Source organism: Diadema antillarum, unplaced genomic scaffold (genome assembly GCF_040938485.1).
Source record: "Diadema antillarum isolate AM-2024a unplaced genomic scaffold, OU_Dant_1.0 seq00001649_RagTag, whole genome shotgun sequence".
Taxonomy (NCBI): Eukaryota; Metazoa; Echinodermata; class Echinoidea; order Diadematoida; family Diadematidae; genus Diadema; species Diadema antillarum.
In genome coordinates, this window is record NW_027272350.1 from 1 (window position 1) to 72,089 (window position 72,089).

The 72,089-nt window shown below is 37.8% G+C and overlaps 5 protein-coding genes across 5 annotated transcripts in view; 2 read left to right on the plus strand and 3 right to left on the minus strand.

Annotated features, from left to right (window-relative positions):
* The first annotated feature begins 99 nt into the window (after positions 1-99).
* Positions 100-22,400, plus strand: LOC139711360 (H(+)/Cl(-) exchange transporter 6-like). Its single transcript, XM_071623251.1, has 22 exons — positions 100-189; positions 1,719-1,787; positions 3,372-3,503; positions 4,155-4,221; positions 4,573-4,679; positions 6,013-6,139; positions 7,071-7,197; positions 8,072-8,118; positions 8,917-9,002; positions 10,989-11,102; positions 12,579-12,739; positions 13,895-13,988; positions 14,608-14,740; positions 15,312-15,465; positions 16,084-16,243; positions 16,883-16,989; positions 17,663-17,849; positions 19,097-19,236; positions 19,614-19,779; positions 20,985-21,092; positions 21,578-21,703; positions 22,235-22,400. Exons 1-22 carry the CDS (start codon positions 109-111, stop codon positions 22,340-22,342), a joined length of 2,601 nt encoding a protein of 866 aa, XP_071479352.1. The 5' UTR covers positions 100-108; the 3' UTR covers positions 22,343-22,400.
* A 7,731-nt stretch (positions 22,401-30,131) lies between these two features.
* On the minus strand, positions 30,132-32,976 carry LOC139711362 (uncharacterized). Its single transcript, XM_071623252.1, has 3 exons — positions 32,238-32,976; positions 30,986-31,608; positions 30,132-30,365 (listed from the first exon to the last, which is right to left on the minus strand). Exons 1-3 carry the CDS (start codon positions 32,974-32,976, stop codon positions 30,132-30,134), a joined length of 1,596 nt encoding a protein of 531 aa, XP_071479353.1.
* A 1,273-nt stretch (positions 32,977-34,249) lies between these two features.
* LOC139711359 (60S ribosome subunit biogenesis protein NIP7 homolog) lies at positions 34,250-43,060 on the plus strand. The gene is made up of 5 exons (XM_071623250.1): positions 34,250-34,305; positions 38,699-38,785; positions 40,397-40,535; positions 41,417-41,557; positions 42,277-43,060. Exons 1-5 carry the CDS (start codon positions 34,250-34,252, stop codon positions 42,394-42,396), a joined length of 543 nt encoding a protein of 180 aa, XP_071479351.1. The 3' UTR covers positions 42,397-43,060.
* A 7,132-nt stretch (positions 43,061-50,192) lies between these two features.
* LOC139711363 (uncharacterized) lies at positions 50,193-64,773 on the minus strand. The gene is made up of 5 exons (XM_071623253.1): positions 64,502-64,773; positions 60,500-60,608; positions 59,378-59,491; positions 52,503-52,581; positions 50,193-50,832 (listed from the first exon to the last, which is right to left on the minus strand). The coding sequence occupies exons 1-5, from the start codon at positions 64,702-64,704 to the stop codon at positions 50,741-50,743; spliced, it is 597 nt and encodes a 198-aa protein (XP_071479354.1). The 5' UTR covers positions 64,705-64,773; the 3' UTR covers positions 50,193-50,740.
* A 5,211-nt stretch (positions 64,774-69,984) lies between these two features.
* The window catches only part of LOC139711364 (uncharacterized), a 24,299-nt gene continuing 22,194 nt past the window's right edge, over positions 69,985-72,089 (minus strand). The window contains exon 11 of the mRNA XM_071623254.1: positions 69,985-70,114. Within this exon, the coding sequence (XP_071479355.1) occupies positions 70,044-70,114 (71 nt within the window). The 3' untranslated portion in view covers positions 69,985-70,043. The remainder of the gene's footprint in view (positions 70,115-72,089) is intronic.

The following is a 72,089-nucleotide window of genomic DNA, read 5'->3' on the forward strand; positions in this document are numbered from 1 at the left end:
GTGGTGCCGGTGGGTGGTGCCTTGTGCCCCTCGCCCCCCCCCCCCCCCCCCCCCCCCCCACCCCCATTTCTCGAGATTGTTGTGCGACAGGACAAGTAATTTTACAGGATGGCAGGGAGGCCCCATAAATGCTGTTTGGCTTCCTGTGTCTGCTGTATTCCAACGAGAAGAAGAGATGGGGAAGAGCTGGTAAGTATCCAGGGCAATTCTTAACTTCTTAGCTTCAAAATATGGCATGATAAGCTGTTTAATCCCAACAACATTATCAATGAGTTTAAAGCTTGTAACGCACTTCAGTCCGAGATGTTGCGTTTTGCGTTAGTTGTGGATCAACTATAAATTACACACAGCCAGCGCCAGCCCATGCCCAGTCGCTATAAATTACACAGCGTGCAGCGCAGCGACTGGGCTGTGTGTAGACATACAGTTAGTTGTAGATCTAAGTTTACTACTGTTCTCTACGTATTTTACACAGTTCTTGCTAGTCACCTGGCTGCTGGGTGTGCTGCTACATTGTATAAATTTAAACACTAGTCTGGATTAAGTTTAAGTGATGAGAGACACAACAATAATCCAAAATCAATGAAGCATTTATGGAATTATGGACCAATGTCAAAGTCAAACGAATCGAATCACGGAACTGTCACTGCCAGCACCGTTTTGATGTTGTATCACAAGATAATTTTGGTAATCATTGCATACATGTAGAAATACCCACTTCTGGTAAATTCAAATTAGATTCTGGATGCTCTGTTTCTGAGTTAACATAGACAGTGGTAGTGACACAGGTTGTATTAATTTGAGACTTAAAGGACAAGTTCACCTTCATAAACATAAGGATTGAGAGAATGCAGCAATATTAGTAGAACACATCAGTGAAAGTTTGAGGAAAATTGGACAATCGATGCAAAAGTTATGAATTTTTAAAATTTTTGTGTTGGAACCGCTGGATGAGGAGACTACTACAGCTTGTGAGTCATATGCGTACAACAGTATAAAGAAAATGTAAAGAAAATTCAACATATTTTCACTTTTTTTGCATAATAAAAGAGCACTTGACTTGCCTCTTTCTAAAGGCAGGGGGAATAATATTACCCATAACATTTGTCGGTAACGAGTCGGGGGAATGTGTATTTTTTTCAAAAGATGAAATTTTGTGAAATTCTCTTTATATTTTCCTTACATTGTTGTACGCATGTGACATCTAAGTTATTCACACACTGCAGTAGTCTTCTCATCCAGCGGTTACTGCACAAAAACTTCAAAAATTCATAACTTTTGAACGGATTGTCCGATTTTCGTCAAACTTTCAATGATGTGTTCTACTAATATTGCTACATTCTCTCAATCCTTATGTTAATGAAGGTGAACTTGTCCTTTAACTTTGCATATACCTTGTACCTTGTACCTTGTAGTTGTTATCCCCGAAGACCTCCGCTAGGAAGGGTAACTCAGGGCTGACGAGAGTAATGTTTCATATGAAATAGCGTAAAATTACAATCTCTTGTTCTTTCTCTCGCTCTCTTTCTATCTCTGTGTGCACATAAATAGAGACTATATGTGTGTTTGTATGTGCATCAATATGTGTGTATATAATTATATATGTACATACATAATGTTGTACACTCTCACACACACACACACACTCAAACATTGACGAAGGTATTCATGATCCTTCTCTGAGTTTGACCTTTTTCAATTTCATTTTTTTCTATCAGCAGGATTTTCTTGCATCAAACAGCCACAGTCAAAGGCAACACCTCCAACTACCACGGAAAGACTATGATGTGAGTTTTTGCATTTCTGCATTGAATTGGCACAATGGGCTTTAGATGACTGGATTGGAAACCCCATGAATGTTAATATGTACTGTAGTGTAAAAGTGGACATTTTTTGCAGTGTTGAAATTTTCATGCATTTTGTGCAACCTTAAACTAGTGCAAAAATGAAAGCACACAAATATTTTTGCTTGCCATTATGTTCTAGTAGTCCATGTCTGGATTTCGCGGAGTTAAAAACACGTGAAACTCTTCTCATCCGGCCAAGCGCAAAAAATTAGTCACACGAAAATTCCACTTTCACAGTATTCTCATCAAATGTCAAGATCCTCTATAATATCCTGTCAATCTTTGCAACATACTGTAAAATGAGGAATATTCGCGTGCATTCTATTTTCGCGAATTTCATACCGCAAAAAAAAGGCCATCGGCTCCAATTCGCGAAAAATTCATGCCAAGCCGCGAATCCATATCATGTTTTACAGTATCAGGGTGCTACATAAGCACTTACACGATTGCCCGAGTCAAGTGAAAATCAAATTCGGGCAAGTGTTTTCAAACAATGAGAACAAGTGCTTGCCCGAATTGGGCAAGCTTAAGGTTTTGAAGCCACTGGTTTTTTTTTCACTTGTTCCCTTCAACAAACCCACACAGTCAACCATACAGAAGCCCAAAGATATTGGCCGTTTTGTATGTGAAGAAGCCCCAATGCAATGCAACGGCAACACTTGATAGGACCAAGTTTGATACTCCATTGTGTTTATGCGTGCAATTCAATGTGTGCTGTTTATTCAAATGATTTGCATTTCATTAAAAGATTGATCTATATTATCGTTTCGTTACACCACATGTGAAAATGAGCAAAACAAAACAAATTTGAGTTTTTAAAACAAACATAAAAGATATTGCCATTTTTCAAGGTTGGTTTGTTGTGAAAATAATTTTTCTCTTCCACTAAGCCTTTTTATTCTTCAGAGATGTAAGAAATCAGAAAGAATTGCATCAAAGTCGACTGACATCTAGAACGTTTCCTAAACCCTGAGTTTACCACTTGATAGATATTCAGAAATGAAAATTATGTAAATGTCACTGTATGTCCGTCTTTAAGAGCCTTTTCACTGAATATTGAATAAATCTGGTATGTATTAGATAGGAGTGATTTGTTATGGTGCCAGTCTGCATAATGGTTGAGTTATTTTCATGCCTCACTGGAGCTGATTTGAACAAGGATGGAGAATTTGGTTCACTTCACTAGAAAAAGTGAGAGTGAGTGCATTCAGAACGTGTTATTAGTTCGATTTTGTGTGTTTGAGTTTGGATACATCTCAGTTTATGGTTTCTAAGCTTGAATGCTTCACTTACACTCATGATATATGTAGAAAAATATACAACAATCTAGAAAATTATGAGAAGGTAAAAGCAACAACAATAAATCAAAGATACCAGAACATGAATTCAAACTCCAAGAAAAGTGTGATCACAAAAATCTATATGTACACAGATTGCTTGTTAAGTTACAGTTCCAAGGTAAAGATAGTGCTAATACATCAATGTTATAGTAGTTGTTACTTCTTGTGGTCCCAATTCTGACAGAGCCTGGACTATGATACCTGCTACAGTGAGGTTTACTCTGAGATGCTGGAGGGGAAGAAATCTTGGGCCAGCCGTCACCTTGAGGTCTTCCGCTGGATCATGACAGCAGCTATCGGTATTCTCACTGGTCTGGTAGGTGTGGCTGCCACATAAATGTTACAACTGTGACCATTTTAGGGAGATGCAGTGAGGGAATCTGCAAATTTCACTTCATTAATGACATAACGAATGACAATTTGTCATCCTTAGGATGACCATTTTGTTAAAAATATGAGATTTAGAAATTGATCTGGTAGGTGTGGCTGCTACGTAAATGTTACAACTGTGAATATTTTGAAGTGGTGTGGTGAGAGAGTCTTCAAAATTCACTTCATTAATGATATAGATTTTGTTTGAAAAATTTGAGATTTAGAAATTGATTTGTGCACTCTATTCACACAAATGGAATCAGATATATATGTCTGTGGATATGTGTATACCTTTTCATGTAAACATCAGATTCCATGATGTCATAATTGTGCAGCTGCAGACTCACAATGACCATTGAATATTATGTTTCCTGGGCAACCCATACATTTTGCTCTCTCAAACTTTTCCTTCCTCACAGATTGATTTCTCCTTAAAATCTCTGGAAGTGAGCAGTTAGTACAGTGCTCTTAAATTTCACAGTGCACGGGTTTTGCTGGTTTTCTCATCAATTGTATTCAAGGAGACAAATTATGATACAATTTCATCATCTCTAATAGTTTGGATATCTGGTGATGTTTTTTTTTTTTTTTTCAGGTAGCTGTCTTCATCAACTACTTTGTTGATTTGCTCAGTGACTGGAAACTTGGCACAGTGGACAATTGTATCCTTTGCAGATTATGCCCTGATGAATCTTAATCTAGTCAATCCCAAATATAGTCATAATAATAATGATAACAATGAAAATAATGATAATAATAATCAAAATGATAATGTTGATAATGAAAATAGTAATGATGATGATGATTATAATAATAATAATAATAATAATAATAATAATAATAATAATAATAATAATAATAATAATAATAATAATAACAATAATAATAATAATAATAATAATAATAATGATAATAATTATAATAAACCTGTTTGTAGCTTACTGATGATATAAACTTTAATTGTGCATAGTGTTGTCATTATTATAGTTTCCCTGACTCACATGCCCATGCAGTCCTGCAGGGCTGTACTGTGTACAGCTGTATTGGTCTCCCTCTTCTTGTTCTCATGGCCTTCAATGCATCCTTTGTCCTGATAGCTTCTCTTTTGGTGGCCATGGAGGTAGGTGTGATTGGAGTGAAGGTTTGACACCTTCATTTCCTGTACACAACATGTTCACAATTTGTTGTAGAATATTGGCAGACAATTGAATATGAAACAAGTATACACAGTTTTAATGCAACAAAGGAAGATGAAATCCATGCTCATCCAAAGGTCATGCTTCATCTTGTTTAATTCTACTTAATTCCATTTACTGTAAAAGTGGAAATTTTTGCGGTGCTGAAATTTTCATGCATTTCACGCAAACAGAAACTAGCGCGAAAATAAAAGCAAACTAATATTTTTGCTAGTTGATGTCTTGATTCCGCGGAATTAAAAGCACACGAAACTCTTTTTTCCACGCGGAGCGCAGAAAATTAGTGGCACGAAGATATCCACTTTTATAATATGTCATTATTCATATTTATGTATTTGTTTATTTGTCAGTGATAGGAACATAGCACAGAGTGAAATTGTAAATGTAGCCAGTAAACCAAGCTTGTATTTTGCAGACCTTTACCTCCCCACATATAGTCATACTATCTTTAATTTGAGATAACAATGACTTTATTCCTTGACCTGGTGACTAATAAATGAAACTGACCATAGTGTGTCATTCTCACCTGTCAGCCATTTTTAATCAGCAGCTGTTGCATGTGGAAGGAGTGTGATATCTTGCTGTTAGCATGTGACAAACATCAATGAGATCAGAAGAAGAAAGTTGCTTACACTTTTGTTGAAACACACACATGCATCTAGAGTCTGAAACATTGGAAACACATTGTACAGTTGGACTGGTGGATAAGTGCAGTATCTTTCTGCTTTTACAGATTTATATGTATGAGCAGAAATGGATACCAAAGAGCCATGAAAGGATTCAAATGTAGGACCTTGTCATGGAAAGCACATTCTGCATCCATTAAATCATGACACTTCTACCTGATTAGACAGTTGATCAGGGGGGCATTTCATAAAGCATCTGGGTCGGATATTTTTCTGACAAACTGTTACAAGCCACTGAAATCCTTGTATCTGATTGGCTGAGAGCAAGTTTGTCCGACAACTTTGTCAGACAAAGTGCTTCATGAAATGTCCCCCAGATCACAACGTACAATTTGCATATTTGATCAGTCATATAAAGCAAATAATGCAAATTTTTTATGCGCAATGTTAAGTTGATGCAATTCATTTCGATTGTGTTTACCGGAGGTGGTGGACTTTACTCTCTCACAATTGTCAAAGTTTCACTCAGTGATCTATACAAGTTCATATATGCAGCATGATATTATGGTGAATACTATGCATAATGATTAACACATTGTATACATATATGTATATAATTATCTTCATTTAGCCAATAGCAGGTGGATCAGGCATACCGGAGATCAAGTGCTACCTCAATGGAGTCAAGGTACCTCATGTGGTCCGCCTCAAGACGCTGGTCTCCAAGGCCATTGGTGTACTCTTCAGTGTGGCGGGAGGTGGGCATTGACATGTTGAGGAGTTTTCCTTCGCTCAAATTTAGAGCTGTTTTCAGTTAACATATATCGTAATTGATTATCTGTGATTATACTGTTTTCTTCCTTTTTTCAGTCCTTATTCATTTCAAGTTTTACTGTATGTCAGTCATTCATTCCTTTTTTTTTCTGTAATCAATGTTTGCATTCTTCCAATATACCCATTTATTCCTTCATTCATTTATTTACTTTGTTGTCTATAATCTATTTGTTGTTATATCTGCTTATCTCTGTCTGTCCATCTATCTATTCATTTATTTTTCACCAGCCTTGGACATTGCTACCACATATTCAATAGATGTGAATAATTAGAACACATGCATTAGTCAATACAGAACTATCATAATGTCTCCATGGAGTTTACAGCTAGTGCCTATTATATGCTTATCCTCCACTGCCAAATACTAAAACTAATATGAATGATAAAACATATGTGGAGACTTCTGATTAAAAATAATAGCCTTGTCTGACAAAAGCTTTCTTGACAGGTAGAACAGTGGATTCTTGGCATTACCTTTAGAAGCAAAAAAAAAACAACAACAACAACAATAACAAACAGACCCTGCCTTGCCCGTAGTAGAATTTTTTAAGGTCAAGAGGCTGATGCAATGACTACATGCTGGTGTGTCAAATGCTGCATCCCAAATGTGGCACTCTGCTGTGTGATAGTAAACATGGATGTGATAATCCATCAAATATCAAAGGCAGATTTATGTGAATGTGGCATGTTATGAGTTAATGTCATACTTTCTATGTACATGAAGCTGCATTCATCACACAGTTCATTTGGCATCTGACTTTGAATCCTTGACACCACGGCATTTTATTCTGACACATTCTTTTCTCTCTTTTTAGCATGGAATTAAAATGAGTTTGTTCTTTTCGTTTACTACAGGTCTCTTTGTCGGGAAGGAAGGACCCATGATCCACAGCGGTGCCATCGTTGGGGCAGGTATCCCACAATTCCAGAGCATCACATTCCGCAGGCTCAACTTTGACTTTCCTTACTTTAGAACGGACAGGTTAGAACGCTCTCTGCCCATCATACAGTTTGTACCCTCCTGACAGGAAGATTATTAACCCATTAAAGACTAGTCCAGAGTATACTCAGGCATTGCAACTGATTGACAAATTGCCCTACTTCGACGTAAATGAGCACTGAATTGATCAGTGTTTTAGTAGTAGCCATGATAAAAAATCATGGGCGCACATACTCGAGCAGGATTCGAACCTACGACATCCTGATCACCGGACAGACGTCAGGAAGCTCGGTGGTCTAGTGGAGATGACGCCTGTCTGGAGATCAGGAGGTCGTAGGTTCGAATCCTGCATGAGTATGTACACCCAAGATTTTTTTATCTTGGCTACTACTAAAACACTGATCAATTTTAATAGTGCTTATTTACGTCGATGTAGGGCAATTTGTCAATCAGTTGCAATGAAAACATCTCGACGGAAGAATTTCATGAATTGAATATACTCAGGCAGATGCCTATGGAAAATATGTGTAATAGCAACATCAGTTCATCTTCAATGGGTTAAAGGTTTCATGGATGGTGGGCTAGCAAGAGAAAAATATTGTATGAGTCAGTAATCCAGCTCAGTGATTGAGCCAGGTCATTCTCAAGAATTATTGATATTACAGATAAAGATGTCAATAGCTGTAGATGTGATGAACTTGAATTCGGAATTTGGTAAGCCTATTTGATGTAGACAAAGAATATTTTGCTACATTCCGCAAGAACACTTAGTTCAGTAATCCTGATATATGCTCATGCATTTAAAAGTCATGACTTAATGACTTACACACATTCCTTGAAAATATATGTTTCCAAATGGCCAATCTGCAATGTTAATGTTCCAATTTTTGCTTTGTCTTCCATCCTTAACCTCCAGAGACAAGAGGGACTTTGTTTCGGGTGGAGCTGCAGCTGGGGTAGCAGGTATGACCCCATCTTTTCTTCCTCACCCCCCCCCCCCCCACACACACACACACACACCCCACGTACACACTCTCGACACAAAATTCAAGGCCCCTTGGCCCCATTTTATCAAAAGATACTGTATAATAGATTATAAATTTCCTTACCACATCAGCTGCCATAAACTTACAATAGAAATCAACTATTAATCAATTATAACTCTTCATGAAATAGGGTCCTGGTGTTATAAATAAACTTTGGTATAATGATCCTTTGGACATTCTAGCAGTCACATAGTTTCATGTGTTTAAATGCTTTGCCAGTTTGCCATCCTTGTTTGGTTTGAAAAGAAAAAAAAACTTTCTCAAAAATGATTTAAATAAAACTGTCTTCATATATCAAATGTACTGCAGTTCTTTAATCATGAATGCAAATCTGCATTAAATAGTTCAAAATGCTCTCTTAACTTATTCACTTTCACTGTTACAGTTTTAAAAGAAACTCATATATAAAGTAGATATGTGCATTTGGTTGGAATATTGAATGAATCATGATGACATTAGACATACCTCTGAAGTCCAACATGAGTATCATGTAATAATCTCAACTACTTCTTTGCAGCAAATTGTGACTCATCATGCTCCTTTGATGTTATATCAATGTTTCTTTCAAAGGGTGATGGGCAAATATTTATACATATTATGTCACCATTTCCAAATAAGCAAATTATTTTGTATCCCACTCTACTTATCACACCCTTCTCCTGAATAATAGAAATCACTGTTATGATTTTGAACTCCTTCCACTTTTTTTGAACAGCTGCCTTTGGGGCTCCCATAGGTGGAGTCCTCTTTAGCTTGGAGGAAGGGTCCTCCTTTTGGAACCAAGCTTTGACATGGCGGACGGTAAGTGACAGTTCATCTCAATCTTACATTCAAATGTTTTCTCCAAATCAGCAACTGAATTCCAGTTTTAGAAATATGAAATGACACTAGTAGAGTCATTAAAAAAAAGATAGGTGTCATAGACTGTTGTATGTAAACACCAACAAGCAATAGTATTGATGGACAGTCATCTGGAATATAAGCTATCAATACTTTTCTACGATACAGAGACTTCAGCACTTGCAAGCTAGTCAGTACTGTTCCGAAAAAGCATTTCAAAGTCTTCGTTTGCTGTTTAGTGTTTATTGCATGACAGATGAAGAAGTATGTGTATATTAAAGGTGATTTATACCGCTGTCACTTGAAATCAAGCTCTCTGTTTTTAGCTCACCTGAGCCAAAGGCTCAGGTGAGCTATTGCGATCGCCCTTCGTCCGGCGTCCGTCGTGCGTCGTGCGTCGTGCGTCGTGCGTCGTCCGTCGTCCGTCGTCCGTCGTGCGTAAACTTTTTACATTTTCATCTTCTTCTTGAAAACCCCAAGACCGATTTTCATCAAACTTGGCAGGTAGCATCCCTAGGGGGTTAGGAACTCAATTTGTTAAAATGGGCACCATGACCCACCCAGGGGGCCCCCAGGGGGGCCCAAACCCCCCAAATTTAAGGAATCTTTAAAAATCTTCTTCTCTAGAACCAGAAGTGATAGAGCTAAGTTAATACTATGAGTTAGTTCATTGATGACTGTAGTTTCAAGTTTGTTCATGGCAGAATCAGGGATGCCCCCCTTGGGACCCAGGGGAGGGGGGTGGGGAGGGGTTCTAATGGGGCGTAAATTGTACATTTTCATCTTCTTCTTGAGAACCCCATGACCCATTTTCACCAAACTTGGCAGGTAGCATCCCTAGGGGGTTAGGAACTCAATTTGTTAAAATGGGCACCATGCCCCACCCAGGGGGCCCCCAGGGGGACCCCCAGGGGGCCCAAATCCCCCAAAATTAAGGAATCTTTAAAAATCTTCTTCTCTAGAACCAGAAGTGATGGAGCTAAGTTAATACTATGAGTTAGTACATTGATGACTGCAGTTTCAAGTTTGTTCATGGCAGAATCAGGGGTGCCCCCCTTGGGACCCAGGGGAGGGAGGTGAGGAGGGGTCCTAATGGGGCCTAAATTGTACATTTTTATCTTCTTTTTTAGAACCCCATGACCCATTTTCACCAAACTTGGCAGGTAGCATCCCTAAGGGGTTAGGATCTCAATTTGTTAAAATGGGCACCATGTCCCACCCAGGGGGCCCCCAGGGGGGCCCAAACCCCCCAAATGAAGGAATCGTTAAAAATTTTCTCTAGAATCAGAAGTTATACAGCTAAGATAATACTATGAGTGAGTACATTAATGACTGTAGTTTCGAGTTTGTTCATAGGAGATCCAGGGGTGCCCCTCTTGGGGGCAGGGGTGGGGGGGGGGGGGGTGGGGGGTGGGGGGGGGGGTTGGTTAGGAAGGTCCAAATGGGGGCCTGAATCGTACATTGTCATCTTCTTCCTGAAAACCTCATGATATATTTTCGTCAAACTTGGCAGGTAGCATCCTTAGGGGGTCAGGATCTCAATTTATCAAAATGGGCACCATGCCCCACCCAGAGGGCCCCAGGGGGCCCCCAATCCCCCAAATTAAGGAATCTTTAAAAATTTGGGCCCTTATTGTACATTTTCATCTTCTACTTCAGAATGCCTGGTCAAATTTTGGTAGAGCTGTGAATAATTTAGATTAGTGACTGCGTGAAAGGTGAAATTGCGATACTCAGGTGAGCGCTAGACCCGCGGGTCTCTTGTTTAAAGTTGAGTAACTTAGATGTGATAAGCATGTCCTCCCTTCTCTTATGAGATTCTCTTTTGCTTCTTCTTTTGTGCTTTTTCTTTTTAAGAAAAATTTGTGAAAATTTAATTCCACACAAGCATATCAATGCTGTAAATTTTGCTAAAGTACAGGTCCCATGTTTGTAATTTTCTTACAGTTTTTCTGTGCTATGTGCGCGACTTTCGCCCTCAACTTCCTGATGTCGGGGATAAATTACAACGACTGGGGAGGGCTCAGCCAGCCTGGTTTGATTGACTTTGGAGTATTCATGGTAGGTGCATCTTGAATTGACACAGTGATCATGCTATAACACAAATTTTGGAAGATATTTCAGAGTGAACACAGATGACAAGTGTCAATGGGGTGTTGCAAGAAAGTTGCAGTCATTTGCAGATCCCCAAAATCACTTTAATAAAAGTCTTGCAATAAATTACAAAATTTTCAATTGATATTTGCAATCGATTGCAATTGGACTTTCTTGCAATGCCCGCTAAGCCTAACAGTGTTTGATGAAACATGATATTTTTTTTTTAAATGTATTTTTATAATTTCTATTTGAAAGATACTGTACAAGCTTTCATTTTTCCCTTCAGGATCACTTCATAGCATGTCTCCAGTTTTGAAGTACTGTTTGCATATTTTAGCTGTCTGCACTTCAATAAATGTATTTATTATTTCAGAATGTATGTATCATGTAATGCATTGCAAAGGAATGACATAGCATTTGTTTTAAAGAGAATCTTGATTTCTCTTTCAGGGTGGTGAAAAAAAAAATTGTCAAACAATTTTACATTCATGTTCAATAGAAAACATGTCTTAAATGTTCCTGACATCATGGAAACGATTGCCCTCAAATCTGCAACAATAGGCGTTTTCACATCAGCCCGATGTTTCGAAATAGCGCGCTATTTTCTGACTTGGGAAATTAACCCGATCAAGAAATAGCGCGCTATTTGATAATGTGAACACAAATTAGCGCGCTAATTGTATCGCTCTGATCGAGAAAATTTCTCGAGTCCAACTCGGGAAATTTCTGAAATAGCAGGATAATTGGCGAACTAGCGCGCTATTTGATTATGTGAAAACACCTCAAGAAATTAGCGCAATGCATCCCATCATGCCTAGCGTATGTGACCCGATCGATCGAGGCAAACTGCACACAAATCATGAGGAATTTTTGAAAGTGCACACATTACTGATGCTGTTTGCACATGCTCAGCTGTCAAATTAGCTCAAAAAAATTTCAGGCTAATTCTCGTCGGGCTGATGTGAATAAGAAATGAAATAGCGCGCTAATTTGCCATCGCGAAAAATATCTCGAGCTTGGATTTTTATCGGGCTGCTGTGAAAACGCCTATACAGTACAGTCATGTGGTACGCTTGAAAGCTTAACTCATGATGATGAAAGATGTTTATGATGACTAATTGGCCTTGTTATCCAAACAGGTGTACATGCTTCATAAAATTTTGATGCTTTTGTACAGAATTCTTTTGCTTCCTTGTCTCTGCCAAATGCACGCCAGGTGTTCAAGGGAAAAATCCTACTCTGAACAGTTGTATTCAGAAATTTTGCTGGTGAAAGAATTCCTCAAATACCCTACCTCCATTTAACTGATAACAGAATTAATTGCAGGAGTGAAATCTACATGGACATACATTTTTGTTATCCTATTAATGTCAGGTGTGTGTGAGAAATTGTTATGCTTGGACAGTAGCGTTTAATTTGATAGTGTCTGTTTATCAATAGTGTGGTGAAGGGAAGTGCAACCTGTGGACAGCAGTAGATCTGCTCATTTTCATCGCTATGGGCTTTGTCGGAGGACTCCTGGGGGCGCTGTTTAATGCCATCAACACGTTTATCACGATTTGCCGCCTGCAGAACCCAATAATGAGACACAAAGCAGCAAGGTAAACAGTGGCCCTGCGTAGTCAGGACAGGATTATCTCATGAGTAGTTTGTATGAAGATAAAGGTGTGCTGATTTTCAAGGTCAAAATATTGGCTTTGCCATGATTATATTTGTGGAGGTGCCAATTTCCAGAAAGTATGTTTTTAGAGAACACAAGTCTTTTGATATCTTTGAAGACTGTGCTGAACAAAGAGGTCATGGACCCTTTCAAGCTTTTCACATGATACAAAAATGATCATGGCAATGCAACAACTTGGAGACCGATTCTTTTTTAATATCTCAGTGGTTGCACTGTCTCACAAACACACTGTCATACATAGATGCACACAGTGAATTGTTTGGTCTGACTTTGACACTTTCTTAGAAATGGTAATTTACATATTCAAGTATAGCAAACCTCATCCTACCTACTGTCTGCTAAAAACCTCATATAGTTGAAATAAGGTGTAAGGTACAATGTATGTGAAGAAAGAAAATAAAGCAAAAATGTAGCATGTGGAAGAAGTATTTTCTTGCAAGGAAGGCATGGTTAGCATTGTATAAATGGATTTGTAGTTGGTTTTAATGTGTCCATGCTCCCTCTCAACATAGAAGAGAGATTAGCTACCCCGACAAACTGTAACCTGTTGAGGATGGGCTGATTTTGCTTCAACATGCATTTCCCATAGACACCTGCTCAAGTACATTTGTATACTCGGGACTCGTCCTCAACAGGTTAATGTCAGTTGAGGAAAGATCTTTTCTATCTATTTCATAGTAACTCAGTTTAATTAAGAATATGGCTTTAGTAGAGTCATGAGGTTTTTTGTTTTTGTTTTTGTTTTTGTTTTTGTTTTTGTTTTTGTTTTCTAAAGAAAATTCTAATAGATCTTCCCTGAGGCCTCTCCCCCATCCTTCCCCCATTAAAAGAGCTTAAAAGACTCCAACAAGTAGGTCTAATTTGCCATCAGGAACTAGTATATCCATTATGAATTGTGCTGAATTCTATACTGTCATGTGAAAGGTTTTGTCTCATAATTTTGGGTTTTTTTGTTTTTTTTTTTATTGTCAGTGCAATACAGCACTGTTACACTTTGTTGATTTGTATGACAGTAGTCTCCTAGAAAGAGAAAATGCAATTCACCAGATTCTCTTTCTTTCTGTCTGTGTAACAGGGTTGCCGAGGCAATTCTTGTTGCCGTAGTAACAACACTTGTTGCATTTCTGGCAGCCATGACGATGGGGGTGTGCAAGGAATTGCATCACCAGGTGAGATCATCTTAACTTCAGTGAAGCAAGATAAAGGTGGAAATTTTCGATGAGCGGTAATGTTCGTGCATCTCGCAGATATGAAACTAGCCTGAAAACAAAAGTGCTAGTATGCCAAATATTTTGTTTGTTTTGCTATTATTTTATGCATACCTTAGGTTTCTTCATATTTGCTCTTCCCGTAGGGTAAGTAGATTTGCAGCGACAATGTCGACCAGAAACCATTTAACATAGTACTGTATACACCAAATATTTCGTGAGGTTATTTTCCCGAATTTCGCAATTCAGGTGCTATTCACGAACTTAAAGACATGCAAAGATAATGACTCTGATCACGATATGAATGTGATGCACACATTTACATTTCTCTGTTCAGTATAGTACTCCATGATCTCAAATTTAACCACTCGCGAAATTATCGGGAAGTCCCGATTCGCAAAAATTTAGACTCGCTATTTTAAGATATATGGTGTATACAGTACTTGTATATGCTGCCTATTAAAAGCCTTTAACTGCTGTAGCATCGTGGTCTCGGAACAATATGGCACAAAGGGATTTTAGACCCTGGCCCACAAGTTTAACAACGAGATGGGTCTAATCTTCATTCCAATCTGAATAGAATACCACCACACAAGAGAGTATTACGTCCTCGGTGCGGACCTACTTCTGTCCAGAAGGCTACTACAACGACATGGCCACTCTGTTCTTTAACCCTCAGGAGGAGGCCATCAAGCAGCTCTTCCACCAGGAAGGTAGGAGGACCATTAGTGGAGGTCAAAGTTCAAAGTTCAAATCTTCCACATTATGTTAGATAGCAAGTGGCAAATCTAGACCACAATATTAGCAATTATCAGTCAAATAAAGGTATCCAATTTCAAAGAATGTACAGAAGGTCCAAAGAGACAGAATAGGACTTTCACTTCAAAAGTTTACCTTTTTGGCCATTGGAGAGAGATTCATAGTTAGGTAATTTAACATGAGCAATACCCCCTTCCTTGTCCCACTTAGTATTTTACTACTCAGTTTTGGCAAATGCAAAAGGGAAAAGGATGATGATGATGATGATGATGATGATGATGATGATGATGATGATGATGATGATGATGATGATGATGATGGTGGTGGTAATGATTTTAATGATGATGACAGTGACAATGAAAGTGTTGATGACAATAGTAACAGTGATTATTGATTCCTGAGAAGATATGTTGAAATAGATTTGTTTTATTATCTGTTTTAATACTACCATGAAAAATCCTCGAAAAATTGCATTTTGTGAATTTTTTATGTAACCTAATCTCTTTCTGCATATCATCTTATCAGGAACATTCAGTCTTCAGTCGCTTGGACTCTTCTTCATGTACTTCTTCTTCCTGGCCTGCTGGACCTACGGAGCAGCTGTACCAAGTGGTCTCTTTGTGCCTTCTCTGCTGTGTGGAGCTGCGTACGGCCGATTCGTTGGAAATGTTTTACACAGGTGTGTTTAACTAGTGGTAGGCATAATCTTCTAGCTGTCAGTGGACTCCCCTTGCAACACCTTAAAATATCTCGAGGGAGGATTGTCTGACTTGAGCTCAGGATGCAGGCTCACACAGTTGAACAACGAATCATGACCAAAAAGTCTGTTGTGCTATGATGATGAAGATCAGTTCTTGATTGTTTGAAGGCAGATGCACTTCTGAGTGACCCAGCTCATTGCCCTTTGAACCCTGCTGTTTCCTGAGATTAAAGTTGACACATGCCATTGTTCTGACACTGAGACAATCGGCAGACTAATCGGCAGGAACTGGAAAATCCTACATATGTACATGATTCCTCATGTGTACTTTTTATGCAAAGCATCCTTGGATTTGCTCCTTGTAATTGTTACAAACTCTTTGATAACGTCCCAGTTTTAAGGTCAAAGTTAAGGACTGTATTTTGCCATGGCCCTTCATGCATGTATGGCTTAGCATAGCAATAACGGCAACAAAAGTGCACAATTTTGCGTATTGAACAACAGTATGTGACTTTCTGTAAGAAAAAAAAAATACGACACTTTATATGTTTGTGAGTGATTACAGTTATGTCTTTTGTGTTTGTGTGTTTTCGGCAGCCTCTTTCCAACCCGAGCAATCTACACAGGATCGTTTGCTCTGGTGGGCGCTGCAGCGTTTCTAGGGGGCGTGGTCCGCATGACAATCAGTCTGACAGTCATCCTGATTGAATCAACCAATGAGATCAGTTACGGCCTTCCCATCATGGTGACACTCATGGTACAGTAGGATGTAGTCACATCATCTGTTTGTGTTTCTTTTTCTCTTTTAGGGTATTGACATTGATATGCTTGATTTATCTTCAATTGGCTCTTCTTTTTATTGTCATTTTGGACAGAAAGCATTCATAGTGCAGTTGTGACTTCATTTTGGCATGGGTTGTCAGCCAAATACGTGTTGTTTTGTTTTTTAGATGATGCCATCTTTACCTATTCTGTAGAAACACAAATTTAGATAATTATGCTGCGTATCTTGATTCAAATGTATTTGGAATTGATGCTTTTATGTGGTAGTGCACTATCTGGTGTCTTAACCAGGAATTGCCTGACATAATCATGGAATGATACTTGTGATACAGTATGAGAGTACAAAATATTCAGATTACTTTCTTTTCTTCTTCCTTTTTTTTTTTCTTACAGGAGGACCTTGGCATAAGATAGGTAATCATGTCATTAGGTTTGAGAGAAAATTGACCTTACACCTTTTCTAGTAATACTTGAATGACCACAGCTTCAAAGGGTTTAAGTTAAGATTGTCTTGTAAAAGATGTTCATCAAATCTAACAATCAACCTCTTAAGGATTTACCTTGTCTACTCATGCTCTTTTCTGTTGCTGTTGTGTTTTGTTTTAATTCTTAGGTTGCCAAGTGGTCTGGAGACCTGTTTAACCAAGGTCTGTATGACATTCATATCAAGCTCAGAGGGGTGCCACTCCTAGAATGGGAGGCTAACCGGAGTATAGAGAGGTACGTCTATCACTTTCCCCCCTTGCTAGGATCTCTTCCTGGGATGATGATAAAAGTAGATGTACTTTAGTTGATTTTATTTCTTTTTGTATAACACTTTTCCACCACATTACTATGCAAAGTGCTAATGGCACTTCTCAACTTCTCAATTTCTCAATTTCTTCTCTGGCCACAGGAATTAACCCTATGCCTATTTGTACATTCAACATATTTTCTCTTTTCTAGCATCATGAAGGAGCACTTGACTTACACCTGTACCTCTTTCAGAATGTGGGGGAAATAATATTCCATTAACATATGATGGTAGCGAGTCGAGGGAATGTGAACTTATCATAAAAAGTCAACTTTTACTGAACGATCTTTATTTTCTTTATATTGCGCACTGGCATCACAAGCTATCGTAGTCTTCTCATCCAGTGATGGCGGCACTGAGACTTTAAGAATTCATAACTTTGTGCATAACTTGAATGGATTGTCCAATTTCCCTCAAACTTCATTACTTATATTGATGCATTCACTCTACCCACACGTAAATTTGGGTTTCATTCCCATTTAAAGGTGTAAATATGAGTTTGAAAGGCTGTAGTCAGGGTCATAATTCAAGACTGTTACTTTGAACCTACATGTACCTCTCTTTCCTTTCATCCTTCCCCCATTCCTTACGTCCTTTCAGGCTTAGAGCTCACGATGTGATGGAACCAGACCTCGTGTACGTCTACCCTCACACCCGCGTCCTCTCACTCATCAACATCCTCCGGACCACCACCCACCATGCCTTTCCCGTCGTCACGGAAACGGCACCTCGGCAGAAGCCCAGGCGGCCCATCGATGCAGTCACCAGCAAGAATATGATGTTCAAGGTATTTTTCAGTAGTCAAGTTTGTAGACTGTATACGCAGTATATTTCACAGTGCTTTTGTTCTCATGAATTTGACCAGTTGATCAATATTTGTCAACTTGGCAACTCGCAAAAATATTGCCTCCTGTACTGCGTAAGCATTGTATTATATTATCTTTAAAGTGACAACTCACTTACAGTATGTAATCTTCTCTGGAAAAGTGAAGATACTGCTTTCTCATTTCACCAATGTGGTTCTCCACGATGAATCCAGCTACATGCAAAATTGCCTCACAATTCCCATGTCGCAAACTATTGTACTTGTGGAATTTACAGAATGTTCAGTATTTAAACTCATGTAGTTGCTGGTGCATAGACGGTGCATCTGTATTGTGTGTTCCTCGTGTGATGGTGTTATTGTCAAGCCCACTGGAGGTACGGGGAGACTAAGGGATCACCTGTGGCGTCTGTCCGTCCGTCGTCCGTCCGCTGTCGTCCGTCCGTGACGCTACAAAGACTTGAATAACTCTCTACTGAGGACTTGTGCAGTACTGGTTGAGGTGGGAATTCATGTTTTGAACGTTCCTAGGAGAGATAATGAGAAACCTCTTATGAAATATGAAAGAGCATGTAATTTTAGGAAGGATTCAACGTTTATTTGATGAAAATTGGTTTTCAAATGGCTGAGATATCCAAAAAAGTGATAATAATAAAAGGCGACAGGCCACGCCTTTTATTAGGATCTCTTTGTTTCACGTTGTTTTTGGATATCTCAGCCATTTCAAAACCGATTTTCATCAAATAAACTTTTGATACCCCTTACAGAGTGGTTTCTGAATATCTCTTCTCAATATCTCGCAAAACGTTAAAAGCTAAATCCTCACCTCGACCAGAACTGTACACACCCTTTAATTTCAGTCAAACTTGGAGGGAAGAATGGTTATACAAAGTTACATAACTTACCCTTGAGGTCACCTCAAGGTCCAAGGTCAAAGGCAGGGGTCAATGAACTTTTAGGGCCCAATGTTAATTTTTTTCTGGCGTGTTTCGATAATGGCTCATAACTTTTGATATATATGTCTGTTTGTGACCAAACTTGGATGGTAGATGTCCCTTGGGGAGATGAAGTTCATCACAAGGTCAAAGGTCATAGGTGGGGTCAATGAACTTCCGGGATTTAGAAAAACATTAATTTCTTCTACGCGAATGGGCGAGACACATTTTGGCACTTGCCTTGTTTTAGAGGTGTTCACTCCCTCTTCCTTACAGGCCTCCACCCTAACGAGAGCAGAGGAGAGGAAACTGAGAGGACAGTCAGTGCTTCTTAACGATGCAGAGGCCTCAAGTCTGATGTCTGGTAGTCACACCAGGCCACGCCTTCACTCCGAATCAGTGAGCCACACACTCAGGTAGTTAAAGCTTTTATTTATCTGCATCTTCAGAGGTAGGCTACATGTATGGTGTGTATTAAACTGACAAATTGTTATATTATCTTCTCTCTCATTTGTGTATTATACAAATGAATAATGATAGACTTAGAACATCTAGACGTATCTTACTACTCTGTTGTATGCAGTGAACACCAATTGTCACACGACACAGTGACTTGGATGTCAGTAGCATGAGATGCCTTGCAACAATTCTTCTCAATTTATGGAGGAGCGTGGTACTTATTGGCTTTTGTGGTGCTTGTTAAATAATAAGGATGAAACACTCCTTCACTCTCTTTCCAACATTTCAAGTTAAGTGATTACTTGCACCTCATTGCATGTTTCCACGACTACAGTCACACAGCAAGTATCAATGGACCCGTACGAGATGTCGAGACACCCCCTGACTCGGACGAGGAGGTTCGAGATGAAGATCGACCTTTGACCTTCCATGGCCTGCTCATGAGAGACAACTTGGTGACTCTGCTGAGGCACAAGGCCTGTTACCCTGAAAACTTACAAGTGAGTGCTCTTTAGCATAGCAAAGTTTTTGTAAGATTCTTTTTTTTTTATAGGATTACTTTATGTACGGCTGTAGTTCTCTGTCCATTCCATGTTAATCTTGTCCTTCTTTCTTGTTCTCCTCTTCCTCTTTTGAATCTTTTTGCCGTTCTCTGCTTCATCTGTTTCTTCTTCTCCTCATATCCTCTTCTTTCTCTTTGTTATCTTCTTCAATCTTTTCTTCTTCTTCATTTTACTCTCCTCCTCCTCCTTCCTCATTGTCTCCTCTTCTTTTTTATCTTCTCCTCTTTCCACTTCTCCTTCTTCTCCTTCTATTTTTTCTTCTCCTCCTTCTTCTTCTTCCTCTTTCTTCCTCTTCCTCCTTCTTCCTCTTCTCCTTCCTCTTCCTTCTCCTTCTTCCTTCTTCTTCTCCATCCTTCTTTCTTCTTCTTCTCCTTCTTCTTCTTCTTCCTTCTTTCTTCTTCTTCTCCTTCTTCTTCTTCTTCCTTCTTTCTTCTTCTTCTCCTTCTTCTTCTTCTTCCTTCCTCTTCTCCTTCCTCTTCCTTCCCCTTCTTCCTTCTTCTTCTCCTTCCTTCTTTCTTCTTCTTCTCCTTCTTCTTCTTCTTCTTCTTCATCTTCTTCTGCTCCTCCCCTCCTCCTCTTTACTATGACATTAGAGGTACTGTTTACCATTGGGAGAAGTGGTTTAAAAAATGTGCGAGTGATCACATTGATGCATATGTGTAGGTTAGTTGTATCACAAGACATCCTACCACATAAAATATTGCAATAAAGCCTAAATTACGGTGTACTCCCATTATAACAAACATGGTTATAACGAAATTTCAGTTATAACGAAGTAAAAATTCAGACCACAACATCATTCACTCTATATATTTTCATTGTTAATTTGTTCGGTTATAACAAAATTTCGATATAATGAAAGAAAACTGCCGGTCCCGAGGGCTTCGTTATAATTGGAGTCCACTGTATAGGGAGATATCACTGTTTTTTCTCAATAAACCATAGCTGTGGAGGATTTATTCTAGAAACAATTTTATTATAACTATTGTTCACATTTTGTGTATTTAACAATGTTACTTAAAATTGATTATACTGATTCAATTTTTTACATTGGTTGTTTCTACCCCTAACTCACATTTTAGAAATATTCTTTAAGATAATAATGCCTTTAAAGAGCATGTGTGGTGTGTTTACATCGTCAGGGTTTCTCACAGCCTCATGTATCCTATGAGAAATTGGTGGCTGACTACCCGAGATATCCGGACATCTATGACATCAGCTGTGCTGATATTGATGGAAGCATGATTATGGTGAGTTTCTCTATTATGGAGCAGATATCCAAAATATGTTCTGTCATCATCTGCCCATACCTTTCCTAGGTTTTGTCATCCTTGGTTTATAAACTACTGTGGTGATAGGGAATAAGTAATCATGTAGCAGTTCTGTTCTTCTAAGCTGATGTTTCTGGAAATGATGAACATCAGAATTTGTATTCATTTTTTCTCTCTTTTTTTTTTGGGGGGGGGGGGAGGGGGAGGGGTTGTGGAGAAGAACAGTGAACACAAATTTTGATGAAGCAGAATTTGTGACTTTTTGTACATCCATTATCTATTTGCAACTGTGGTAGCATATGACAAGGTACAAGATATTTGTGTTCTCGCATCATCTGCACCAAATCCATATTGTCAAAATATCTGCCATATCTCCTATGCTCCAGATTTGTACATCCAGTGTGATCAAGAAATATCTGTATGTTGACTGCTTGCATCTTTTCTTTTCTTTTTTTTTCTGGTAGGATGTGACCAAGTACATGACACCATGCCCTTACACCGTCTACCCCGACACGCCTGCACCAAAAGTCTTCAATCTCTTCCGTACGATGGGTCTGAGGCACTTGCCTGTTGTCAACTGCCTTGGAGAGGTGAGTTTAACCCATCCCCCTTGCTTTACAGTTAGCAGTGTGCAAATATGTAATGCATACTTTGCTACTATAGATATCCTTCTAGATGTCATAGTTTTAGCTCAGCAATCATGCTGGACTTCAGGCACAAAATGAATTCCTGTGCCTGCACTTTTACCTTTAGAAGCCATCATAGAAAGGTTAACTGAGTCAGAGCCCCATTTAATCAGAATTGATTGAATTGATTATAAGTCCCAAAAATCAATGATAACATTTCCAAATCAATGATAAGTCCATAAATCAATGATAACTTTCGCTTGATAAAACAGGGCCCAGATCTATCAAGTTCATACAGTGTTCTGTCATGCCAAATTAAGCATTGACATCAAATGCTTGCTGCAACTTATAAATTTGTTTTTTGTTTTTTTTAATGAGTTTCTGTTTCCAGTACTGGTAGCCTACATGTACCAATGAGCAGTTTTAGAAAGTGCCCAAAATGATAATGTTCTTGGTGTTTTTATTATTCTTTTTTCTCGTCATGTTTTATCCAAGATCCTTGGCATCATCACAAGACACAATTTGACGGAGGAATTCTTGGAGGAGAAGGTGGAAGAACTTCATCGCCGTGAATCTTCACAGGAGAGGCCGAGTGAAAGCTGAGGGTACAATCTATCTGTACGTCAAGCCTTGATAGCTTTGCCAAAGAAAGATGCAGGCATACATTAAGAGTGCGTTCCCTTTCTGAGGGGACTTTTATATATTCTATATTTTTATATCGTCTACATTTGTACAATCATGTAAGGATTATTTTATACGCATCATTTTAATTTTATGTTGCAGCTTGCATTGCAGATGATGATGGTGATGATGATGATGATGATGATGATAGTGATAGTAGTGATAAGATGATTACTATATACTGCATATATCTAGTGAGTCTAATTTTTCGCAAATCAAGACTTCCCAACAATTTGGCTACCTTTGGTAGTGGTTAAATTTGCTATCATGGAGTGCAGTAATGAACAGAGAAATCTACATGTGCATTCACATTCACATCGGGTTCCGAGCCCATAAATAACGTGTTGTGATAGTGATTTGCGTTTATATCACCTGACTAGCGAAATTGGCGAAGATAAAGACCTTGCGAGATACAGTGGAGTGTACAGTATTGTGATGATGTCATTGCATATGTTTCCAGTGAGATGAAGAATATTTCATGTTCTATGTCTGGACACACTCTGTGTCACTCAAGTCTTAAATATTCCAGCTGTGTGCTTTCAACAAAATGTCAGGTTGATGACTTTTGTGTGTGAATGCCAAATGGCCAGTGTGCTCACGCTGACAATGTGTATCACATTGCATACTCTGCAGCCCATATTTTATGAAATACGTATCTTTTATATTCAAAAGTGAGAGGCACTGACAAAAAAAAAGAATATTTATTCTTTATGATAATGACATTATGTTGTGCATAACTGCGCATAATTGTAAAGCCGAGCACAATCATTCAAAGTATGTTCAAATAGCTCACTTTACGTATTAAACCACATTACACGTAGTGGTAAACTACTTGTTATGCACAAAGACTCAAGAAACAATATGAAGATGTGTCAACTATTGTTCAGCTTTCATATGCTCTAGTTTTAGATATGATGCAATAATGTGTTCATGCAAATCAGTATTATGACAATAAAGAGTTTTGTTAGATTCTTTGGCGCCTAGAGGTTTTATACAAAGCCAATCTCTAATCACTGTTGGAAAGAGTAAATTTTACAGTGATGATTATTGCAAGTACTTGGTACGTTGTATAGCGCATTTTACACTTGTAAAGAATTGCAATGCACATGAAAAACGCAAATTATGAAATGACATAAAGTAGATCAGTGAAAATTATAATGCACTTACAATATATAGACTTACAATAATTATTGTGAGCGTACATGACAGCTCAGAATTTTTGATATGTCAGTATATTTATGTGGGTTTATTCAAATTTAGTGAATACATACATGTGTACGCAATTTTGTACATTAAAACTGTCAACTGTCATCAGACCCCTTTAGTGGGTTTCGTAGGGAGTTCCAAAGTGTTGGTGTAGCATGAGCAATTTTACACACTATCATTGGAGATTAAATGTGACCCTGCACCTCAAAACAAACAAAAAGTCGCCAGACATGAATTTTTAGTTAAGACCATATTCTGAAAGAGCAGACTTTAAGCTTTAAAATGATGTATAACTCAAATCAAATGGACTCTCTTAACCTATCTACATATTGGAAAGAAAGCACAAACTCAGGAAAAGTGTGAACTGAGAAAAGAGGCTCTGAAGTACAGTGTCTATTCAAGCGCTTAATCTTTACCAAACCGTGCTGGCTGTGCGATGAATGGGACAAAACACAGGAAGTAAACCACCAGAGTAATAACAATGAAGGGATTATCCAATTAAACTGAAATTAAGCATGCCTCATTAACACATTCTGTCCATAATTAATGCCAACTTTCAAAGCAGTAGCACTATCCTTTCAAAAGTTATTAGAGTTGAAAGTGAAGAGTGTGGACAAGGTTTTTCAGAAATGAAAAAGGGATTCTAAAGACACACCTAATCACGCTATTCTACCAAAAATGTTCGAGATAAACTGCTAAAAAAACACACTTTCCTGCCCGTTTTATAATACCAAATTTCAGCATAATGTAAAAGAAGACCCGCTCTTTCAGAAAATAGAAAAAAGTCAAGTTCAGCTAGGTTGACCCATTTCATTTATTTTCAGTCCTCACGCAAAATCAGTGTGTGCGACTTTATGTTCGTTTTGAGGTGCACGGTCACAAATTCTCGAGTTGGGAGGTACAGCATGGATGATATTACCCAGGTGAGGAATCACACATGCATTTTTGCACACCATCACCCCCCTCCTGCCCCCCCCCCCCGACACACACACACACACACACACACAACATATGCCTGCACAAATGCACAAGTGAAGTGGCTGTAGGCAGATTGATGATTTCAGAGAAGGGCAACTCACCGTGAGCTATTACAGTGCATGCCGACAGACGCTGACAATATTATGCGAGTTCATAATTGCTGCGAAAATATGTAACTAAATCACATCTTGCCAAGAAGGTATGCCGATATCTGTTGAATCTAATAAATGACTGAAATAAAATTCAATGTTAAATTGATGTCTTGTGTATTTATTGATATATGATAGGTTATCCTGTAAGAAGCAATACCCCCCCCCCCCCCCATACACACACACACACACACACCATTCCAGGACTGAACGCTTCACTGGGTTTTACACCTTGATCTTTGCAAGATCCAAAGTGGAACCTTTTGCGTAAGTGGTACATGAGTTGTGTCTCACATACATATACTGTACAAGAGACCCTTCGTGTATGTCCTTACCGCGGGACAGTGTGTGAAATTTTGTGGAATTGCAAGTTTGAAACCCGATCAGAATGACTGATGCTACAGTGGCATGTTGGAAAAATTTTTCCATGACGTACTCTAAGTTCCAAACTTCAAAACTTACAAGTTCAAGACGACCTCCAACACACATAATAAACACCAGAAGAATCGCAGCTTTGTTTATTTTGGTTTTTACTTAGATTAATGATGCATTTATTTCATGACACATCACCACATTTAAAAAAGGAAACAAAGGAAGAAAAAAATGCTGCATACAGTGTTCAAACAAGGCTGACATGAAAGACAATGGGTACACAGAAACTACGAAAATGCTCATCCAAAGTGGTACCTTTGTGTCATGAAAACATGCGCTTGCAATGTGTAATAAAACTTGCCCAAAAAAAAAGAAACATTTAGCCCATCTCTGATATTCAAAGTATATCTCAGAAATACTGCACTGCAGTAACAAGAGAGAAATCATATCCACTTGTATATAATTCTCATGATTCCATAACTGCCATGGAGTAGCGTAACTTACAGGAAGAAGTAGGCCTACTGTTAGTATTAACTTCTGAATCAGTAGTTTGTATGCCTACTGATGTTGGCACTTATAAGCTACTGTATAAGCTGTTATTTTGGCATACAAATATTTTTGCGAATTAGGAGGTCACAGACATTTTCGCACGATTTTGTTTTCGCGAATCGACAACAAATCATAAATGCATTGCCACCATAGCGTATGGCAACATTTTCGCCTGTTGTTAAATTCACGATCCAACAGTGATTCGCGTAGTTGGCGAAAATTAAACCCTCACAAAAATAACAGCTTATACAGTAAAATGAAAATTCCAAATGGAGAGCAGACAAATGTGAAAATGTGAATGAATACTTTCTGGCTGTGACTTCCCTTTGATAACAAACATAAAAAGAAAACAGAATAATGTATCCAGAGATCATTTTTCCACATCGCCAATCTGTCACGGAAGACCCATGCATCCTCTGGACGGAACACCAACAGTATGCTTAGGGGTTTGCTGTTCAACATCAGTTCTTACGACAAGTGATATCTAAGGTACATGTCATGTCTTTCCTCATCTGATTGGCAAATACAGTCATTTTTTATTTTATCTTCAATTATGATAACCATGGAAACACCCCAATACTTGATGTAACCGAGCTCAATTTGCCAACAGGAAACTCTTGCGTGGGAAATACGACAATTGCCCGGAGAAGCAGGAGTCCTGGAAAGAAGGAAGGTTGAAACTGTAGAAGTTTCTTTTGAAGGATCGGATCTACAAACTGTTAAAATATTTTAAAAAGAAAATGCTCGAGAACGTTGAAATATTTGCACAAATGCTACCATCACAAAAATACAAACATACAAATATTTTGTCCACTTATCCACATGAATCTACACAATCAATTGGTAGTAACATTATGTCAACAGGCAAAAAAATGCAAAATTCATCTGAATCTGACCTAGCACACAGAAAAAAAAACAACTAATCATCTAAATTCCAACAGTATACATTGTATACAGCAGCTTATATGTGTACACATATATAAAGTTTGCAAAATTTCAGTGATGGCTCGAAAGCTCATTTCTGATCATAAAAAAGGTAATAGCATAACTGCAAAGTATTAACAATAGCGGTTGCCATGGCAGCAGCCAGGACACAATCACTTGTCATGATAGCAGCAGCCATAATTGAATGTCACAATAATTGCAAACAGCTTTATGAAATGGGCCCCCAGAGAAGGGAAACCGGTTCTGTGTGACATTGAGGATAATAGATATATGTATGAGAACAATCCATCATTCACCACTTCATTTCCCATTTATAATGCACTCTGTTGCCTGTGCCTTTAATTGTCATGTGCCAGGCCATCATATTAAGAGTTTTGTAAATTATTTTTATCCTTGACTGGGATGGAAGTTAGACCACTCACTCAAGTTATTGCCTACATTTGTATGCTTTTTGCTGTCATTTGCCAGACTATCATATTAGATGTTAAAATATTAATTTTATTGAGAAAAAAAAACACCATTGACTATAAAGCAATAAGACAACCCATGTAAGTGTAGCAAGAATTTCAATCGAGACATTTGGTATTCTAAAACTTACACTGTAATATCATTCTGGAAAGAAATTTCACAGATCAATGACTGGAAGGTGTACAAATACTGGTACATGGTAGAAGCTCCGAACTCTTGAAGATTGCCGGGCCTTTCAACAACAACAAATATTAAAATAAATAAATAAAAATCATCCCTATTTGTCAATTGCTCAAGCATACATGTACAGGGCTTATTACCACAGCATATACTTCATCCATGGAAGAAGACACAGTAATATTTACTTCTCATCAGAAATAATAGCCTAAATAGGATTTTGTACCTATGATGGAATAAAGATATTACTTTAATAAATTATAAAGAGATCATTTTGTTTTCAAGCACACAAAGAAATGTACACGTGTACAACTGTATTCCAACATGTGGTATTTTGACACGATTTGATGAACACAAACAGCGGGAGACAATCCGTATAGCAAATCTAATACATGTATCTATTGCACTGTGTTAAAACGCCATTTTGAAGGTGTCGATGCATTCCATAGTACAGGTAGTGTACATACAATGAGTAATTTAAATACGTGTATTAAGTCCTACAAACGTAGGTATGCATATTTGTATAGTAAGTTTGTTTAATATTCAAGTCACAACTATGATTTCTTGACTTTTTATTGCAATATTTTATTTGATTCTCACCAGTAAATTGTGTTAACATTTGAAACTTGCTCCTTTTTTTGTTCTTTAATCCTTGAAATTGAGTGATGTTTATTTTGCTTGTTCAAAGGAGCATGAACAGGCAACAAATCATCAAGTGCATAAAACTGTGTGTAAAATTCATATTTTAAAGTTAGCTGCTGAACAGTACATTTGTAGGTATAATAACTTCATCTTCATCCACTTTATACAGAATGTGCAGTTGTATGCTGCCTTGGCTAATAGTAGAAACCCCATTCCTGTATCTGTGTTCACATAATTTTCCAGGATGATGACATTATTGCTTCCAGAAGTTTTTCTGAGAGTAAAAATCTGACATTTTTCAAGTTGACAATACTGTATGTGTCATATTAGTCAAAGTAGTCAACTGGTTGTAGCAAAGCGCATATTACATTAATACAAGAAAATATTGCCTCCCTTATAAAACATGAATGCCATATATGAATATCTTCTCTAAGGTGAGCAGCTGCTAGTTCTGCTGCTTAAAAAGGGATAATACATATTTTCTTATTCTGTCACTTTTGTTCTCAATAGCAAATTCAACCACTTGCGAAGTGCCTTTAAGCCCTATGCATTTTCTGAAATGATGTACTGACAAAATATATTTGTATACAGTACTTGGTATAGTGTACCTGTAGAAAAAAGAAAAAAAATCTCTCAAATTCAAGATTCATGGTTAGTCTTTGTATATTTTTTTTTCTTATGCGCCATACCCAATTAAGCGATTGAAACCAGTATAAAGTGCACAAAATCAGAATGATGGCATTTGAATTTGGCAAACATGATTAAAAATATAGTGATTTTCATATATAGAATGTTTACATTTTTTTCTCTATACAAACAGCACCACAATCTACCAAAGCAAAATAAGTTCTACAGCAAAGAATACATTTTGTCAGTAAGTAGTAGATAGAAAATTAGAGATTCAGAATGCAGACTTATCCTTACCATCTTATTACTGCTCAGTTTGTATCTTGTCTTTATCAACCACCTGCTACAGTGAACATGATTCTAATATAATACACTTGCACCATCTGAGGCATCAGTATTTGAGTACCAGAATGGTACACAATTATTGTGTATAGCTTGGTAAGTATATACCACAAAAAATGCAAAGTACTGTTAATATGGTACAAATACAATGCACATCGATATTTGATCACTTCACACAAAGTATATAAAACAGCCCAAAGACAAGAATGTGTGCATCAGATTTATCTTGGGATTTTTTTTTTTCTGTGTGTAAGTGTTATGTACTTACATGATTTGACACAACTATTAACTTGTACATTTGGAATTTAGAATGATCTGCTGTTGTGAACACAGAAACAAAGCACAGAGCTGCCTGGGTCCATAACAGATTATGACATCATTAACCAAGGTTACAGCAAACAGCCTTTGTGTGTTACTTTGCCATATACAATGTACATAGGCCCATTTGGACTAGGGGTGGGTTATAGAGAACTCTACAAAATTCTCTGGGACCAGAAAAGCTAGCATACAAAGAAAAAGCAATTCAAACATTTCTAATAAAGCATTTTCACTAATTCTACTCACACTTCAGACATTAATTAATGATCGAGGTGGCATATAAGATAGCACTTTCCTCTAAGGCATGCTCTATGGAGACAATTTTAATGTATATGTGTGTTTGATGAGTCTGTCTGTAGTGTGGATGCCCATTTGCTTGGAAACTACACAAAAACCCTTTCTAATACAAAATTGCTAGAATATGCAGCGAGAAAGTGTAGAATAACTGTAATGGGCTGAAAAACATCTACCATTTAAATTCAAAGCATTCTACGCTGATATGCACTCTTTTTCTCTCTTTTTGTTGGGGGGGGGGGGGGTGAGGGGCAAGGAAGAACTTGAAAGGAAGAAGAGGAAATAACATTTTCATTCTTTATTTCATATATATATGGCCAATTTGGAGCATGGACTTGATACTACTTAGGAGAGTTTGGTGTGTGTTAAGCTTTTGAAAGGGGACTCAAGATGATACTAGGAATATAAAAATGAAAACATTGGCAACTGAGGCATATATATTGTATCCAAACGACACATTTCATGCTTTCAAAAATGTGTCCTGGGTCGACAGACTGACCTGCAGATCTGTCTGTTTACAAATTGATTGATATCATGATCGATATAAACATGTACGTACTCTCGAGGGCACACATGGCAGTATCACAATTCTCTCTTCCAACGGAGATGATGAGGCGCTCCCTGAACCCCGAAGTACACATGGCTCACTTCTTGTCCTTCTTCATGCTCTCGCAGAACTTCTCAAACTGGCTGTGCTCCAGCTGGGTCATGATCTTGTTCAGGGCGTAGATCTCCAGCCGCTGCCGCTGCCTCAGGGCGCAGATGTTGGAGCGCATCATCTGCTTCTCCTGCCTCGCCCGGTCCTCTCGCTGCTTCTGACGCTTCTTCTTCTCCTCCGAGTCCATCACTGTCAGCTTCTCCTTTAGGGAACGCTGACTCTGTGGGTGGCACATGGCAGGGGGAAGTTTTTACCACAAATATAACCTTTGAATACCACATACTGTAGTCAAAAGTGATTCAAGTATAAGAAAACAATCTCTGTCATATGCAGATCCAGAGCATTGGAATGACCCTTCTTCAGTGACATAAAACAGAGCTAGTCTTGATATCAAATGAATATGAATGATTACTTGATTTGGAATATGTTATGTCAAAAGATCGATTTATATACCTGGGATGTGTATGGAGGCTAGTATACATGTGTCCAATTTGAGTAGTGAAATGTACAGTTGTACAGCTGTAGCTGTATGAGTAGTGCATACATATGTTGGATCCTTAGAATCTCCTTGTCTTTGTAATGTGCACATTTGAACTATCTACCAGGCTTCTAACGGCACATCACGGAAGTGCTAATATTGTCTCACAATTGTGGTGTTGTAAAGCGTATCATTTGCCACTAGTTTACTACTATTTTCATTTGCCACTAGTTTACTACTATTTTCATTTGCCACTAGTTTACTACTATTTTCATTTGGTATTTCACATGATCTTACATTGTGGCCTTGATGAAGTGTATAGAGAAGAATATGGTAGGGGTTAGCCCAAAAACTCTTCTTACCCTTAAATCAGTAAGTGACGGCACATACTCGTACTGCTCCAACTGCTCCTGGGTGGGGGAGGTGGGCGGGGCACAGGGAACAAGCCTCCCACAATCCCTCAGCGTCCCCGACTGCTTTTCCGAGAGGAACACCTTCTTGATGAGTGTGTCCGCGCCGGAATTCTTGGGGTGACTCAACCGCACACTCACATGGTTTTTAGAGCTGTAGATGGTAGCTGCTTGTTCTAAGACCATCCTGGGGGTGGGAGCTCCTCCAACAACAAATCCATTGTTAGCCGATTTTTGCTGCTCATTAAAAGGGGTGGTTATGGAGTCTATCACATTTGTCGTCTCGGCCACTTCAACTGGAGCCATTCCTTTGCCACTCTTATTGGAATTCTTTGCATGGTTCTTCACCTTGGCCTTGCTGGTGAATTTCTTGTTGTACTTTGTACTAAATGTCTGAAATTTCTTGTTCTCCCAACGATTGTTCAGGGTGACAGTCGAAACCATGTTGAAGTTTCCCAACACATCGTCTTCGTCGTGTAGAGAAGGCGAGGATTTCTTTTTTCTTGCGGGGGTTTTCCGACCTCTCCTTCGAGATCTACTCCTCTTAAATCGTGTGACTTTAGTTCCTGAGATGCCTGTGTAATGGTAAAAGTGCAATACAATTTTGGTATGAATTGTTTGGGAAGAATTTTTTGTAGGACTTCATAAAGCATAATCCACAATAGTTATCTATTTCAACTTATTATCGGACTTGACATAAAAGTCTTTTGCAGAGAAAGATGCTAATAAGCATGGAAAAACATGTGAGATGTCACATGTATGAACAACAAAAGTTTTCAAAAGAGCATTTTAAAACTACAAAAGGCCACTAAAGTCTTTAACTGATGGCCAGCTCATTGAGTATAGTTCAACACATGTTCAACATTGTAGGCCATACATGTCCTTTCTCTCATTATTTTTTTCTTTTTTTCTAAACTTACTTTCTTCACATAATTTTCAACAGTTGCATGACACATCCTTAGAGCTGTCCATTCTGTTGAAGCTTGCTGAGGTTTCTTTTCCCAAAAAGTTGAGCATAAGTATAGATATGAATTTGGATTCATTCAAGTCTGAATGTTTTTTTTTATTCAATAACCACTGTTGCAATTAGTGACTGTCACCTACTACTGTACTGTGTGTGTAAGCTAACAAAACATGAAACACTAATAAGGTTATGGGCAAAATTAAGGGTAAATAGCAATATTTTTATGCCAAATATACTTACTTGGACCATCATCATCATGCTGAGCTGTAGAATTGATATCACTCAATGTGTACTGGACGGAATCTTCCTGTTGTGAAGACCGTGATAAATCATGCAATTTGCTCTGGGCTGCATTGTCCTGAAGAATGCATCCACTCGACTGATTACCGAGGGATGCTTCCTCACTACCTACACCACCATTTTTCTCTTGGATCAGCATCGCAGTGACTGCCTTTGCCTCCTTGGACTTAAGGCTGTTGATTCTCAGCTTCGCACTTGCAGCCAGTCGCTGGAGGGCGCGGAAGTTTGGGAAGATGCTTGGAGGGTTGGGTGTGTCCAGAGGGGCGGAGCCTCCCGCGTGGCTGGCATCAGCTGCATCGATGGTAGCGGTGCCACCCAGGGACTCTGAGCTGTATATCTTGGACGAACTTGGAATCTTGGGAAGCGTCAGGATATCCTTGCCACTGGGGAGGCAGTTAATGGGCGGATACGGTTGCAGGACGGAAGATGAAAGACTGAGCGACGTCGATTCGGCCTCGTTGTTGTGTCCCTTGAAGTGGATGTGGCTTGGGAGGGATCTGGCCGAAGATGCCCTGGATCGCTGAGAGCCGCTGCCCCCTCGATGAGAAGGGAGCCCGTCTGCCAGCACTGGACGGCAGACGGACACAGCCATGACTGGGGAAATGATGCTGACCGATGGAGAACCAGGGGTCAAAACATCTGTGAGGGTAGAGTTCCGCTGGACGAGTGTTGCTGACATCATATGGGTTCCTTCATGGTTATACCTCAATCCAATGGCAATGCTGTATTAAAGCACACACACCAAAAAAAAAAAAAAAAAAATAAGAGATGTAAGCATGATAAGGGAATCAATGATTAAGAGCATCTTGAAATCTCAACTGCAATTATTGTCTATGTGACACACATAGAATCTATGTTATGGGGCAAAAGAAAACAGAGGGTACCTCGCCTTGTATTAAGTAAGATATTAGATCTAACCTGTGCCGTGTTGAACAGTGCTTGGCATTATCGTGATATAGTCCCCACCTAGATCCCCACCAGTGCGCGTGCACCCGTGCGTTTAGGGTTAGGGTATAGGGTTAGGTAGGGTTTTTACGGACACGCAGCGGTGGGGACTATATCATGATTATGCCCAGTGCTTTAGTTCATACTAGCAAAAGAAATGCTAAAAAAAAAAATAATAATGGGTTTGGTACTTTGAGAACATATCAACTTGAAATAGTTGTGTCTAACGTCATAACTGTTAAATGAAAATCTATCTGTTCGGAGGAGTTTAATTTAAACATTTTGTAACATTCTTTATTTTCACTTTGACGGATGTCTCTAGCCAATAGGATCTATAGAGAGGGCTCAGGGTTGCGATAGAATTAGGCTCTTGACATTGAGTCTTGACCCTCTCAATAACAGGTTAGAAGTCTACGCCTAACAGTAACACATTCAATCCGAAAACACGACGGCTTCGCTTACCCGCCCTGCCCGGTGCTGTGTCGGCACGAAATATGTATCAGAATGTCGAGATCACGCAGTCAACTCGTCGTACATATCTCCTTGTTTGTTCTGGGGTTTCATCTTGAATGTTTTGTGCTCCCTGCCAAGGAAGGTGTAAAAAAGGGGGGAAAGGGGACAGCTCTCTGCAATCTGGCACAGCACAGACAGCTGCCTACGTGTCGTCACGCAGGCATGCGATTTTCCCCAGTTGTCAAAGTGATTAAGTTGGTACAGTACGCTATACGTGTACCCACCCTGTTCATGCCAGCATGCCGGCGGCTTCCGGCCCGTTCGAAGTTTGTACGTATCCACCTGGCTAGCATGCAGCATGCATGCAGCTATGCAGCGCACACGATTTACCGGAAACAAGCGTAGCGTCGCTGGGCAACATAAGAGTACACCGGAAGCGGAAGTGAGCATTCTGCCAAAGGTCACGAACGTGCAACACGCGAGGCATCACGATCTGACGACGGGGTGATAAACAAATTTCTTCAGCAGCAGCATTACACGTCCAAAACAGCAATATGCGTCCATTGACAGAAGAAGAGACAAAATTACTGTTCGAAAAGCTGTCAAAATAGTAAGTATTCCTGTCTGCAAAGTGCTTCAAAAATGTTACGTTGTTTGTTGTTGAAGTGAAACATGCTTGTCTCTCCTTGGTCCCATACCTTATTTTTTGTGTTTGCCAGATAGGCCGGACTAAACAAATACAACACACGCCAACATCAAAATAAACATGTATAATATTTAACGACGACCGGCAGGCTGCCTTTATGATTATATTAAGGAGACTAACGTCATAACCACAGTGTATTATATGACTTTTATTAGACTGAAACAAACCCTATGGCTATAGCTATCGTAAGGCCAAAAGGCTAGGCTGGAACTGCACTGTCCATGCCGTCTGACTGACGGCAGTGACGCTTAGTTAGACCCCAGCCCAGACACAACAGTCAACACCACCGCACCAAAACTCGTTCTTCCCTAGAACTGAGTGTTAGATCCTGGAATGCCCTCCCTGTGCGCCCTGACGATGTTGTGACGGCCTCTTCAGTTAACGCCTTTCGTCTCCTGCTGACGGAAGGCAGCAATACAGGGTTCGAATAGTAACGATGGTCCGCTGGCCATTGGCCACCCAAAATCACGTCGGACTAGCTAAAAATCATAAAATTCTGAGGTTACTAGTCCGTCTGGCTAGCCAAATTATTGCTTCAGTGTCAAAATTGATTCTAAGTAGTCCGCCTGGCTAGTTAAAAAAAAGTTAAGTGCGACCCCTGCAATAGCTAAATTCAAGGCAGTTTTTACTTGCACCCTGTAAATTATTGGCACATGCACCTTCACGTCCTTACCCCTATGACACACACTATCACCACTACCGGGTTCAAGTTCTGCAAGAATCTTCAAGGTTGAAGGAAGCAGACTACTGACAAGAAGAAGAAGAAGAAGACATAAAAAAAAATTAACAACAATGAACAAATGTCAATGCAATGTGACAGTGATGAGTGATCATGATGATGAATCGATATAAATCCCGAATAGAGTAACTGCGGCAGTAAGCAGCCGTGCAGCCGTTCGCGGTAGGTACACGGTAATATACGGCTAAACAAAGCATTGCACTGTTACATGCACACCACACATATACTAACACACTAGCAATCAACAAAAACCAACCGATAAAATGGGCACGATCTCTGACGAAAGTGAAATTTTCTCACCTAAATGACAACATATCACATCCAAAATAAAATTTTCGGTACTTCTTAACATAACAATTAAGAAATAATGGTCCAAGAAACTTGATTTTTTGTCATTTTCCCGATGCTCATGGATTTTGAAAACATATCCTTACATAAAATAGAACTTTCACGAGCCGATGTGGGCCGCCATTTTTGTTCGGAAAGTGGATGTTGCCATCGAAAAAATTCAGAAAAACACGAGAAAGACTTCAACAACACCGCCAGAATTGCGATCTTGTTTGCGGCCAATGCATGTGCGTCCGCTATTTTCACGTGCTTTCGCAATGGGAATTGGCGCTTACGCAATGTTTGCGGCGCTAGACATGTGAAGGCGTTCAACTAAAGATCGCGGAGCACGCGCGTATTGCATAGGGATTGTAAATCGTGCCGCAAGCAGAACTACTACGTCGCATATCGCCCTTATCAGCGAAAATTGTGCCGGGTTTTGCCCTGGTAAATCATGAAAACTGCGTTGGTCAATGGTAAATTTCTTTTATGAAAACAATTGCATTAATGAATAATCTTGTCTATGATATACACGTATGAAATGGTTGAAAATAATTTGCCTGATTTGTTTACAAGTTGGAAAAACCCTTAACAATGCTTAACCCTATTAAAAAAGACTGGGCTATTTTGGTAGCTCGAAAGACTGGGGGGGGGGGGCCCTAAAGGGCCCCCCCTTAAGATCTCGGCCATGGATCGCGCGATCGCCGCTGAAATTTGCACAATGGTAATGTGCGATGTAATCTACAAGATCGCATATTTAAATTTTCCAAAATAGTCTTCTTTTATTTTATTTTGATTAATTATGCTAATATATGCGAGAAATCAGACTTTTTGATCTAAATCAGTAAATAAAGCTCCAAAAGTGCTCATTTTTGGTCTGGATATTCTTTGTGGCATTCTTAGCAAATGTACTTGAAAAAAAATTTGGTATCAAAATTAATTTCTTATTTATTTTATTGTTTTATGAATTTCTTATGTATTTCCTTGTTTTTTGACCTTTTGTTTTTGTTGTTTTTTTCAGCAAAATTTGTGGCAGACCTTTTTTGAAGCATAATACTACTAAAACAAATTGATTTTAGCCATTGAGAGTAAAAATAAGCATATTTATATGAACCATGTGATAAAACTCAATTTGTATTGACTTTGTACACAAAATCACATTTTTGAGCCATTTTCGGTCTCACGTGCACATACAAAAAGTTATGTAACTTCAGAACCGTACCCCTGGGCGTCACAAATTAGGTGTCATAATGTGCGGGAAACTCGAAAGAAAAAAGTCATAGAGCATCGCGGCGAGAGCATTGCGTGTTGCTGGATAATCGCGCGAAATGTCGAGGGGGGGCCTTTTAGGCCCCCCCCCCCCAGTCTTTTTAGGGTTAAACTGCCGCAAATGGATATTTTACTCTAGTGACTCTGGATCCTGATCTACTAGACCTACGGTACTAGAAATGTAAATTAAGTTTAATGATACAATTTTCTATTCGTGTATTAGTTTTATATTTGCTTATAATTTTCGTAGATGCATCAGAACGTTTTTCACTTTTCACCACAGTCTGTGTGTGTGTATGCACCAGGCTAGTATGCCGTATCATATGGCCCGTATGACCAGCGTAGAAAATGGGATTTTGCTTGTTGAGGCGACCTAAAATTATGCTGAATTGCCATGAAATTATGTCACATAGCATCATCAGCTGACAAGCAAATAAAAAGAAAATTGTGTTTGTTTTGTTTCTTTCTTTTTTGCCACAAGTTGAGCCAAATAAATGGCTAACACAGAAAATGATGATAGTAGGGATTATAGATACAGCTTGTATATATAGTTATAATCAGGGCTCGACACTAACGTGGCCCGGTGGCCCGGGGCCACCAAAAAATGAAAGTCGGGCCACCAAATTTCAAAAAGGGCAAATTTGGTGGCCCGCCTCGGGCCACCAAATTTTTTTTGCAAAGTATGTCAATAAATTCGTAACTTTTTGTGCCGGAAATTAGCAGTTAAATTTGTTCAAAGGATGGATGAAAAGGACTGAATGAATGCCTGAGAGTGAGTGTTGCAAGTTTGTTGAAGTTTATTATGAGTAGATATGTCCAACTTCTAATTCTTACTATCATAAATCTTAAATATTTGACTCATTAAAAAAAAGGACTTTAATGTTTTGTTATTGTATTTTATTTCGTTACACCAAATTTTTCTCTCGGGCCACCAAAAATTTGAAATTTAGGATTTTGGTGGCCCCATCGGGCCACCAAACAAAAAAGTTAGTGTCGAGCCATGTAAATCGTGGTGTAGCAATCACTTTGTGGTGCCCAATCGTCCTCGCAATTTTTTTTTTTTTTTTTGCTATATTCAAATTTATGCTGCCCAAGCAGCTGAAATGCAAAAATGAAAGAAAAAAGGGTCTTCAAATACTACATGCCAAACTGTGGCGCTCTCAATCATTTGTAATCAGCTGGCAAGCAAAAAAACAAAAACAAAAACAAAAACAAAAGAAAACTGGTCACAAAAACCAGGTCTTCATAACTTTATCGTCAGTTTGTCCTCAAATCAGCTGACAAATTAACAAACAAAAAAAGTACCACAGTACACAAACTCATACGTATAGAGATTTTGCTGGAATTATGCTAAAAACAGACAAATTATGCCTAGCATTAAATGCTAGATGCTGAAGTGTCTAAAATTATGCCAGAAAGCATAACTATGCCAACTCTGACAAGATTCTGTGTAATAGTCTGTAGACAGTAGGCATGCATGATCAGTCAAGTCAGAATGAATTAGAGTAGCTATAACTGTTGACTACATGTACATTGTACACCCTCACATGTTTTCTCAGCCTTGTGAGTCATAATGAAATTTACAGTAGAAGTAAGCCAACTCTTTATCTTTTTATGCCTTTGCTACCAAGTGTCGCCGAAGACATTATGTTTTCGGTTTAATTTGTACCTTTGTCTCATGTGGGGCATGGCCATGGGCAAATTGAAGGCAAACAAACAAACTGCTCCCCCCCCCCCCCCCCCCCCCCCAAAAAAAAAAAAAAAAAAAAAAAAAAACAGAAAAAGAAAAAAACAACAACAACCAAAAAAAAGAAGAAAAAAACAACAACAACCAAAAAAGCATCCATTTTTAAAAGGATATTTGAAGAATTTATGATGAGTTGTGAATGCAAATAATGTTATACCTCAGATGTCTATAATATTTAGATTTTGTTTTGCCTTTTGATATTCTTATCCCCTCAGTATTGGTGAAAACATCAAGCTCCTGATTGACAGATCAGATGGCATGTACTGCTTCAGATACCACAAGGACAGAGTGTTCTATGTCAGGTAATACCAATCAGCCATGTGGGCCTCCTATAAATCATAATGGTCATTCTGGAGCGAAGTGTAGTAAGTTACAAACTGTAAGTGCTTAGAAAATCCTGGAAGAAAGAAAATGCATCCTGTAGTTTGCCAAATAACCAGCATTTTTTTAGTATTTGGTTATTTCTTTTTTCTTGTAAATTTGTAAATTTCTCAATCTGGAATCATTATCTGCCAAACATAGTGACCTTTACTTCAACCTATGTCTGCAGATTTAATGAATTACTGCCTTACCCTTGTATAGTATTGGCTAAAAAATGTCACTGAATGGTGTTTCAAAGGTACTTGCATGCATGTTTCATGAAGTATATTTTAAATTCAAATCAGTATACTGGCACAAGTAAGAATTTTATATGCCCATAGGATAAGCAGTATCTGGGCATTGGTTGAATTCTGACTACATTTGAATAAAATGTATGTAACCCGACTGCAGAATAGAAATAGCTGTAGTGGCTATGATGATAGGTGATCAATGATGCTGCAATACAGATGATGGCAGTACGATGCCCATGAAACATGAAGGAAATGATATGCATTTACTGTAAATGTGGGATATTTCACTGTGGTGGAAAATTTTCTGCACAGTTTGCACTTCTTTATACCAGGAATGTGAACATGCAACAGTTTGTAGATTATTTAAGATCACAAGCATTGCAGCATAGATGTTACCAGTCAATGAAATGAAAAACATAACAGCATTCATCTATGATCTAAAACTCACTAGAGCACCAGAATGTAATCAAACGGGAGCTTCTACTATCATGGTAAATTAGACATCCGCACCACCCTGTATCTGATTAGTAAAGAAAGCCAAGCCTTATACCCAAGCATGATACCCAAAGAAAGCAAGTATTACTGGGTATGTATATATGACCACTCAGTGAAATAACTAGTCAATGAAATAACAAGCGCAACAGAATTCATCTATGATCAAACTCACTATGGCACCAGAATGTGATTAACCCGTTGAGGATGAGTCCCGAGTATACTCGGGCAAGAGTGAATGGGAAATGCGTGTTGTAGCAAAATCAGCCTGTCCTCAATGGGGTATTCTTCTGCTATTATGATAAGTAGGATATCTGCATCAACTGATTACTGATTATCTGATTACTAAAGAAAGCCAAGCTTGATACCAAAAGTTTGAGGCTCCAAGCCACAAAGGTCCTGTTTACCTTTGGGAGCAGTGATTTAGAAAATGTTCAAGGTATCACTTTTGATGCATATGCGTAGGTCTGTTGTATCACAAAACATCCTACCATATAAAATTTTCGCAATAAAGCCTAAAATATAAGGAGATATGCTTTCTCAATAAACCATATATTTGTATACGGTTTAATCTGGAAACATTTTTATTGTAACTATTGTTCACATTTTGTGTATTTAAAATACTTAACATCGTTTATTCGGATTCATATTTTTACCGTGGTCAATTCTATCCCTACAAAAACTGTAACTCACATTTTAGACGTATTTTAAAGCACTAATGCTGGGTTTTTGTTTCGTCTGCTAACGGTAAATTTTGCCTTTAAACTTTAATTCCTTTTCACCTCTGATGTCTGTGCATTCTCTTCAAAGTGAGGAGATCATGAGAAGAGCGGCCAGTGTGGGCAGGGACCACCTCATCAGTTTTGGCACTTGCTTCGGAAAGTTCACGAAGACAAAGAAGTTCAGACTGCACATCACCGCGCTGGATTATCTAGCTCCCTATGCCAAGGTACGTTTCATTTCTACAAAGCATGTATCGTTCCTCTATTTGATTCAGGCATATTTTTGATGGATAATTTAGATTTATTGAATTCAGATTGGCTTGATATGTACCATATGCCCCCCCCCCCCCCCCCCACAAAAAAAGAAAAAAAATACAAGGAGACCCTCCGCAATAATGTCTTTAAAAATATTGACTCAATCCAAATACAATTTCAGAGTATGAAACTATAACTTATTACCCTTATCTTACAGAAAACCCCATCCGATTTGCTTCAGTGGTCAAAGAGAAATGAGGATCTTCGTAGAGCATGACAGGAATCCCTTTCCTCCAAGTTCTGTCCATTGTGTTCACACATTAATGTGCAGTTCCAAGAGCATTCAAGTGCTAAATTTGGAAGAAACAGACCCCTGACATGCATTACAATGATCCCCATTTCTCTGTGACCACTTTCCCAAATTGAATGAGGTTTTCTGCAAAATGTAGGCAAGATGCCATATTTTTAGACCGTGAAACAGGATTCAGACAGTATACCGGTAACCATATTGAAAGTCATCAATGCGGAAATCTGACTGTAATTTTTTGCGGGACATACCGTGCAGTGTATGAAAATTTGTGAGTAACATTTGTTCATTAGTGTGATTTGTTTCACTGTTAAAAGCTACAAAGTTGTTGGCACATTTATTTTTCAGGAAACAAGCAATAGCTTGCAGCATCACATCTTGCCTATCTGTTTAATCTGTTGTTTGTTTTGTTTTGTTTTGTTTTGTTTTGTTTTGTTTTCTTTTGGTGGGGTTTTATTTGCTTGTTGGTTTGTTTGCTTATTTTTGTGCTTCTGATCAAATCTTTGTTCTGATTTCATTATCTTGCCTTCCCGTATATCCCAACAGTGTAAAGTGTGGGTGAAGCCCGGTGCAGAGCAGTCCTTCCTCTATGGCAACCACGTCCTCAAGTCCGGGCTGGGTAGGATCACGGAGAATACGGAGAAATACCAGGGAGTCATCATCTACTCCATGAGCGATGTTCCACTGGTGAGTGTCAGCTACCTCTCTCTCTCAAGCAATTTGTTAACTCGAACAAAGAGATGATGTTTCTGCCAGAATTTGTTTGTCTATTGGTAGTAATTCAATTTACATGTAAAGTTTATGAATGGGATTTTGATATTCTAAAAGGACTGTAGTTCCACTGTGGTAGGAACAGTTACTGGAAATAAGTTCTGGATGCTAATCAGGACTTTTCTCGTAATCCAGATTTTTTTTTTCTTTCAAGTTTGCATACACAGTTCTTTAACATTAGTGTCTCTGCTATGCCCTTGATGGTGGTTGCTTTCTCCAACTGCATGTGGATAGTGATAGTAATGAAATACCCGTGTAAAGATATCTGTTAGCTCAGCTATAAATATGGGATGGTGATAAGTGTATCAGCAGTGCAAAAAAAAAAGTTATGAAGTGGTGGAAGCATAATACTGCACACGGCAATAATGATGCTGTAAGTTAACTGTTAGTGGACTTGTGTGACTGTGTAATTTGCAGCGAAAAAGAAAATGCATACAAAAGAATACTCTGTTTGTAGATGATGCCACTGCTCTATCACAAAGCTAACAGTTTGAGTTATCATTTTATGTAAAGACAGCAACGAATTGATTTTTTAAAAAGTCAGACTTAGATCATCCTATAATCAAGTGTATGCCTCTTCAGGCCTCACAATGTCAAATTTGACTCGGTCCTTTTACTTTCTGAAATCTTCCAAGGGCTTTGGTGTGGCTGCAAAGTCAACCCAGGAGTGTCGGCATGCAGATCCCATGGGCATCGTGGTCTTCCACCAGTCCGACATCGGGGAGTACCTCAGGAACGAGGACACGCTATTATAGCTGCCGCATTTCTCCTTGTACGAACACTTCAGCGCAAAAGGACATAATTATGGAATGCTACATGTTGAACAATTTGGGGATGATGATCTCCTTCAAAGGCAACATTCCTTCTTGTCGTATGGCACACGATTGCCGTTCAAGCAACAGTGGAGAATTGGAAAGTACCGGAACATTGAAGACTCTCTGTATTTTGTTTTGTTCGGCAGTTGCATCACTGGTGACGCGTATTTGTCAGAGTGAGGCGAATCTGTTTGCACACCACAGCTGTAGGGAGTTCATTGCACCAGTGAGTAATCAGTATTTGATGATTTGGTTTCTACCCCACTCCATTGCTGTTCTACACTGCGGATCAAATGATCTGTGAGACTGTGGCAAAAGAAACAGATTGAAGCGGAGTTGCAAAAGATGGCTACTGCCCCCAATATTGATTTACCCTAAGTCTCTACCATGGATCGGTTTTATACATGTCTCACTGTCCAGAACAGTGCCTTTTGCCTTGATAAAGGTGATGAAAGAACTACCACCTTCAAATTTGGGGGCAGTTTGGCTTTTCATTTGAATGTGACATGTAGAAAGACTTCATCCAGTAAGACTCTTCAATTTGCAGTTACTGTAAAAGCTGTTATTTTCGCATACAGATATTTTCACAAATGAGGTCACAGACATTTTCTCAAGATGGTGTTTTAATTTGCGATATGACTCTGAGGCTATCGTTAGTGCACTAATGCCTGCCCGTAAGTCCTGTGCGATCAAGATCATGGGGTATTATTTACATGTGTTGTATTACTCGTGGCTCAACAGTGATTCGCAAAATTTGTGAAAATTAAACCCTCGTGAAAAATAGCAGCTTTTGCAGTAGTTTTGCCGAGGCCTGTTCCAGCCACATCCAAGCGTAAAGCCCATGTCAATTAAATAGTTCTATCTCTCTTGGAAATGAAAGAGAGAGAAGGGTAGACAGAAAATATGATCTTTTTCCAAGTACATGTAGGAAATTTTAATCTGTGGGATACAGATGCAGAGGTAAAGAACATGCAGATATTTTGTTTTGTTGACATGAATTCATTCATTTAAAGAGAGCATGAAATGTGCTATTTTCATCTTTCCAAGTACAATGTGGGCCAACTCTAGGACTCAGTTGTGCAAAAATATTCACTCATGTTGATAATACTTATGACATACATTTCAAGATTTCTATTTTGGTGGGGTTTTTTGTTCACAAAAGAACTGAATTCCCTACACTCTTTATAATCATGATAGCATGAGTGCAAGCAGATACTAGACAAAGAGATAAAGGGTGCTATTCCATGTATGAACACATTTTAAAGTAGATTGATGGACAGGTACAAATGTAGATAGAAGGCCACGTACAAAGGGACAGAAACAAAGACAATTCTGTGTTTGTTCTAGATACAAAAACTGACCATGTCTGATACTTGCAATATGCATTTCATTCTGTAGTACGACACGTAGTATACATTCTCCTCAATAATGTTAAGTGTAATGGCACCGAGGCTAAATCTCCTTGTATCTCATACAAGGTCACACAAATTATTGCCAGTGCTCCTGTCAACACAAAGCTCGCATCAAAAGTAAGGTTCACATGCTGTTTCTAAACTTTAAGTTTAGGTCGAAAACTTAACTCTCTATGATTAGCTTGTAGTTTAGCAACGTGTGGATGCACTCTAAAGTTAGCAGTCTTAAAGCTTAGTCGATGAATAGAACCACAAGACATTTTGGGTTTACGCTCTCTCCATGAGCCACGGGGGTTCCCCACTTGTAGTTTCTCTCCGTGTGGACACAATAATCAACAAGCTTGTAAGTTAGCGTGAACCTCACTTTTCATTCGCATCCAGGTCAACCCCCAGCTGCGCTATTTTGTATGAATTGGGCGTAAGGTCATCTAGCAAAGACTGCGCTTCCAGTGTAATCATCAAGTGGGATTCGTTCATAAGTTGTAACTTAAAGTTTAGGTGCGCTTGTGAACCCGCGTTGTGAATTCACGAGTGCAGCTAATCATCGACAATTAAGTTTTCAACCTAAACTTCAAGTTTGGCAACTGCATGTAAACGTAACTAAAATGTTTTATGATGAACTAATCATGTGCAACTCAGTTTTCAAGGAGGTATGGGTAGAATACCAGGAATATACTGTGAGGAATGCTGTGGATTTGTTTTATCTATGATCCTTTCCAACTCATCCAGGCATATGGCGTACTGGACCAAACACTGTCACCCTTGATCCATAAAATGCCAGATTCCCATCATAGTCAAACTCTACACGATGTAGAGGGTCATTCTGTTACTCTGAATATCTTTGGAAAGAAAAATTGCAGAGTCACTCCATTCTGTTAATCAGAAGTGGCTAAATTTGTCACGGCATTGTCAAGAGGGTCATTCCTTTACTCTGACTACTGTATCTTTGGAAAGAAAATTTTGCAGAGTTACTCTATTTTGTTAATCAGAATTGGCTAAATTTCTCATGGAATTGTCCTTCAAGCCCCAATATAGTATTCGGTTTGGCCAGGGACACAGGGTTCTCGACTCATCAAGTGTAAGGAATGAAATGAATAAAATGAGAGTGATCAAATGATCTGAAGGCGTTTTTGTTGATGATGTTCTTGTTGTTTTTAGGCAAGAATTCTAAGGGTTACTACCATGAGATTTGCATTGAAATTTGTAGCACAGTGTAAATATTGTATTGTCTATGGAATACATAGAATGCTTTCAGTTTTCTTATGTGAAGTTGTACATCCATGTTATTAACCCATTGAAGATGATTTCCGAGAATATTCGGGCAGGTGTCTATGGGAAATGCATGTTATAGCAAAATCAGTCCGCCGTTGAGGGGTTAAGACCCCCAAAATAATGAATACAGTACATGTAATAAATTATCAGCAAATTCCCCTTTTCTTCATTCATTAATTCTTGACACACCTGGAGACTCCCCCCTTTAATCTAATCTTGTCTGGTTATGCGGCCAATGACAATGGTTGTGAGATTCTGTCGTTTGTTAACTTTGTGCCTCTTCTCTGTTCTTCACTTTGTTCATAACTGCCTTTACCTAGTATTCTTGGAAGGTTTCCATGGCAAGGGGTGCATAATGGTCAGAAAATTACCAAAGCTATGCCTAAATCTACAGGTTATATCTCTGAATTCAGAGATTTTTTTGTCCCCCACCCCTCTCCACTGGGACTTTTGCTATTTACTCGCTTGTACCATTTTGAAGTTACCTTAATACATACCTCAAAGATTGGTTTAATCAATGCTATGTCTACAGGAAAATCAACATGCTTCAGTGTCCACATGTTACGTGTGACTTTTGACACTTATCCTGTGGAAAACATTGCAATGGCTTCAACAGTGTACACACAAATGCTTGAATATATTCCCCAGGTAGACACAACATGGTGTGCCGAGGTTGATAAGTGAAATTTTGTGTTCATGCTATCACCAGTACAGACGAGCATAACAAGAGTTTGATAACAGTGGAATATCAAAATATGAAACTCCTTTGGGCTAATATAAGCACTTTTTTCATATCAAGAGGAGTTATGTCTGGGATTTAAAAAAAAAAATGTTGAAAAATACAAATAAAATTTGCACTTTGTAAGCAAGAAGTATTACTTTGTTTCGACAAAGCCTTTTATACTGAACAACCAAAATTCCTGAATACATCAACAGTTAACTGAAAGGAAGATAACCCTATCATCAGAAGCTACTGTCAGCATTCGTTTGTTTATGTACAACATAAATTGCATGAATGAATGTAGAATTATACAATGTAGGACAAAAAATAACCCTAGCAAACACTTTCGTTGCACTTATGTTTCACTATGTGAAATTTTTTATTCATATAATTCATTAAGTACATACATTCTGTTTTACAAACTTACAAAGTCAGTACACGATTGTACCTTGGTACAGCTGTACATGTACATGTATTATGGACAGTCATACACCACATGTACAAAGCAATATCTGCCAATATGACTGATTGTATTGGTTTGCTAGAGGCAGTCATTAACTTTCATAGTAGAATCAAATACACTTTTTCAGCATGTAATAAATGGATTGACTAGAAATTTTGCTCTCATTTAGAAGGGAATTTCACATTTCCTGTCACGTATGGCAGGCTATTCGGCCCTGAGATGGCAAAACAATGTACAGTGTATCTACTGTACGTCCAACCTCATTTCCAGTAAATCGAGTTTGAAGTTTCGCAAACCTACAGCTCTTTTTTCTGTTTCTGTTCAACACTTCATATCTTACCCTAGAAGGACCAACACTCAGTAATACAGTGCATGTAAAGTGATCTCACTAGACCCTTTATTTTTAGAATAATTTGCATTTAACCAAAACATAGCCACAGTATCGCCATTGATATGGCAAAACAATGTAAGTCTCGATCACTGGCGCGCATACATGTGTAATGTATTACAAATGTCAATATGCGCGCAGTCTATTACTGCATAAATAAGGAGATGGCAATACAATGTATCGCATGTAGATACATTGTTTTGTCAAGTCCATGCCCATCGCGTGTTGAGCAGGGGCAAGCGTATCGCCGCTTACATTGTTTTGCCAGCAAAATTTGAACAAATTCCAATGGGAGGGAGCCTCATATCTCAGTAACGGAATGGGTTCTAATTTGGTCAAGAGTTTGATTATACTAAAATAAACTGAAATATGTGTCTAAGTCAATTTTCATGAATTTTAGACATACATTGTTTTGCCATCTCAAGGCCATATTCCACAAGTTGATAGAATTGATGTTAAATCCCGTCATCGTGAAGAAACCACTTTATCCACTATTGGGTATAAAAGTGAACACACTACACACATTCTTTAGTGATAAAATACCCTATTCTAAGATACAAATTACACATTCAGTGTGTGTAAAGTAATGCATAAACATGGAAGTGTGCGTTAACTGGTGAGCATTAATTTCAGTTCATATCAAAACAATGTACACTCGTTGCCTTTAATATATAAACGTACCAGAAATGTAACGCATATCTCTATTCTATTGCATACTAAACACCATTGATAACCTAAATTGCAATTGCGCAAGGAATCGATAGATGTGTTATTTCATATCATAATATGCAATATGGAGAGTATATATAGACAAGAACCAATAAGATGATCATCACACAAAATCATGAAATTGGACATACATAACAATATTTTCTGTGCCTCGGACTTTGAACAGTGTGTCCAACACTATGGGGTTTTCCTTGTAAAATCGCACTCACAGTGCACAAAGGATTACAGGGGCATTCCAGACGATTTTCATAATTTCACATCATTCAGTACATAAATATATAGTGCCATGTATAGATTTGGGGAATTTATTGTGGTCCTTGCACACAGAAACCAATACTCTGAAAAACCCAAAACAAATTACATTGAACAAGGATGATGACATAGAGGCTCACATATTTCGGAAATGCAGCAATGTAATTCATTACAATACCATTTGCTTACAACTTCACCTGTGTAGAAGTTATGCATGCTTTCTTCTTGTGTTCTGCTTCCTTGAGTCCCCACTTAAACAATTTTGTGTTGTGTGTGTGAATCTGTCATGTCAATAATCCTTGTTCATTGTGATTTGTTAAAAATTTTGAAAACATTCTTATTTCTCATCCCAATCACTATAAATTCTGAAACTCTGTACATGTACTACAAATGTAAGTATAATCAATCTAAATCTGAAAATCATCCGGAGGTCTCCTTTATTCTCCCAAGACTCTAACATTCTCGGACTTTGCACAACACCCATTAGGTTAACACCATGCACAATCAATTTGCCTACCATAGAACAGAATTCAAATTGCTGTAACATTTACTACAATGTGTAATGCTGTAAATCATTGCCCGCAGTATTTTCTTTTACAACTCCAGTACAAGTAACAATATGCTTGCAATGTAGGACCCCTATACATGTTGTGTAGAAAGAAAACCCCAACAACAAAAGCATGATGTTTGACAAGCTCAAAGTTCATACAGAAAATGTACATATGGCAGTCATCTACTTAATGGTGAGTTAATCACATGGGTCTTGACCGTTATCTGACAAACCAGCAAACAAGGCTTTAATACAAATGAATGACAAGGGTGCAATATCAGTCCTGTCCGACTCTAATCGTAGCAAATACTTTGCCAGTGGGAGATTGTCTTAACACACAGGCGGAACAACCGCGATCACATGATCAAAAAGGCCAAGGATGAGACCATGAAGTCATACACAAGAGTACGCCCCGTCTAAAGGTCAGGTGGTCAAGGCATACACGTCACGTGTGTGACACGAAGAATGCCATTCTACAGCAGCGCCTATGGTAATTGTTGTGCATGTATATCAAAGACACAGTGTACCATTTTTTGCTGATTTATTGGTCTTGGTCATATTGCCTGCTACAGGTATGTTCCCATATTGAATTTAGAATTTGATGAACAGTTTCAACACTGAATTGTAATGCTTCATCTAATCCCATTCAAATATGGCAATACTTCTGGGAACTAGATGTACCATGTATAATAACAACATTGGGGATTACCCTATCTTGAACAAAACAAGTTTTTAATAAACTATGAAATCTGACCGTCAATAACAGTTCAAGAAAACCCACATGTAATATGCAGATACAGGTAAAGCCATCTCACATCATTTTCTTGCATTGCACAATAATCTATACGATACATTTCTATTTCCCTCTCTCACTCTCTCTCTCACAATCAAATTTCAGATTGACTTTGACAATTATAGTAAATAGGGTAAACTTAATTTACATCGTCATTACAGGTGTCTGCACAATAAATGATGCCCAGAAAGAAAAAAAAAAGATGGAATGATAAATGCATCAATTGTCTTTGTGCGCAACCTGATTTGTTTGTTGTTGTTTCTTGTTCGTTACAGATTTTTTTTTTCTCTTTTGACACTGTTACAGTTAAAATCCTGTCAGTGAAGTGTTTGAGAATGGAGAGTGAGCAACTGCCAAATACTCATAGGTGATCGATAAATGATATCTATGCAAGTTTGATACATGAATGTCAGGTCGTACAAGCCTTTCTCTCATATCAAATGACAGTTTTTATTGCCAAGAGACAATTTCTTACCATGCAAAACCATTGTCTTTTAACAATGTCATTATGCAGAGCATAGCTACAGATCGCACACAAAATGTGCAGCATTACCAGCATGTGATCACTGGCAAGAACATCGTCATAGATAACTCATATTGAGTTTTCCTTCCTGATCTCACTGTGCAAGGCCACGACCTATCGTGTGAAAGAATATTAGCTGTTTAATACTACCTTCACTCACAATCATGTACCGTGGGTTTAATTGCCTACGTGAAATAGGACCATGATACATTTTCTGCGCGTTTGCATCGCATCACTGGAAGACTGTACACATAATAGGATTCAAAGCAGAATATGAAAGTATAAATAATGGATACTATCTTCATAAATAAACTACTTTTTTGGTGTTTTCCAAGAAGCATCTTGCACACAACAACACAGCGTTCTAGACACACTTCTCTTCTTGACATTAAGTACAGTCACTACGTTACTCTACGGTCAGATGTTTGAATATTCTCACCCTCCATCTTGCATAGTACAGGTAACTTTCTCTCGCAAGCCTTTACATCGAAATTCATGTCATTCCTAACAATGGATTATGATCCAAGTTTACATACTTCAATTTCACCTAACACTCACAATGAACAAACAAGTGGTTCCTATGATTCTTTCACATTCTATTCAAATACCTACTACGGTTTCATTTGAAAATAAATCAAGTGAGAACAGTCGTACCATCACAAAGCAGATTTAGATGTCATTATACACAGTCTATTGTATTTATAATGCATATCAAGATAATATCAGCCCATTAACTTTGAACCGCATACTGTGTATGAAAAATGAGAGCAGCTACATGTGTCACTATAATGATAGTAATTTTAAATTTGACAGTTGATGAAATTCTTTCAGCAGACAATTACACATTTTTACACTCGGACAACTGTTTGAATCATCACAAATGTTTCAAACTAATGGGAGTGTAATCTTACTTTGAATTCCTTTGAGGATATTACTCATCTTTGCATGATTTCTCAACTTGACATTTCGGCTTTCCTTTCGATCCAACGCATAAAACTTAATAATACAAGTAGCTTCAAGCAACTGCTACTATCTACATTCGAACTTTTCATAGAGAATCCAAGAATGCACATGTTCAAGGGTACAATATATGTCAGGACTTAAGTCTAGGACTCTGCCAACATTACTCAGAAATTAAACTATATTTGAGGGCAGAGTTGCCAGTCACTTTATGTGGTTAGTCAGTACTTCTCACAATCGGCCGAGGTATACTGGGTGCAGATGCTGTCGTCCGTTTTCTCGGAATAGCCCGGAGCCTTGTCAAGTCCACTCCCTGGATTTCAATCAAAATGAAATGACAAGGTTATAATTCATTGTTTGCTCACTAAATGATGACAGACTTGAAACTAATTCACAAAAATGCCACCCTACCCCTCTTCCCCTCCCCTTCTTACCTACATAACTATTAAACTTGCTTTATAATCCTCGGATGGACGTATACCTTCAGTGACTCCATGACAATACACAGGGTGTCTCTAAAAAAAGTAAACCCAACTTCAACCGCAAATTTTCAGAAAACTATAAAATATTTACACATTATTTTTTCATGGTTAGATAGTCCAATAAGTCCTCTGTCCAATGATACCACGTAGGTTATGTAACTCTCATGCATGACTGAGCATGATTCAACTTAGTGAATGGGTGTGAAATCATCACTGTGGCAAGTTAGAATTGCACTTTGATTGGAAGGTCATCAATCAAATGACAAATGACTGGTGCTTATGCGTGGATTGGCTTGGATGGCCTCTCTCATCACCACTCCCAGTTCGTCTGTGGCCAGAGTGTTTTTCTAGTCCTGTTCAAACTGGTTCCATGATCAGCATACTTTCTCACATTGTACCAGATGGCTCTTTTTGTTTGGAGGCTGCCTGTCGGGGAACTGCACCCGAAAAGCCTCTTGAACTTCCACAACACTTCTTGTTTCCTGGTATCGAGTTACCAGGAATACTCTCTGCTCAATTGTCAACTGTACCATGTTTGGAAAGCAGGTGAAGTGTGCCTGTGTGAGGAACAACATTTGCTGAAGTTGTTATGTAATCATAGGCCTAACATGTGACAAAAATTTAACTTCAAATATGCCCTGAATGCATGACAATAGCAAGAAATAACTTGCCACAGTGATGATTTCACACCCATTCACCAAGTTGAATCATGCTCAGTTATGCATGAGATTTACATAACCTACGTGGTATCATTGGATAGAGGACTTATTGGACTATCTTACCATGAAAAAATAATGTGCAAATCTTTTATAGTTTTCTGAAAATTTGCTGTTGAAGTTGGGTTTATTTTTTTTAGAGACACACTGTACAGGTACGACTATTTGTACATTTTGATTTATTTATATACAAAAATCAAAAACACTTGTTTAGGACAAATAGTGTCATATAGTCATACCTCAATAAACTGATTCTATCATATCAATCTGTGTATTTCACCATATGAACACCATTCCCAGAACAATTTGCATAAAAAATATTTCATCTCGTCAACCGTCTCGTTTTGAGGCACATGTGTGCTTTCTTCTTTTGGACATGAGACGTATAGCAGAAACTACAATGCAGACAGAATCAGAACAAACTGGGTTACAAAAGTAACATACTTTTGTGCCCCAAGGGATAACAAGCGATAGAAAAACATTGGGCTACAGAGGAATGAAATTCCGGCTGGCCATGTAAGTTGATATTTAGGAATGTTATGATAAATTGGACTTGTTGAAAAAGGAAATAATATACAGTTGTATGCCTGTAAAAAGTATATTTGTTAGCAATTTTCTCATTGCTACATTGTATTTCTTTTTCTTTTTCATGACAGGCAGCATGCACCACGTTGACAGAAACTGAAAACAATCAAAACATGCCAGGAAAGTATCATCCAAGCACCAACAAAATGTGAAAATGTTGAAAGGTTTGAATGAAGTGGTAGAACAAGGTTTTCTCTTACCAGTGATAAGGTTGTGAAGATTGCAGTAGTTGGTGCCGTAGTCCAAGTACGCATACCAGGTTTCCGAAGTTGAGAATCCCTACGAGTTGTAGTGAGGTAAATTTTGTTAAATTGCAGGAGAGACAATATCTACTATTCAACCCATATTTAATTCCCAGAAACCTTATTTCTGTTTGTTAGTATTTTGTACATGTAGAAGGTAAACAAAAAACAAAAAAAAAAGCTCTTGTATTGTCTGAGTGCTTAACCAATATTTGTCTCAGTCACATACTCTCCAAAATCATTGTAATTGCTAAGTTTACAACTACAGTTTAATCCTTAAATTTACAGTTCACACAAGATGACTTAATCTACTGTAAGTTCATGTTTCATATTTGCATAAATTCATTGTCACATCCATTTGGTTACAATTATGCATTGAGGGCAAGTCCAAGATAATGCGCGCGTTACGTATGGGACATTCAGAGACTTTTATGACCTGAAAAATAGTGTTAATGGCCTCTGATCATATTGAACTTCATCATGGTGATTGATATCTAGAAGAAGTATAGACATGTAAAAAATTGAGAAAAATGACCTTGACAATTGTATTCTAGACGAGAAAATATGTGCCGTTACGTATGGGACAAGAAAACTTTAGTTTTTTTGAACATTTTTTTCAACCTCAAAACTCTCTGAAAGTATTTCATTCTACAACTTGTAACTCATTGTGATGAAAGTCACAACACTCAAGATTATCACAGGTAAGTTTCATGTCATTAGGCAAAAAGCTCTAATTACAGGTTCTAATTAAAGACAGACATGACGTGTTGGGTCATTCCATGGGGTTGGGTCTTCTCTAGATTTTCATGTTGTGTAGGGAATAAAAGTCATATTCTGAAAAATTTATCAAATAATTGTCCGTGGTTTGCAGTTATTCTTGGAGAGAAATGTGTGAAGAATTATTTGATGAAAAAAAAACAAGCCTGTGTACAAATGTATTTTGTCTATGACTGTTTCACTAATGATGTCCCATGGTTTTTTGTGGTTTATGTTGTGACATAAATATATGCCATTTTCATGGCAATGTAAAACAGGAATATACAACCTTTCAGCATTATGCCTATCATAATTAAGAGAGGCAAGGTGACTTCTACAAAGACTATAAGGCACACAAACATTTGTAACAAAATAAGAACACCAGAGCATCTTCAAGCAACCTCATACCTATGTTACAAACGATGTCCATGGCAATTTTTGTTGTAACATAGGTATAGCATGGTTTTACATACACTTCCAATCATACTATGATTAGAAACTTTATTTCTATAATGAGATTTATATTTCAGGAGTATTCTTATTCAAAAATTAGCATCAAAATCCTCCAAATAAACGAGAAAATACGGAACATATCACTGTACTTCAGTGCGATGTCCGGCCTCTTCGTGTAACGTAGGTAAGGAAAGACGCTCTCGCGATAAAAAGAAGAGCTACTAACTTCAGCAATCATATTCATGTCACTGGCAGTCCTCCCCCAATGGCAGAAAAACTACTCACAGCCAATATACACCTACCTGGACAGCGCAAGATCTGTTTTTCTGCCGTTGTCCATGTAACGTAGGTACAGGAGTTTTAATGTTTCTGATGTCAATTGGTAAGCTTTTACGCTATTTTATGAAAATAATAACATTTGTCATATTCTGCAACTCTATTAGAGAAAAAAAACGACATCTAAACCTCTGAACTGGCCAAAAATACTGTGGACGATGATACTGTAGTCCCACATACTGAGATATTTGTTACAGGTTCATGTTCATAATTTTGATTGCCAAATTTTCCGTCCATGCCGGTCTCTGCAAAAGGAGCATATATTCCTCTCTTAGAAAACCATACAAAAGTATATCAGTGTATCTTCACTGCAATATAAAATTGTTTTACCTCCCGATTATTGTGAATTTTTGGACCCTTTTGTCATTAGGTATCTACCAAGGTAGACGTGCTAGAGTTAGTATTAATCACTATATACTAGTTGGAAAACGTAGATGTCCAGACTGCATCTGAACTAGAGAAATAGAGTTTGCCTTATTTTGCTGGTGATATTGAGGGAACTAGGAGCTGTGAAATTCTTTCTCTTTAACAGATTTACTTCGAAAATGTCAATGTTTTCCTTCCAAGATTTCACTGACCTGTTAGATGCTCTGATGAAGTTGTTAACATTTCACAAAGATTCACCATTTCCATTCCATGTTCACCCAAGTGTGAAGTCTCAAAGCTAAAATGCCAGTGTCCTATTCAGTTTGGGTGGGTAGTGGGTAGGAAAGGCTTCAATAAAATTATGAACCCCAATCAAAATTGGACTATTATTGCTCTACACTATCATTCAAAAAGAGGGCGACAATTTTGGGAGTCTATTAAGGACCATAACCGTAACCGTAACCCTGACCCTAGCCCTAACCTTAGCTAGGACACTGGGGGCAGCGACCTGCCCTTCCTACAGTGTAGCTTGCATCTGAAAACAAGTTTTTAGCATAGAGTATGAAAATGATATTTTCCTATGTTTTACATGCTATATTATTATTATTAATATTTACATCATTTTAAGCATAATCCTTTTTTTTTCAATTTTGGTGGGAGGTACACATGGAACTCTAGCTAATGGGTATGCCAAGAGGTAGAAATGTAAGCAAAATTGTTAAAATTATTTAATTCCATTCATAAACACACAGATACATCAACAGGAATATATAGTCAACCCCGACAAAAATTTTCTTTTATTTTTTTTATTCTATTTCTCTTTACACCTTTTGTTCAGTTTGTTGATGAATCTGCCATGGCTCCTCCTCTACCACCGCTACATGTTAAACTACATGAAAGAGTGAAAAGGACACATACACAGCACTCCACAAACAGAGAGGAAGCCGACAAAGCAACACCCAAGAAGAGCGAATGTAACAAACTAGACAAGAAGAAAACTGCACAGAGGGAAAATGGACAGAAGAAAAACAAAAATCGAGGGCTAAATGGACATTGGACAAAAGAGCAGAAATTAATTTCAAACAAAGAACATGGAGAAGACAAGAAGACTTGTCTGATTTCTCTTTATTAGTTTTCTTAGTTAGTTGACAACTAGTTGATGATGTTGTCAGTGTATATTAGGTCAAATTGTGTAAAGCTTCACTTTCTTCTTCTTCTGATTAAGTCTGCCTTCTTTCATATCAGAGTTACAAAGAATTGAAGTCTGTGTAACATAGGTATTGTTCCACAGGTGTGCAGTAGATATAATTCCAAAGAACTGTTACAATAGTGTTATTTGTGGGAACATACATAAAGTCTAGGGTGTAGGTTTTAACATCTCACACCACAATAAAGGAAATCAGTTGATATGTCGTAGTGTACCTATGTTACAAAGACATACTGTCTGTGTAACATAGGTAGTACACCGTGGGCGAGGTTGTTGTCTGAAAACCCCTGATTATAACAATAAAATCATGTTTTCACTTGAATACCCATACAAATCACTTGCTTCAATTGTGGTGCTTTTAAGAATATTGTCATTGTGTCACTCTTGATGAAAAAGTTAAACCTTTGATTGAAATTGTTAATGGTTTGTAGAAAAAAACATGTTAATAAAAGTGGCTTGCAGTTGACATCAGAACATACAATCTTACTAATAATGATCTCATGCGCCTGTTAAATAACATGTTGATGTGCTATGGACGAAAAAAAACGTGGATGTGTTCATTGTTATCATTTCAGAACACAAAATGATGAAGGATGTCAACAAATGAAGTCCGTGTAACATAGGTATTTTGCCATACCTTTTTACCCATGCTGACTGAAAGTGTGCGAAGTAATAAACAGATTTCTAGTGGAATATGTTGAAGAATGGGAGTAACAAATCAGGGGGAAAAAGGAAATTTCAATTTACCCAACTTGAATTTTCAACTTGTATGTCACAATTTCAGTCCCAACCCCATGGAATTACCCTGTTACGTATGGGACAGTTATGTATGGGACAGTTTGTCCCCCATTCATTTAGTGTGTGAAGAACCATGTTTATGGGTATTTTGCATAATTATTGTAGTGAAATCAGTTGAAACTACTCAAATACTGATCCAGATTGTCAAGGAAACATTATTCCCCAAATATTCACCATCATAATCATATTCAACCATATTTTTATATTTTTATGACCAACCTGAGTATGCATGCCCTTTGTCCCCCATTCGTTTAGTGTGTGGAGAATCAAGGTTATATGGGTATTTTGCAAAATAATTTTGCAAAATACCCATAAACAAATTTTTGCATAATCATTGAGGTAGAATCAGTTGAAATTACTCAAATGCTGTTCCAGATTGACAAGGGAACAATATTCCCCATATATTTACCATCATAATCATATTTAATCATATTCTATATTTTTTATGACCAACCCGAGTATGTATGCCCTATTTTTATCAGGATAGTTACTACTGAAAAATTGAATAGTTTAAAGTGTTAACTTCCATTGATGAAGGGCAGTTTGCCATTTAGTTTCAATAAAAAATGACTTGACACAAGAAATATTAATTTTAATAGATAAGCAATACCTGCTGCGTGGAACCCCAGTGATCGAGTAGATATATAATGTCTAGCAGTCAGATCACTGATTCGAGTCACACCTCATTATGTATACCCATGAATTTTGTCGTGGCTTCTATTGAAACTGAATAAGGACAATATGTGTATCACTTGCAATAAAAAGGAATCATTTTACTTTATATGTTTTTTTGTATATATCACAACCATTTCAAATTGGATCTCCGTCACATAAACTTTGAATTTCTCTAGTCTTAGGATTGTATGCTCTTTAGTAATTCATATAATTGGTTTCCAATCATCTCATCAAATGTTGAAAACTGAATCCCCATTTCTACAAAAACTATACCATCCCTTTAATGCTGATTTTTCATTGTGTATTTTGCCATTTTCCCCTCCCCCTTTCTGAAAATTGTTCAGTCAAGTACATGCATTGTTTCAAGTGTCTAAAACTCAAAAAGTAGCTACAATGTTGGGACGCTTTCTTCAGGATGATTGACCATTTGTGTACTGAGAGACCTTAACAGCTAGCTACATGCATTCACATGCAATATGTATGAGGATGTCCCATACAGTGTACGTAACGCATTTGTCCCATACGTAACATTATTTCAATGCCTAATAGAATATATTTCTTTTACTGGTTTTTCTTTTTTCTATGGTATTTAATTTCTCTAAACAATAAATTAGAACTTTCCAAAAGGGCATTAAAATATCCTTAGCAATTTCAGAAAAAACCTAAAAAAATGACCTCAATTTGTTACGTATGGGACATCTCATGATAGGACACGAGCTAATTTGCATAATGCCTAAATTTTTATACCAAGTTAAACTATTTGATGAACTTCTTACGTCCACATATTAATCAAATATCATTTGCTTTCCTTTGAACTAATATGAATTTTTATAAATGTCCCATACGTAACGCTGTGTTTCACATTCATGCAAATGAAGCCCTTGAAATTTGTATAAACTTACATAATATCATTTTTTCCTTCATGGAAATCAAAACTTCAACTCATAAGCTTCAAAATGATACCAAACATGTCAATATTGAGCAAAGATGAAATTTTGCCTTCTGAGGGGACCTTATCTTGGACTTGCCCTTGACAGAATGGGCAAACTACAGTCTGCAATAATCACTGGAATGTAATCCCAGAGAATCTATTATACATGTAACTTTTGATCAGATAATTCAACACATACAAGGACAAAACAAAAATGGAGTAAAAAAAAGTGCCTTGACTGTGGGTTCACTCAAGACCACACATAGACTTTACCAATACTGCCTACTTTTGTGGCTGAATTTTGTAACATTATCATGACGTATGTCTCACAAGATTTGTTACTGGAATGTACTTTTGATGGAATGCAGAGTGGTATAGGATGCTTTTCATTGCAGATTATAAGACATTTAACAACGTGCACAGTTCTGGGAGAGGGGTAGATTTAGCTTTTAACGTTTTGCGAGGTATTCAGAAACCACTCTATTAGATGTCAAAGAGCATGCAATTCTAGGGGGTATCAAAAGTTTATTTGAGGAAAATTGGTTTTGAAATGGATGAGATATCCAAAAACAAGGTGAAACAAAGAGATCCTAATAAAGTTGTGGCATGTCGCCTTTTATTATTAGCACTTCTTTGGATATCTCAGCCATTTGAAAACCAATTTTCATCAAATAAATGTTGAATCCTTCTTAAAATTACATGCTCTTTCATATTTCATAAGAGGCTTTTCATTATCTCACTTAGGAATGTTCAAAACAAGAATCCCTACCTCAACCAGTACTGTACAGTCCCTTTAAGGGATGAAAGCCAAATGTATTTTCAAACACATGAGCTGACATGTAACATGAACCTAGGTTTTACACTACCGGTTTCATATTCTCACAGCCAGTGACACAAATTCAGGAAAAAGAAACACATTCCTACACACACATACATCTTAACCTCAAATGACATCTGTTATCAAAGTGTATGGAGATAAGTGGAAAGAACATGTTGCACACTTTCACACAATAGGGTCATTACTGTATACACCAAATATTTTGCAAGGTTTTTATTTTCATGAATTTTGCGAGTCAGGTGGTACATTGTACATGTATTCCCGAAATTAAAGACACGCAAAAATAATGACTGTGATCCCGATATTATTGTGACGCATTTCTCCATTCAGTACAGTACTTCACAATCGCGAATTTAACCACTCGCAAAATCGTCGAAAGTCCGGATTCGCGAAAATTTCAACTCGCTAAATGTAAGTATGGCGCATACAGTAAGTAAGAGTCTGAAATGACATCAAGTGTGGTGTGTACTTACAAATACTGCACAACCGGACTTTTTCGATGTGAGCTGAAATGAGATGTCATCTACATAATGTTTCACGGGAGTCATGTGCGTGCCGTTGATATACGTGTCATTCTGATATGTCACCTGAAAGGAATTCAAATCAGTTGAATGATTTTAGATGCTTAATTTCAATGATATCTCTCTACACCTAAGAATACAGTGTACTAAATAGCCCATCAGATCGATGGCAATGCTGTATTGCTCATTATTACCTCTGCCACGGAAGGAGGAGGTTATGAAGTGATCATCACTGTTGGTCTGTTTCCAAAAGAACTCAAAAAAAAAAAAAAAGAAAGAAATTGTGTACGGATAAAAAGAAACTTGTATAAAAAATTGATATTGACACAAGGAGCACCTCATTCAATTTTGGTAGTGACCGGGAATTTGTATGGATTTTTGAAGCATTTTGGCATATAAGGTCAACGAACTTGGGGTTCAAGCTACGCGTACTAAAGGTTTGCACACATGCACTAAAGTGAGCGCTATGCTTGGGCAAGGCGCATTGCAATGACGTAAGCAAAAGGCTACCATATTGGGAAGTTGTGTAAGGGTGGAAATGAGTTGCTGGCTTGGCGGAGGTCTGTGCTCTCCAAGTGCTTTTCTAGTTATTATTACCATACATTGTACCCGGCAATTAGTTTATGCCTTGTCTACATTAGTGGCGTATCTCATTTCTCAACATCAAAATTCTGATGTGTTTGCAGATTTTTGGCATTAGGAACCATTCCATAAGTTACTGGCTCAGAAGAGTCAGAAGTTTGCAAGACTAAAATGCAGAAAATAGCACAGAGCCTGTATGTTGTTGCATGCAAATATTGCTTGGAAAACAATCAGACCCCAAAGGCAAGTTCTATGCAACTTGTTGCTAGAAGTATGAGCACACACTCATTCTCTTCCTTTGATCATGAAATTGAATATTCTTGTTCATTACAATCACCAACAAGAACACAATTGTTTAAGTTCAGAGAGATCTGAATACTGGCCACTAGATTTCTTTGAACTTCTCTTCCCTAACATAATTTTATTATTTAAAAAAAATGTAGTACTTCAACAGATACATCTAGATGGGTAACTTCTGCATTGTATACTTACGGCATAAAGACATTTTTCACCCCCATTCTGGCAATTTGCCTCAGTTTCCCATATTTTCATTTGTTTCACAAGAGTCTCTCCCACTACTGAACAGTTCACATCAAAGGTCCTGAAAGAAAAAGAGGAAGGATAATTAAAATGCAGAAAGCGGGATGAGTACTGTAGAACAAGTGATCACAATGACTTGTCAACAAATAAGTTAAATACCGTACTTGGACATTTAACCACATCTACTCATCAAGTCATCAATAATTGTTACTGCCAACATCCATATTGATCTCTTTATGCACAGTAGGACACTCCTACAGCAGCAGTGCTGTAAGTGAGGTGGGCTTTCTTTTATTTTAGTGACCTTGTCACTCATCAAACGGCGTTCCATACTGCAAGTGCAAGAGAAGCTCGGGAGCTGCTTCTATTAAAATGCGTGGTGGTTCCATGGGATATCAACTTGGCGTACGGTGAAACGAGGTAGGGCCATATAAGTGCACAATACGAGCATTTATCGTTCTTGCGTCGCAAGGCACATGATGGAACAGAATTCTATTACGCTAGCTCAGCCACAATCGGAATGCAGTGTAAACTGTCATTAATCTCACACTCGAGCTCAGCAAAGTATACTCATACAAAGTACATCAATATCAAAGCATTTTCTTACCTTCCAAATACAATAAAATTGTCTGAAAATGAGTTTCCAAATACTAAGCTCCGCCAAAAATGTAAGTTGCATGCATAACACGAGGGGTGATCGAGGTCACAAGGCCCTACAGAGGGCAATCAGTTGTGCGACACATCTTGAAACCACGCAGGCAACTCATATCTTCGGCGGAGATTTTTGCCAGTGTGTGATGCACTAGAGGTTCTACAGGCATTAGTGGAACTGGCCGTATCGTGTTTTCAGAGCTACCAAGTCTCACGCATTGTGAGTGAGACTCAAGCATTTAGGGTCTGTCTCACGATCTCACGCATGACACCCATTTTTCTCACGCATTGGGAGTATACATGTAGCTTAAAGGATTAAAGTGAGAGTTGCAATTGAAGGCATATTTCCCTTTTGTCTTTCAAAATAAGTAAAAAATAGTCACTTAAGTATGCACCAGCTTGCACCATTAAGAGCTAAAAATTGAAAAAGCTCCCTACTGTGGGAGGGCAGACACCCCCCTCCGGCCCACACCCTCCCCTCGCTCAGTAGCTTCCCTCCCTCGCTCATGCGCGTGCGCCGAGATGCTGAGTCGTGAAAATCTCACTCATAAAAATTTTTTGAACTTGGCATCTATGTGTTTTCTGTCACTGGTGACATCTTTCAACACGTAGTGACGTACCCGAATATCAGACCGCTTGCACGCTTCCATGATTTTGAATGGATTTAAATATTAAACCGAACGCTATTCTGTGCGTGCAAAGCTCTCTTGCAAATGTCCTGGCCCCTCCCCCCCTCCCCCTCCCCTCTGCTGTTAGGATTATGACATTGGCCCAGCCCAGCCTGCAAGGCCTGGGGCCTGTTTCACAAAGGTCGCACTTAGTAAGTCAGACTTAGCGCTAGTCAATCTTAGTCTAAGTGCGACTTTTTAAGTCTGTTTCACAAAGTCAATCTTAGGCTAAGACTGACTTATTCGATTTGAATAATAATGTATGAGCCAAAAATATGCAAATTAGCCATTTGTTGTCTGCTGATGATTTTTGAGTAATTTCTGGAAGGGAAATTGCTTTGATTTTCTGCAACTACGATTCATATGACATTACTGTATCATTCGTTATTCACAGTGCTCATTTACTGACTCATATTATTTCTCTTTTGTACATGAATAGCCGCTCGTTTGATAGAATGAGATATTTTGTGCATGAGGCCTCTTTAATCCAGTCCCATATGTTTATATTGGACTGTGTGAAAGTTCGGATGAATGGGGTTGCTCGCGCAGCTCGCAGCAGCTAGCTGGCACTGATATGATCTCTGCATTCTGTACAACCATTCACATTGCACAATTGGTAACTGTGGACCTTGGTAGAAGAGGATTCTGGCTAGCCTCTTGTTGCACACGAAGAGAAGTTTTCTTTTCCAACTAGCTAGGGTTGGTCGTAACTACAGAAGTGAGTGTAGCTTAATCTGTTAGTCATTAGGTAGGTCCTTGAAATTATGTAATTTGAGCATGAGATGATTCATCGAAGGTTAGGAAGGGACTGAATATTATGAACTCTATGTGTGTTGTACTACTGGTACTTGTATTGTAATTTGTAGAGTCTGCTCGTTACTAATATCATGTCATTAGACAATGTCTACATTATCCCGACCAGACGCTGTTAATGCGCAGTGCAAATAACTGGGCTGTGTATAGTTATGTCTACATATAAACTCTTATCAGTTCTAGTATTAGTATGACTATCAATTAAACATACATGGCTATGCCTAACAGTTAGTGTAGAGTCTGTGCACTGTGTTATTAATCAAGCTAGGGGCACAGTGCCACATCTTCATGATTTTGAAGAAACAAAGTGCATGATTGCCCTAGACTGCATGTATAAGGTTAGTTAGAACCATAATAAATCATGGCTAATGGCTATCAACTGGTCGCATTTTTAAGTCCAATTGCTGGGCCCTGAGTTGAATTGGGAAGTAATTGATGAATTTATGCGTTTTCGGATTTTGGAATGTGTTTGAGAACTGCATCAATCAAGATTAGGCATAGAAACTACTAGGTCGACCTCTAACGTTTTCCGTGTATATGTTACTGTAGCCTTTGATGCAAGGCAGAGGTGACTGTCTATTGGCTAACCGTTTCCTCTAACTGACCCAAAATGCTGGGGGGGGGGGGGGGGGGGGGGGGGGGTTGTTAATATGTCTTATTTTGTTTTGTTTTTTGCTTCCAGGAAAAAAAAAAGCATTCATTAAGATGTAACTGGTACCATAGAAATGGAAACTTGGCTAATTTCATTGGCAGTCATGTGTAGAGGTAGACCAATAAATCTGCCTCTTGTCGGGTAGCCTCCTGCTAACTGTATTTATACGGTCGCTAATGCAGTCGACCATATTACAGACTGTACAGATACAATTAGGCTACCGAACAAGAGACAAATTTATCGGTCTAACCAGTTAGTGTAGATAGACACAGCCCCGTCCTGTACACAAGAGGTATAATATTTCTAACAAGTATAGGTCTAACTAATTTGTTAGGTTTTTCTAATTTGTTGTGAATGCATGATATTTATAATGGATATCAGATAGGCATGCATTGATATTCATGGGTAAGCAGCTAAGAAGATAACACAGGCAAGAAAGGATTGGTAGAAATATAATTAATTTCCGAAGTCCAGATACATGTAGATTATATAGCTCTTTATGAGCTAAAATTTTGGTTTAACTTAAAACAGTTCAAACTATCAGTACATTTGTAGGTAGGGATCTATTTTTATGACTATTTTTAATTTGGACCATTGTTCAGTGAATAGTGTAGGAGTAGACCCTCTACGAAACTAGTGATTCTCTAGTTTGTTAAAAATACTGCCATCTCACTCAGGATAAGATAAAGTGGAAGAAATTAATGAATATTAGGAGTTGATTATGCTTTTGAACTTCCCATTTTGGAATTTAAGTCTGACTTTACGCATGGCTTCAGGCCATGCGTAGAGTTACGCAGGACTTGGTGGGACTTACGCATGACTTAAGCTTTGTGAAACAGGATTCAAAGTCCTGCGTAAATTTACGCAGGACTTAGGGATTTACACAGGGTTTGGGGATTTACGCATGAGTTAAGTCAAACTTAAATCTTTGTGAAACACCCCCCTGATTAACAGTAACACATTAACAGTTGGAATGACGTCTCTACACAAGCTGCAGCAGACGTCCTACTCAAGTAAATTTTATAAAAAGAGCAATTTGCATCATTTATGATTTATAGCATGCACCGAGGTGCACCGTGGCGTTGTGCACACGCTGAAGGATCCGCCCTACTTGCTTCTAAGGTTAGTGTTCTACAGTAATGTTGTAGTTGACTAATTCCCAAAACTTACCAGTCGATTTTACATGATGCATGAAGGGGGTATGTTAGCGTAAAACCGTCCACGAACAGGCTACTGCACAATGCCACAAAGATGGCAGTTATGACAATGACAGCTCCACACTTGAACATCTTTCTAAGGCAGCTCCTCGTCTTTGGTCTGTCCACTGAATCGTCGTTGCAGTCTTCTGGTAATTTCTTATACTTCGTTTTCATCGTGTGTCGCCACCGACCCTCCTCACGAGGAATTCTCGACTTACACAATTTCTAAACAAACAACTGTGTTTACCATTGTCACGAGATCTGGATCGCCGGCTCACCTGTTTTTGTTACGTCTCCGTTAATTTGTGCACAGCTCCACTGAGTCCTACCAACACCATTATTGGGCCAATACCGGTACTTGCAATACGTGTACAGTGTACTCGAGTGCACTACTAGACTGTACTCGTTTGTACTACAGTATCGGCTACAAAGTTGAAATGTGACGTCGCCCTCTCTCGAGCTAGTTGCCAACATTGCACTTCGTTTTCTTTTCTCTTCTTTCTTTCTTTTTTTCACCAGAAAACACAGTCATAATACAGCAAAATACCCGTTTTCTAACTTACTACATGTACCTTTTTTTTTAACTGACACACCATCTCTTTTTTAATAATATTCTTTCATCACTGTACAAAACATTTTATATGATAATAGATTGAAGGGCTAGAGCATAATTCTCAGAACAGCTAGAGCATTATATTATTCTCATGCTCATGAATTCGCATGATTCAGATTGATAAAAGTTAATTCCTATTAAAAACAAAAACAAAAACAAAAAGCAAAAAACAGACCACCCTACTAAAATACCCCCTCAAAATTCCCCTTCCATCTTACCCCTTACCCCACCCCCCTTCAAAAACAAAACAAACAAACAAACAAAAATCCTCAGGGACAACTAAATCATGTATGTCCTGATTAGTTATACAACAATGACATATGAAGAGTTTGTTCGCAAAAACCGATAAGTCAATTTTTGAAGATTTTGAAGTACAGTCTTTGTCATAAAGTAAAAAATAATACCTTTTAAATCATATATTGGTCACTACATATAAAGGTACATTTTTGAAGTTATGGTCTAAAGAAGCAAAAAATTTCTTATTATTCTCTTTATTTTTCTTGACCTTTAATCGCAAATATCTCCATTTGGCAAATATGGACTATCGATTTTTGCGAACAAACTCTTCATATATTTCAGTTCAAGTGCTTCAAAAGGTATTTCCTAGTGGATGATTAATAGGCCAAAACAAAATCTCAAGACCTTTTCCAGCTTTCCCACTTTTCCAATAATGTATTGGAAGCATATTATGGGTAATTGCTAACTTTTCTTCTTCTAACTCATCTTGTTCTACAAAACTTTTAATCATTAATAATCGGTTGGCAGTGTATGTTATGTTTTCTTCCTAAAAAAAGAGTGATTTATTCACCAGTTATAACATGATTAACTAATTGAGCTTTTCGTTTGCATGGCAAATCAATGTAGTATACCAAAAATAATCTCTTCCCAACTCAACTGTTGCGAATTAACATCAAAAAAGTTCTACACTTTTCCCAAACCTTCCTAGAAAATTCATGTGTACAAAATAAATGTTTATATAAATTTCTTCCTCTTAATGACAAAAATCGATGAAGCTAAGGCATGTGTCCTCCTTTATTGCTTTTGTTGATATTGAGAAGATACTCAGTATTAGGCCTATACTGTTGATTCGTCTAATATTGTTTGTCTGTTTGTTCTTGTGTCGTTTTCTTTTTCTTTGTTGTTGTTGTTCTGTTGTTGTTTTGGGGGGAGGGGGTGAATCATGTGTACCTTGTCATATCATAGTTATTACACAATGTAGATGTATAGAATCTCATTTATTGTTTGTTTAATTTCCCCACAACTTTCTACCAATGAAGAATCATCTCTGTGCATAAGTTGATTGTATGAGAAAACTGTGCAATCAAGCATAGGGCTACGAATTGGAGAGTGTCAGCAAGCTCACTCATAAATTTATACATTGGGAAAAAGTTACACAGATACCACCACAAATACTTTTGACAAATGCAGTACTCAGTGAAGACATTTAACTTTCTTCTTTTTTTTTCTTTTAAGGCCATCCCATCTTTTTGACATTTAGTCACCAAACAAATCAAATGACATTACATACAATCAGTAAACAAACACCACACAGAACACAAAAGTAGGCCTATATTATTTCAGATAGATGACCCTATCATGAATAGTACTGAATTATTTATATCACCAAATCTAACCCCGTATAAATACACCTAGTTGGGCCCAAGGCCTAACTCTTTCCCAATCTGTCAGTTGGTCGATATAATACACTCTAGATCTTTGAGAAAGTATTCTTAGGCACTCGTATTCAATGGTATGTAGTTAATTAAATTGTGTATTCATAATCTTTAAATACTTTGAAAAATTATGCTCAGCATATTATACAAATGACGCACAGGTCTGAGTGCGTCAGTCGGAATTGTGTGCATAAGGTAACTATGGAATGCTTAACCCACGAGGCGAAGCCGAGTGGGTTTAGGCTAAATTCCATAGTTACCGCATGCACACTATATTCCGACTGACGCACGAAAAGACATGTGCGTCATCTGATTTATAGAATGGGTAATTTTCTTGTCAAAAACTCATTTTTCTATCGTGTTACCCGATGACAAAATTACTGGATGCATTTCCTTTTGGCTTGCCGTAAACAAGCATGCATCAGTTTTTACTGGACGCACGGCCAGCCATGCATCAGTATTTACTGGACGCATGGCCAACCTGAGTGCGCGAACGCTTGCTTAGTGCGCAAACCTTTGTTACAAGTACGCGTACTCTTGCTACAAGTGCGCGATAACATGTTTACCACACGGTGACTCAGCGTACGTAGCGTGCGGCCAGTAAAAATCAACACATAGCTCTCGACCAATCAGATCGCAGGATTCTCGCTACCCATTCTATAAAAAGTACAAAAGTGACAGAAATAAGCTGACATAAATTGACTTTGACTATGAAGAGACACAGATAAAAGAAGACACACAACATGACTACAATGTATATTTCTTATGCAGAAAGGAAACTGGAAACACACATTAACCCCCTGACTACTGAAACACAGTGGTTCCATGCAAAGTGCATGGGCGGGGATTTTAGATTCCTGCAGTCGAGAGGGGATGGGTTAAGAACATCTAAATTAGAGACTTTCCTCATACAGTCTGTAATGTATGTTTTGATCCATAGGAATGAGTGCAAAGATGAAAAGAATGAATGCTATCAACAATAAAAAGTCACGATCGCAACTCGATCATTGGGTATTATATAGTTTCAAAAGAATCTCTTTCTGCACTTCTAAAACACACTTTGAAAACGATCCGAAAAAAAAAGATTTGGGTTTTGTTTGATTTGAATTCATCATCTTTCTCTCTCTCTCTCTCTCTCTCTCTGAATTGACAAAATTGCCAAAAAGCATCAAAGTCTGTTGCCATAATCAATGGAAGGGTTTAAATGTTAACTATAAATCATGTTATAATCTGCTTACATTGAAAGATAAAGGTTAATGGTATTACACTGTATTTTCATAATGGGCAAAATTTCACACCACTGGAAAGCAACTGGTTGTGAATTAAATCATAGACAAGCTTGAGTTGGAAGCACTGTAACTGAACAAAGATGTTTTAGGAATGTGTACTTATACTTCAGAAGTATATGTAAAACATGTCCTGCAGTTTACACCAAAGAAATGCTAAAGGTCAGATTTGTAACAGAGTATTAATAGTCCATGTATCAAAATATTCGGAATGTGTGCTTATGCTTGTGAAGTATAAGTAAAAAATGTCCTGTAGTTTACACCAAAGAAAAGCTAAAGGTCAGATTTGTAACACAGTGTGTATAGTCCAATTATCAAAATATTTTTCTTTTTTTCTTTTACTGGGGTTACATGTGTGGAACATCATTTTCTCTAATGTTTCATAAACTTCGTGCTCACTTATTGCCTCTTACAAAATGATATAAGTCACATACTTGAAAGTAATACATATGACATCATAATCATTGAAAAAACATGGTAGTATAAATATAAAACTAGAGTATCTTGTGAGACAGTACTATTGCATAGATTAATAGCAGAATTTTGATCAAATTCCTAAAGCTGCAGATTTGACATTGGAAAGAGATACCACGACCAAATACTGATGAGATAATCGTAGAAAACATTAACAGACAGAAAGCTAAATTTTAACAGTAAAATTAGAGGTAGTAATTTCACTTTAGATCTCTCATTTTTATCACAAGCATTTATATGGGAAGTATGTCATCTCCTTTTAAGACACAATTCAATTTCTGTGTACAGTACTATGTCATTGTTCTCACATAGCAGTGACCAACCAACAAACTGCATCGCTTCCATTCTAAAAAAATTGAACTCCTTCAAATGCTCCATATCATATGCATAAATTTGATATTGCACCAAAAAACTGTTGATTCTGATATGTCGACTCTCTTAGCAAAAATAGCTAAATCATTGACTTCTAAGACGAGAAGATTACACATGTTATTCATGTAAACTCTCCACATGTATGTATGAATACATAATCTCTCTGTGATCAGTGGGTATTCAACTCTTAGTCTTCTAAACATTATATTTCTTATTTATTTTAGTCTTTTCATTGAATTTTGATATGGTACAGAGATCAATATTTACTAAACAGTTCATAACTAGCTGCACAAGTTGAAATTAAACAAACCCATACTGACAAATGCGAGAAAACCAAATAAAAACATTTTCGAGGGTGGAAGGATAATCAAAACTCAAGAGTTAACTGGACATAGATTTATGAAAAGATATACATCCCACAGAATCCACAACAGCAGTTCTCATTACTATATGATTCTAAAGATTTATCGCAATCAACATATCAACATTTTGTGAGTCCCCAGGTTAAATCTTTGACATGATAGAAGTTAACGGCAATGATGTTTTCCACTTGTCAAATTTACACCTTTCAGATCTACAGTATTAAAATAAAAATATTGAAGAATGTTAGTGATTCCATAAGAGTCATAAAGTTGGAGAAATGTTTTCATATGTCTTATCATATTCCCAAATTAGTAACTAATGATAATGATAATGAATAACATTTATATAGCACTTAATACTGATGTTTCTAAGCACATCAATCCAGAAAAAAAAAAATTATGACATAAAAATAAACTAGTATTCATTTCTATGCGTAAAAGTTATATGAATATACTGTAAAAGTGGATATTTTCGCGCGACTAATTTTTCACGCTTTGCCTGGTAAGAAGAGTTTCGCGTGTGTTTAATTCCGCGGAATCAATACACCAAGTATATCAACATATGGCAAGCAAAAATATTCGCGTGCTTTTATTTTCGCGCTAGTTTCTGGTTGCGCGAAATGCGCGAAAATTTCCACTTTTACAGTAATGTGCAGTTGTCTAGGCCCACTTTGGAGGGCAGAGAAGTCCACAAGTAAAAGAAATAGAACTCATCAGGAAAAGATATTATCGGCTACAGTTCTGTGTGAAGATGTTTTTGATTTTGTGTCATCCACTCCTTCCCTTCTTCCTGCCAGCGACGATCTGATTTTGGGAAGAGAAAAGTCAAGAATTAATAAATCAATAAATTATATAACAGGGGTGTTTTTGTCACTACACTTTTTTTTTCTTTGAGGGAAATCTTAACCCTAAAAAGGCCGGGGGGGGGGGGGTTTGAATCAACCCCCCCTCGACATTTTTCGCGACTACGCCGCCGCGCGAAATTTTTTGACCGCGCCGTTCACTGACTTTTTACTTTCAAGTCTTGCGCATCTTTTGACACCATTTTCGCCAAAATCGCGCATACCGTTACGACGCTGCACGACCTTTTATACATGCCTGTCAGACCGAAAATGGCTCAAAAACGTGATTTTGTGTATAAAGTCTATGCAAATGGAGTTTTCTCTTCTTATTCATAAAGATATGATTATTTTCACTTTCATAGGCTGAAACTAATTAATTTTAGCATAATTATGCTTGAAATAGGTTCTGTCATAAATTTTGCGAAAAAAAAAATGATAAAACAAAAGTCGAAAAAACAACGAAATACATAAGAAATTAATAAAACAATAAAATATATAAGAAATTGATTTTGATACCAAATTTTTTTCAAGCACATTGTTAGGAATGCTACAAAGAATGTTATCACCAAAAATTAGGATTCTAGGAGCTTTGATTTCTGATTTAGAGCAAAAAGTATGATTTTACGCATATATTAGCATAATTAATCATTATGACAAAAATTTCCATTTCTTTTTGTATAGTTTGGTAGATTACGCCACAGGTAATATATGTGCCAATTTTCATGGTGATTGCGCTAGTGACGGTCGAGATTTCGGGGGGGGGGGGGGGGGGGTTTGAATCAACCCCTCCCCGGCCACAGAACATCCAAAAAAGCCCGGCCTGGTTAGGGTTAAAAAGAGATTATGTGGATAAGCAAAAACAAACAAACAAAAGCAAATGAATAGATTAATACAGTCAAACCTGCCTTGCCGGCCACCTGTATATGAAGAGTTTGTTCGCAAAAACCGATAAGTCCATTTTTGAAGATTTTGAAGTACGGTCTCTGTCATAAAGTACAAAATAATACCTTTTAAATGATATACTGGTCACTACATATAAAGGTACATTTTTGAAGTTATGGTCAAAAGAAGCAAAAATTTTCTTATTATTCTTTTTATTTTTCTTGACATTTAATCGCAAATATCTCCATTTGGCAAATATGGACTTATCGGCTTTTGCGAACAAACTCTTCATATAGTGGTCATCTGTCATATATGGCCAATAAAAACAATTCCTTTTTAAGACAGAAGCCATGTTAAAGACCCTGTCTATAGTTGTCACTTCTTTCATCTATTATAAAAATAGACAGGTTTGACTACATTTCACTTTCAAAGAGACAGTGTGCCTTAGAGAAAGAGAGAAAGAGAGAAAGAGAGAGAGAGAGAGATAGATGGAGGGGGAGAGGAAGAAGTGAAGTGTTTGTTCGCAAAAACCGATAAGTCCATATTTGCCAAATGGAGATATTTGCGATTGAAGGTCAAGAAAAACAAAGAAAATAATAAGAATTTTTGCTTCTTTCGATCGTAACTTCAAAAATGTACCTTTATATGTAGTGACCAATATATCATTTAAAAGATATTGTTTTGTACTTTATGACAGAGACCGTATTTCAAAATCTTCAAAAATGGACTTATCGTTTTCTGCGAACAAACTCTTCAAATACAAAGATGGAAAGAGGTGGAAAGTGGATAAGGGAATATAGAAAGAGAGGGACAGAGAGTGAGAAAAATAAAAGACAAAGAAGTAGTTTCACAGGACAGGGAATATTACAAGTAGGTCTGTAGTCTGGAATCATTAAAGGGCAAGTCAACCTTCATATACATAAGGATTGAGAGAATGCAGCAATAGTGGTAGAACACATCAGTGAAAGTTTGAGGAAAATTGGACAATCCGTTCAAAAGTTACGAATATTGTAAGTATCTGCGCAGTCACTGCTGGAAGAGAAGACTACTACAGT

What these genes read in the sequence shown, in the direction of transcription:
- LOC139711360 (XM_071623251.1), top strand. Translation starts at nt 109, where the DNA reads ATGGCAGGGAGGCCCCATAAATGCTGTTTGGCTTCCTGTGTCTGCTGT. An exon ending in CCATCATGGTGACACTCATG is followed by an intron (nt 16,244 to 16,882) that starts GTACAGTAGGAT and finishes TTTAATTCTTAG; the next exon opens with GTTGCCAAGTGGTCTGGAGA. An exon ending in GCTAACCGGAGTATAGAGAG is followed by an intron (nt 16,990 to 17,662) that starts GTACGTCTATCA and finishes ACGTCCTTTCAG; the next exon opens with GCTTAGAGCTCACGATGTGA.
- LOC139711362 (XM_071623252.1), bottom strand. Translation starts at nt 32,976, where the DNA reads ATGTCAGCAACACTCGTCCAGCGGAACTCTACCCTCACAGATGTTTTG. An exon ending in GCATGATGATGATGGTCCAA is followed by an intron (nt 31,609 to 32,237) that starts GTAAGTATATTT and finishes ACCATTACACAG; the next exon opens with GCATCTCAGGAACTAAAGTC. An exon ending in CGTCACTTACTGATTTAAGG is followed by an intron (nt 30,366 to 30,985) that starts GTAAGAAGAGTT and finishes TGCCACCCACAG; the next exon opens with AGTCAGCGTTCCCTAAAGGA.
- LOC139711359 (XM_071623250.1), top strand. Translation starts at nt 34,250, where the DNA reads ATGCGTCCATTGACAGAAGAAGAGACAAAATTACTGTTCGAAAAGCTG. An exon ending in TTCGAAAAGCTGTCAAAATA is followed by an intron (nt 34,306 to 38,698) that starts GTAAGTATTCCT and finishes TTATCCCCTCAG; the next exon opens with TATTGGTGAAAACATCAAGC. An exon ending in CCATGAGCGATGTTCCACTG is followed by an intron (nt 41,558 to 42,276) that starts GTGAGTGTCAGC and finishes AAATCTTCCAAG; the next exon opens with GGCTTTGGTGTGGCTGCAAA.
- LOC139711363 (XM_071623253.1), bottom strand. Translation starts at nt 64,704, where the DNA reads ATGAAAACGAAGTATAAGAAATTACCAGAAGACTGCAACGACGATTCA. An exon ending in GCATCATGTAAAATCGACTG is followed by an intron (nt 60,609 to 64,501) that starts GTAAGTTTTGGG and finishes TTTTTCTTTCAG; the next exon opens with GACCTTTGATGTGAACTGTT. An exon ending in AGTCCGGTTGTGCAGTATTT is followed by an intron (nt 52,582 to 59,377) that starts GTAAGTACACAC and finishes TACAACTCGTAG; the next exon opens with GGATTCTCAACTTCGGAAAC.